The 71,526-nt window shown below is 34.7% G+C and overlaps 6 protein-coding genes and 1 long non-coding RNA gene across 9 annotated transcripts; 4 read left to right on the top strand and 3 right to left on the bottom strand.

Annotated features, from left to right (window-relative positions):
• Positions 1–11: 11 nt before the first annotated feature.
• On the bottom strand, positions 12–3,848 carry LOC121250390 (probable receptor-like protein kinase At2g42960). The gene is made up of 10 exons (XM_041149520.1): positions 3,493–3,848; positions 3,284–3,366; positions 2,839–3,088; positions 1,995–2,612; positions 1,656–1,904; positions 1,383–1,546; positions 1,222–1,298; positions 1,001–1,148; positions 670–819; positions 12–563 (listed from the first exon to the last, which is right to left on the bottom strand). The coding sequence occupies exons 1-10, from the start codon at positions 3,701–3,703 to the stop codon at positions 324–326; spliced, it is 2,190 nt and encodes a 729-aa protein (XP_041005454.1). The 5' UTR covers positions 3,704–3,848; the 3' UTR covers positions 12–323.
• A 19,441-nt stretch (positions 3,849–23,289) lies between these two features.
• On the top strand, positions 23,290–27,303 carry LOC121250131 (F-box protein At5g39450). Of its 3 annotated transcripts, none has more exons than XM_041149073.1 (2): positions 23,290–25,847; positions 26,597–27,114. In XM_041149073.1, the coding sequence occupies exons 1-2, from the start codon at positions 23,986–23,988 to the stop codon at positions 26,619–26,621; spliced, it is 1,887 nt and encodes a 628-aa protein (XP_041005007.1). In that variant the 5' UTR covers positions 23,290–23,985; the 3' UTR covers positions 26,622–27,114. The 3 variants fall into 3 exon arrangements, with proteins under 3 accessions (XP_041005007.1, XP_041005006.1, XP_041005005.1); XM_041149072.1 differs by having other exon boundaries at positions 26,376–27,114; XM_041149071.1 differs by lacking the exon at positions 26,597–27,114 and adding an exon at positions 27,203–27,303 and having other exon boundaries at positions 23,292–25,847.
• Positions 27,304–28,518: 1,215 nt separating this feature from the next.
• Positions 28,519–31,963, top strand: LOC121250132 (farnesylcysteine lyase). The gene is made up of 5 exons (XM_041149074.1): positions 28,519–29,182; positions 29,507–29,680; positions 30,379–30,738; positions 30,843–31,018; positions 31,528–31,963. Exons 1-5 carry the CDS (start codon positions 28,538–28,540, stop codon positions 31,787–31,789), a joined length of 1,617 nt encoding a protein of 538 aa, XP_041005008.1. The 5' UTR covers positions 28,519–28,537; the 3' UTR covers positions 31,790–31,963.
• A 1,251-nt stretch (positions 31,964–33,214) lies between these two features.
• LOC121250133 (vacuolar protein sorting-associated protein 20 homolog 2-like) lies at positions 33,215–37,393 on the bottom strand. Its single transcript, XM_041149076.1, has 6 exons — positions 36,833–37,393; positions 35,253–35,405; positions 34,837–34,989; positions 34,215–34,298; positions 33,391–33,541; positions 33,215–33,249 (listed from the first exon to the last, which is right to left on the bottom strand). The coding sequence occupies exons 1-6, from the start codon at positions 36,932–36,934 to the stop codon at positions 33,224–33,226; spliced, it is 669 nt and encodes a 222-aa protein (XP_041005010.1). The 5' UTR covers positions 36,935–37,393; the 3' UTR covers positions 33,215–33,223.
• Positions 37,394–42,187: 4,794 nt separating this feature from the next.
• Positions 42,188–46,056, top strand: LOC121250134. The gene is made up of 2 exons (XR_005937718.1): positions 42,188–42,285; positions 45,639–46,056. It is a non-coding gene; the product is annotated as an uncharacterized LOC121250134 (long non-coding RNA).
• A 14,747-nt stretch (positions 46,057–60,803) lies between these two features.
• LOC121250516 (amino-acid permease BAT1 homolog) lies at positions 60,804–64,989 on the top strand. Its single transcript, XM_041149646.1, has 7 exons — positions 60,804–61,041; positions 61,234–61,416; positions 61,949–62,068; positions 62,173–62,364; positions 63,560–63,865; positions 64,040–64,222; positions 64,383–64,989. Exons 1-7 carry the CDS (start codon positions 60,961–60,963, stop codon positions 64,872–64,874), a joined length of 1,557 nt encoding a protein of 518 aa, XP_041005580.1. The 5' UTR covers positions 60,804–60,960; the 3' UTR covers positions 64,875–64,989.
• Positions 64,980–70,021, bottom strand: LOC121250515 (lipase-like PAD4). The gene is made up of 4 exons (XM_041149645.1): positions 69,851–70,021; positions 69,419–69,752; positions 66,325–67,029; positions 64,980–65,877 (listed from the first exon to the last, which is right to left on the bottom strand). Exons 1-4 carry the CDS (start codon positions 69,868–69,870, stop codon positions 65,062–65,064), a joined length of 1,875 nt encoding a protein of 624 aa, XP_041005579.1. The 5' UTR covers positions 69,871–70,021; the 3' UTR covers positions 64,980–65,061.
• Between the last annotated feature and the right edge of the window lie 1,505 nt (positions 70,022–71,526).

The raw sequence follows: 71,526 nt of genomic DNA, 5'->3' as shown, positions 1-71,526 counted from the left end.
ACAGAAGATCATGAGAGAAGCTAGCTAGGGAGCTGCACAAAGATCTAATTTTCACCACTTTACATGAACGCAATGACAAGTAATATATGCTCATTTTACGTTTATCGCAGCTCAAAGAGACAAGGATTGTGACATAACTACCAAGTCCAGGAGGGGGCCAAACCTCTTGCAAAGAACCTCCTCTTCCAAGACCCAGTCTTAAGTGAGTGAACTAAAAATTGGAAATACAAAACACTTGAGGCATATACAAAAGGGATAAAAGAAACAGGATGCAGAAAAAGAACAATGTCTGCTTGCATAATTGCAAATCTCTGCAGATAAACTTAGTCAAAGCTAGATGAGCGGCTCCATCTTGCTTTCAGATAGTCTTCTATTGAGATACTTTGCTCACTGCTACTACTAGAATGTGAATCATCCTCAACGTCTAGCAGCGCAACACTAAGATGGGACTGGATGTTAGCAACAAATGATTCTCCATCTAAAACGTCAACTTCTTCTGATGTACAGAGTTGCTGCTTTGCCCACCTTGTTCCTTCCTCATCACCTTGAAGAAGCTTTAAAACCTGTGGCAAAGAAAAAAAATTGATAAATAAACAAGTAGATTCAGGACATTTCAACATGAAGACACCGTCATTAGGAATGGGAAATTGCAGTATTGAGGAAATTTACAAGGCTTATTTGAGGCCGTAATCTAGGTTCACGTCTAATGCAAAGGGTTGCAGCCAAAACCATCCTCTCAATCTGATCATTGTCATAGCCGTTTTCCAAGCTTGGATCAAGCAATTGGGGAAACTTCCCACTGTTCAAAATTGGCCGTGCCTAAATATCACATCAACCACATTATTTGACAAGTCGAGTATTTTCAGAACAGAAACAAACAAAATAAAAGGTGAGCTTGTTTCTAATTCAGAGCTGTTCTTTCTTTTTTGGGTACAAAAATTCAGAAACGCAATTAGCAGTATTCCTGAAAATGCAGTTTTTCACAGAGGAAAGAACTTACCCACATTACTAGGCTCTCTTGACCCTTTGGATGTGTTCTGTTAATTGGCTTTCTACCTGAAAGAAGCTCAAGAAGTACAACGCCAAATGCAAAGACATCAATTTTGTCACTCACTTTGCCATGCATAAAGTATTCCGGGGCCAAGTAACTGCCACAAAAGTGAGTGTTAGACATACACGTAAAATAAGAGAAAAATAGGAACCGGGGAACAGATCACACACCCAAAGGTTCCTGCAACATCAGTACAAGTAATATGGGATGACGCTGAAGCCCAACTAGCAAGTCCAAAATCTGAGAGCTGGAGAAGCACGATGAAGGGACATGAGCACAAAAAGATTCATACAATGTCACGGAAAGATTGGAAGTTACAGAATCAAAGTACCTGTGGCTCAAAATCAACAGAAAGAAGGATATTGGAGGATTTCACGTCCCTATGGATCACAGGTTCCACACAGCCGTTGTGTAAAAAGTCCAACGCCTCAGCGACTCCCATGGCCACGTTAAATCTCTCTTGCCAACCAAATGCTTTTCCACCCTTCTTACTACCTAAATCAGAGAGTACCTACAATTAATCAAAAAGAAAAGAGAAAAAAATAGGGGGAACACAACATAATTCTCTCTTGTTCCAAGCAGATGAACCCAAAAAACAGTTTACCATGAAGGTTCTCTTCTAGGCTTCCTCTTGAAAGAAAATCGTAGACCAATAGCAAGTTGTTGTCCTCAAAACAGAAACCAAAAAGAGATATTATGTTCTTATGATGTAAAGTTGTGATGATTTCAATTTCCTGAACGAACTCTGAGAGAACATCTTCAGATGGCTTCAAAATTTTAACTGCCAACTCCTTGCCATCAGGAAGACACCCTTTGTAAACATAACTACTACCACCCTTACCAACCATATTCTCTGAAAGATACAAATCAGACTTTATTAGAGAAACTCGGAAATTTAAGGGAAACTTGTAACCAGGTCCATAAATAAGGAAAGCATACAAACCAGGCATGAAACTAGAGGTTGCCGACGAGAGTTCCTGGTAGGTAAACAGCCTGCAGATGGATGAGTATTTCTCATGTAAACCCAACAATTCTTTAGGAAGACTACCCATGGCATTGCAAGGGGAAAGAGGAGGACACACAGCAGCAGATCCGAATGGCACAATTGCACCACTCTCTTCGTCAAGCGAAGAATAATTATCATCATCCTGATCATAAGTACTCTTCTTCTGATCAGGATACACCACAGCTGAAGAATGCCAGCTTGGTAATCTCGATACCCACTGAAACACAGAAGTCCTTTTCGCAGATTTCTCCACATATTGCCGCTTGGGTAGAAACATCCGCCGAAGAATTGACCAGCCAGATCCCAAACCCGGTGAGTCCTGGACAACAACAGAACTTGAATTTGCATCGGCCTCAGTTGATTGGTACGGTACCAAAGCCAACGAATGGTCCTGGACACCATCTCCGGGCAACTCTTCCGTAGATTGGATTCCACAATTCTCCAGCAATAGAGAATTCGATGCACAACTCGAGCAATTCTCCTTTGGGGTCTTCTTCTTCAGAGCCGCGCTGGATTTTTCCACACTCCCGGGACCCTCGCTCAAATTTACTCCTCCTGCGCCATCATCGTATTATTTAGTTCTACAATCTTGCCTAGTTACTACTCAAGTACCCACAGTTCATTGCATTTCTTCCACACAAGAAAACTAAACCAAACACAAAAAACAAAAATTACTTTTATATCAATTTAAAATATAAACATATATGAGCATTAATCTTGACACAAAATACATACATACGCACATAGTATATTATTTATATATATAAATGTAAATTACGACCTCGCAATTTATTGGCGTTACTAGAAGTTGCCACTCTCTGGAACACAACTTTGCCATTTTCAACGGCGAAAACGGCAAAATATTTGGACAATTTCCTGGCGCAGTACTTGGCGACCGAGGCCGATGATCTGATTGTTTGATGTGTTTTAGAAGTTCCCACAACCACCGTTGCCGCACCGTACAATTTCGCCTCCCTGACAATATTTTTCTGGACCGTCGAACCTCTACAGACCTTCAGCTTCAGATCAACCTGCACATTCCACCCAATTCAGCATCCTCAACCCCACCAACTAAAAATCCGAAATTCAGATTAAAAAATAATAATCACCAACTCTGTTTGTTTACCGAGAAAACGTATTGACCTTCTGTCCTGCGTTCTCTCAGCAACCAAACACAGAGACACAAAATGAGTGAAAAAATCGACAATGTGAGAGTGGAATCGGACCTGCTTCAAGTTGCAGAAGCCTTCGTACACGGAGAGCACGGAATCAAACGTCTTCACGAGCGAGATAAGCGACGCTGTGCCCTCTACAACCGACACAACCAACATAAGGGGAAAAAACACAAATTTGGCATCAATGTCAATCCAACCCAACTCAGCAAAACCTACAGGGAGGGAGGGAGGGAGGGAGGGAGAGAGAGAGTGGAACTCACCGGTAAGGGTATCTAGGACGTGAAGGGCAATGACATGGTCGCCAGGCTGTGCCACCTTGACCAGAGCCCACGTGAGCAATTCCCGGCTACGCGGGTCCAACTTGACCCCCACCACCACAATACGACCACCACCGGCACATTCGCCGTCGCCGTCTTCCGATTCTCTGGCTGAATGGTCTCCGGTCAACCCCATATCCGTCGTCGTTGCCATAGTCTCTCCCACAGACTCTCTCTCTCTCTCTCTCTCTCTCTCTCTCTCTGTCTCTGCAATTAACAATGCGTCGAGGCGTTGTCTCTGTTGGTTCCCACTAAGAGCATTTCATTGGGAATTGAGAAATGTCAGCCTGTTAGAGCGAGAACCAACCATTATTATGAAGAACTGACTCGTGGGACTTATCTGGTGTTACGCATCTTATATTCTTGTCGTGCGTCCATAGAAAAAGAGTTTTGCAACCCATTTAATACATACCCATTTAACAAAAGCGTAATTTTTAAAAAAATTTAAAAATTAATAGATATTATCTAATCATCATAATAGGATAGATGTTGGATACGATTGTGGTATGTAGATTTTTCCTTATCTAAATTAAACACAATTTTAGGATGGTCGGATGAGAAAGGAAGGCCCTTGATCACATCTTAGATGCAAAGATCTCGCCCAAATTTAATGTTTTATTATGTTTGTATATATTTTTGTATTTATATGATGCTGATCATGTATGAAATATTGTATGTTTGATTAGCTACAACGTGGTGTAAATGTCATGAAAAAAGAAATTGATGTTAAACGAATTTGGGTGGAAGGAAGTGATAAAGATGAAAATAAAATAAAATAAAAAGTATGTGATTTTCTTTCTTTTGTGATATAATGGGTTAGAGATTTTTAAATCTAAGTTTTCCATTTGAAGAATCGGATCATATGTCAATAGACCATCAGACTCTTGACAAGTGCATGATTTTCATAACAAAACAATCCAGCTCATATCTCATATGATTCAACGAAGAACAAGAGAGAAGACATCAACGCTTAGGTGTTTGCATATAACATAATGACATGAGAATATTTTTTATTTAATAAAATAAATTAATAAATATAAATATATTAAAATAAAAAATAAATAAATAAATATAAATATATAATAAAGGGGTGTTGGGGCAAGAAGTTATTAGGTGAGTGGCGTTAATGATTATACCGATGTAAAGGTAAAATATTCCTTCTTCTATGGAATATTATGCCCTCACCTTCTAATCTTAGGCGGGAAAATCAATTCTATCCTTCAATCTCCTTCCCGAAGTTTTTGCTTCCTTAAAAAGTTGTCTTTTTGCATAACTTCTAACTGATAAATTTCGGATCAAGATTGTCTCAAATACGTTTTATGGTTTAAGATGATATATATAGAGAGAGCAATCTGTATCTTAAGTGCCAAATCAGCCTTTAGTGTATTTGCATAACTTCTAACCGATAATTTTTAAATTAAGATTGTCTCGAGTGCTTTTTATGATTCAAGATGATATATATAGAGAACGGTACTGATCTTCATTCTAAATTTTGTTATCACGAGTCACACTTGGTATGATATATTTTAATTATTTTATATATTATATATTAAATAATAGTCACTTAAAATAGAGATAATTCTATTTATAAGTCATAACTTCTAACCGGTAATTTTTGGATCAAGATTGTCTCGAATACGTTTTATGATTCAAGATGATATATATAGAGAACGGTACTAATCTTCATTCTAAATTTTGTTATTACGAGTCACACTTGATATGATGTATTTTAATTATTTTATATATTAAATATCAAATAATAGTCACTTAAAATAGATATAATTCTATCTACAAGTCAACGTGAATAATACATCATCTACACCATTTGATGTTATACAATTTAGTTTGTAAATTTCTAGTTTTTACATTTATCTTATAACTGAAATTATATCATATCATATCATATCATATCAATGGTATGGAAACTGTCTTCCAGACTCGTTTATAAATAGAATTATTTCTTAAATATACTACCTAACAAGTGTGATTAAAGATAAAACTTAGAATGAAAACCTTTATCCTCTAAGCATATTGTTATAGTAACATCCTTTCTAAGACTCTTTCACGGATCAACTACCACACTAGATAAAACCATCATTATAAACCGGAAAAAATAAAAATAAAAATAGAAAAACGTTCTCTCTAGATACTAAAAAGAGGAAGAAACCTCCTATTTTAATAATTTAATGCATTGGACTATGCCATTGAAACTCTGTAATATACCACGATGACAATGAGATCAATAGTACCTCTCTCTCTCTCTCTCTCTCTCTCTCTCTCTCTCAATTTTAATCACGATGATGTATTGGCTAGATTGATGGATTAGCATCAAATAATGGCAATAGATGTTGATAATCCAACAAACATCTTAAATCAAGCAGAGATACTTGGCCGAAAATGAAAACCACAACAAATTCAATAATAATGTCAAATTATAGATCAGGCTGATCAATTCATGTTGTTGGAGCGATTAAATTAGATCCTGATCAATTTAGAATAGATAAACAAAACTCACTTCATATATAACAACATATTCTCGAAAAATAGATTTAAATATTTAAATATATGACATTACTGCTATACATTATTCAGCAAAATACAAAATATAGTTTATAGTTTACATATATTACCTCCTTTTTATGACTCATGTTGTTATGATTCTTGTTGTAAAGAATGAAGAAAAATGGATAGAAGAAATGGAAAACGAATCTAAAATGAAAAATGGAAGAAAGTGCTCTGAATATTACTGATTAAATGTAAAGATAGATGGGTTTTAGATAGATGGTATTCAGCTACCCTACTACTTATATCCCTTCAGCCCACTACTAACAAACTCAGACAATTTCTTCGTAGCACTTACATAACAGAAAGCAACAATAACAAAAAGTAAAATAAGATAATGAAACGGTGCGTAAATGTAACATAAAACGGTGCGTTCCCAAATGCTTGAAACGGTATGCTTTGCCCTCCTTGTTGCTGCGCATTTGATTGTTTATTCCTTGCTTGTAAATGACACCGTCTAAACCCAAAGCCGTTGACTTCACTTCTCCTTCCTTCGACTTCAAGCCCCAGACTTCTCTTCGAATCTCCAACTCCCTTTGATCTCAGCTATCATTCATTTTTTTTTTTAAATAACATCTGTATGTATCCTTTTCATTCAAGAATTTGTGTGATTACAATGTTTGTCAAAAATAACTTTCTGAACACTATCAGGTGGGAAACATTCCATCCACACCATTTTTGTATCAATAAACAATCCTAACTTGGCAAAGTTGTGTGCAACTTCATTACATTCTTTGTGAACAAAACTCAATTTCCACCCTCTGTAGCTTCGGAGCTCCTTCTACAAATCCCCCACCACCTAACCCTCCCATGAGTCATCCTCCTCCTCCTCATTCACCCCATCCACAACCCTTTTTGCATCCCCTTCGAACCATACATTGTAGAAACCCAAATCCTTACATAGTTATAAAGTCTTACCCAGAGCTTTGCATTCTGCCATGAATGGAGAATTCACCCACTGGATTTGTGCACTCAAAGACACTAGCACATCCCCTATAGAATCTCTTATTACCACCCCTGCTCCCATTCTTTTTTCTTTTTGATCCAATGCCACATCAAAGTTGACTTTAACACTCGAATCCTAAGGTTTCTGTCATGATCTTCTTTGCTTTACATGTTCAATCTTCTTTCCTTCAGTTATGTCATCCCTTAGTGCTTCCTGGTAATCACCCAACCTGACAAGGGCTTTTTTCATAACACATTTGGGACTAGAGAAACTACTTTTAAATACCCATGCATTTCTTTTGGACCATATCGAGTACATTATAGCCACCACTCTTTCTAACTTTGATTGAGGCAGTTTACTCACCATTTTCAACCACAACTCCTCAAAATCACCTCCATCTGAGTTCCATTTCTGCATTGGATACCCCTTTCTGCCCACACATCTGCAGAGGCTAGACAGGACCACAAAACATGGACTACTGACTCCTCTCTTTGCAAACATGTCAGGCATCTTGGATCACACAGTACCTTCTTTCTGAACAGACTCAACTTGGTAATTAAAATGTTGTGCATAGCTTTTCATATCATATGCTTCCATCCCCTGGCACTCGCATCTGCCATAAATTCTTCCATATCCCCTTTTCCCTTTTTGAATTCGAGACTTGCCCTTTCATTTCTTTACACCTTTGGTTCTCAGCATGGTAACTTGACAGAGTATTTTCCATCCTTAGTCAAGCCCCAAATTTGTTTATCTACTCCTCCCCTTTGACTAAGAGGGATAGCACAGATTATAGCTGCCTCTTCCTTGCTGAAAATGTCTTTGATCATGTCAGTTTTCCACTCCTTTGTCTTCTCATCAATCAATTCACAGACCCTTGCATCAGGACTTAGAATCTTAATTGGAGATTGAACTGAGAAAGAGGTTTCCACAGGCAACCATTTTTTATCCCAAATCCTAATTTCCTTTCCATCCCCTACTCTTTATCTCTCTCCATTTTTCACTACCTCCTGTACTGACTGCAGGCTTCTCTAGATGTAAGAAGGCATCATGCCCAGTTTTGCTTCAGTAAACTTTTCATTCTTGAAATATTTTTCTTTAAATATTTTTGCAACCAGGGAATCCGCCCTTTTCATAAGTCTCCATCATTGTTTTGCCAACATGGCTTTGTTAAAGTTTTCCATATCTCTAAAGCCAAGACCTCCCACTGCTTTTGACTCCCCAAAAAACTCTCATCTCTTCCGGTGGATACCAGACTCTTTCTTGCCTTGTTTCCACCAAAATCTTGCCACAATAGCCTCAAGATCATTACACAATTTCTTAGGCGATCTAAACACACTCATTGAGTATGTTGGGACAGCTTGTAAAGCTGCTTTGATCATTATCTCCTTCCCAACTTTTGATAGGAAAATTTTCTTCCAGTTAGTTTTTTGCCATATTATTTCCTTAATACCTCGGAATGTTTTATACTTTTCCCTCCCACCATAGCTGGAAGTCCAATGTATCTTTCATAATTGTCACACCTAGTGGCATCTAACTCCTTCACTACCTCTTCTTGCACTGCCTTCTTTGTATTTGAACTAAACGTGATAGTTGTTTCTTGTTTGTTGAGAGTCTGACCTGATGCCAATTCATAGTTGCCCAAGATGCTGACCACTCTTCCCCATTCTTCTGTTAAAACCCTGCAAAACACTACATAGTCATTCGTAAACATGAGATGGTTTACCTTTGTTCCCCCTCTAGTAGCTGAGACCCCTCTGATTTGCCCCTCCTGAGCAGCTTTGTTCAACAAGTGACTTAATCCCCCTGCACAAATAAAAAATAGGTAAGGGGACAAAGGGTCCCCTTGCCTAAGTCCTCGAAGGGCTTTATCAACTGACCGTGTTTACCATTCACTAGGACTGAGTAGGTCACAGAGCTTACACAGTCCATTACCAGTTTTGTCAACTTCTCTCCAAACCCCAACTTCAATAGCATTGCTTTTAGAAAGGCTCACTCAACTTTGTCATAGGCCTTAACCATATCTAATTTCACTATCATACACCCAACTCTCTCTTTCTTCCTTATCTTCATTGAATGCAATAGCTCATAGGCTATCATTATATTATCAGAGATTAACTTTCCAGGGATAAAGGCACTTTGATCAAGGGAAATGCAATCTTACAGCACATCTTTCATTCTATTTGCTATTACCTTTGAAATCAGTTTATAAAATACGTTGCAGAGACTAATTGGTCTAAAATTGAACTTGGTATCTTCACCTTTAGAACTAGAGCTACTAGTGTGTCGTTAATGCCCTCACTCATTTCCCCACCATTTAGGAACTTTAAGACAGCCTCACTAATCTCCTTCCCCACAACCTCTCAATGGTTTTGGGATTTTATATAGTTTTGGGGTTTTTTATAAAATCCCACCCCAAAACCATCGGGCCCTAAGGACTTTAAAATTGACATATGCTTCAAAGCCCTCTCTACTTCATCTGTTGTAAAACTTCTTTCCATCTTCCTCATTTTTTTCACCATCAATTTTCTGCTCTAGTCCTTCCAAACAGTTTTCCACTTGCTCGATTGTAGAGTTTGAGGATGTGTATAAAATACTCACTGAAAACCTACTCAATTTGCTCCCCCCCCCCCCCCCCGGGACATACACTTCTCCCTTCCTCATCTCTAATCTGCACAATTGCATTCTTTCTCCTTCTTTGAGAAGCACAGGTATGAAAATATCTGGTATTCCAATCACCCTGTTGCAACAGTGTTTCTTTGCTCTAACTTTCCATTTCAAGTTTTCATTTTCCAACAACTCCTCCACTTCCTTACTTTTAGCTTTTATAAGAGGCATATGTGCATTACTTTCATCCTCCTAAAGCTTTTTTAGTTCTCCCATTTTTTCTTTTAATAATTGATCCCCTTTTCTAAACCTCCTTCTGCTCTAGTAACTGAGAGCCCCTACACCCTGATAGCTTGTTTTTTATTTTTTCTTGTGGTCTCAACTATCTTCTATCCATCTCCCATACATCTTTAATCACATCTCTGCATCCTTCCCCCAAGTCTCAGCTTATTTCATACTTAAAGGAATGGCCTCTTCAAATCCCACCTCTACTTTCTGCTTTGGTACAGGACACCAACAAAGGGCAATGATCTGAGCATACAACTATCATGATGTCCACTCTAGCCTCACCATATTTATTCCTCCAATTATGGTTAGTTACAACATGGTCTAGTCTTTCTCTGATAACAGACTCATTGTTATGCCCATTACACCATGTGAATTTACTCCCCCTCCATCCCAGGTCAATTAAGCAGCCATCCTCAAAGACCCTTCTGAAAGCATCCATTCGATCCTCTCTCCTGTCCCTCCCTCCTTTTTTTTACTATTACTTACAATTTCATTGAAATCTCCCACCACCAGCCACCCCTTATGCCTTCCCAGATCAAAAGATGATAAGAGGTCCCAAGAACCTTGTCTTCTGTTTGCCTTTGGATGCCCATAGAAGGTTGTTAGTAGCCACTTGTTTCCCCCATCCCCTTCATCAATCCAATTATTTATATGCTTATTGGAAAAATTAATCAATTCCACCATCTCCATTGCCCTCCATAAGAGAAGAAGGCCCCCACTATGACCCCTCGGATCCACCCCCACACACCCTTCAAACTCCAATTTCTTCAATACTGTTGCCCCTTTACTAACTTTCATTCTAGTTTCTATTAAAAAAATAATGTATGACCTAGTCTCCTTTACTGTTACATAAAGGGATTGAACTGTTTGGGGGTTGCCAAGCCCCTGACAGTTCCAGCTTAAGATTTTCATGGTTGTTGGCAGGGTTGCCTCACAACCTCTGCCAGTACATTAGATGCTTCCTCATAAATCCTCCCTTTCTTAGCTTCTATATTTTTCACATTCCCCTTCGAACCTTCAGCTAACAACTTTCTTTTTGTGATCTTTTGCACTCTAGTAATAATAGTGTCACCTTTTTCCCTGGCCCTCATCTTCCATCTCCCCTCATCCCTACTCATTTCATTGAATTTTTCAAGCTCACTAGTTTGAGTAAGGCTCATCCCTTCACTATCCTTCCCTTCCTTCTCACTCTCCCCCTCACCTCCACCACTCTACAATACCATTACCTCCCCTATTCCCTCCATTTCCTTTTCACTCACCCCCTCATCTCCACCACTCTGCAATACCATTACCTCCTTTATTCCCTCCCCTTTTTTAATTGGTTTAGAACTCAAGGCCTCCCTCACCATCACCTCTTCTCTAGATTTTTCAATGCTATTTTCCTCATTTTCCTCCCCTCCCCCTCACTCAGTAGATGTGTTTCCCCCTCCTCCTCCCTTATACCTCCCTCCCCCTTTCCCCATCTGCTTTTTACCCCGACACTTTCATTTTTGTTTTGTTGTGGCCCAAATCTAAACCCTTGGGGAGTTCATTTCTCCAGAAAGTTCCCTTATTAGTTTTCTCAGCATGCAACCAAGCCCCATATTGAGGCCCATTCTCCATTCCCACTTCTTTCTTACAACTCCCAGCATTACCACGAATCATAAAACCACAATCAAAACACAACCGGGGCAGTTTTTCATATTTGAAATTAACCCGAATTTTCTTACCTTCCATCGCAATCATACAGCCTCTTGTAATAGCTTGTTTGATTGGGATCTCAACCTTCACCCTCAACGAACTTCCCCAGCCAATACCATCCTCTGGAACATCAACCTCTAGTACCCTTCCCATCGAACTTCTAATCCTCTTTCCACATTCTTCACTCATACTTCCCAATGGTAGATTCAGCATTTGTATCCAAAAAACCTCCATATCAAACACAAGGGATTGTGCTTGAGCCAATCCATCAAACAACTTAAGTGTGAAGAGATGGTTATTGAATAACCATGGGCGACCCTCCATTACTCTTACCTTATCTACGTGAGTTGAGAAAGAGATGATGAATGTGTTAATCCCAATCTCCTGGAACTTTGCCGGTTTGCTCACCCTCCAAACCTTGGCCATTGTGTTTTGTACAAACTCATTCCCAATCCGCCGATCGAGCCAAATTTTCCCAACCAGGCTTTTACCCCTTTTTTCGCACATCCTTTCCTCCATCCCTCCAAGCTCTATCGGAGAGCTCTCCTCCTCCGTCAGACGAAGGATCTCCCATAGATCCTCAAGCCCTTCCACACCTACACCTGGCGCATCCATCATCCACCAGAAAGTTTCCCTTTCAAGCAGTTCCGTAACTACCTCACACCAAACTTTCCCTCGCAAAAACTTCACCTCAGCTCATGAGCCATAGAGGATACTATATTCAGCTGCCATTCCTTGAGGTCATAACACATATATAGATTGTTTCCACATTTTAATCTCTTCTCTTAATTATAACATATGAAAAATTTAGATGTAAAATTACATGTATTCATGGAAGAATGCAAATTTAAAATTTATTTTTTCATTCTTATTTTTTACTCGATTTTTTTTTTATCTATTTGTTAAAAGCATTCCTAAAAAATTTTAATTTAACTATTTATTCTAGACCTAAAAAGTATCCGACTCGTTTAAACTTATAATCCTCACGTCCCTCATGATTCTTACTAAGATAATGCCGATGTGTGATTATGGCTGCTAATACCATCTATCAACGCCATTGTCAGCATTTTCTAGCTTCGTAAGACTATAACCTATCATCAAATGGGCAGTGTCATCAACCATCACTACTTTCCAACTAATATTAATCCTAGTAACAAGCAAAATAATTTAATAAATAATTAATGGTGATCATCTCTTTCTTTGCCGTCTCTTCGATACCATGTCATCACTCTTGATAAGCCTATTGTCAAATATTAACTTATTAGAACATCTTATTGGTGTACGACCTTCAAAGAAGCCTTCATATCAGTAATAGAATGAAAAAGCAATGGCTCTCATTAATCATTTAATTTTGACAATGTAAAGGCAATATCAATTTATCTCAAATAAAAAATGATTATTATAGTCATGAGTGTAGAAACGTTGTGTAATCACTTTAAAAAAAATGAATAAATATGAGATTTATATGAAAAAAATTAATTTTTTAATAATGAACTTCACTCTTTTTCAAAGCGACTGCATAATATTTACGCATTTCACGACTGTATGTAACATTAATCTTATCAATTTATCTCAAATTACAATTTTGATCCTAAATTGATTTAATTTAGAAAAAGCGTTGGATTTGGAGAATGATGAGCTAACATCTCATATCAAAATCAAATCATCGATTTGATATTCTACGTTCAATATTTACTTTCTCTATAATCTCATTGCGATGAGATGCATAAGAGCCAAAAATAAATTTAGAGTCGGACCATATATATAACCACATTTATAGTGTCCGAATTTTGATTTTATTCATTATAAAATAATAGAATTACGCGTGCCTTAAATGAGTCTCTATATATAAAGTTTCACTTTAATACTCACAGTCTAACTAAAATCATTAACTTCTAGAAATGTACTCGATTATCTTACTTTATTGATTATCCTTAATATGCTCTAAAGATATTACTCAAATCCTGTATGTATATGTGACATATTGTACAATGTAAAACTTATAACAAAATGATTTTAGTATTAATTTTGGGGTCCATATAATAATTATGCATATCCCAAGTGGCATTTGATGCCTCGATCATTGCTCAGTACACTTGATCCATTGCCATCATTATTGATAGCACATAAAGTGTGCCTTTAACCTTTTGTTTTCTTGAGTATAATGTTCTTTCCGAGTATACTAATTAAAGGATTAATGTTTCATTGGCAATGCCCATTAAAAAATAAATAACAAGACTAAAAAGGTAGAATAAAGCATTACACTTTACAGACCAGCTACGTAACGCGTTATCCACGGGTCAATACGCACAGTGCTCGGTAAACACACCATACTTTCTGATATTGAAAAGCACTTTTGAAAGCATTGTCCAGTACAGTACGATGCATAACGCTTTCTGCGAGAGAACATTACTGCCCATAAATATGGTCATACTTTGATACTTTTGGTCAAAAATTATACAAGTGAAGTTAAAGCTAGAAGAAGACTTTTTCACAATTTTTAGTAATTATGTTAATTTATTGGTTTATTTTTATAGGAACTATTTACGGTTAAAATGTATATATATAAGTATATAATAAGAGAAATGATAGTTGTAGTTTTGAGTACGTAAGCGCCGTGTAATTATTTTAAAAAAAGTAAATAAATACGAACCTACATGAAAATAATAATAATTTTTTAATAGTAAATCTCACTTTTTTTTAAAATGACTGTACGACACTTACACAATCCACAGCTGTATATAACATGACTCATATAATAAACATCCTTGCGAAAATTTACACTTTATCTATCAAATTATGAAAACTGACATATTACATATTCAAATTGTAAAAAACTTACACGTAAAACTCTTTATTAAAATTTGGCAATTAAGATTATGTCGCATCATCTATTCTCGTGTGGTTCAAGATGTAAAATACAAAATTTATAATGATTAGAGAGTGCAAAATATGAATAAATATTCTACTCTCAAATTGATGTGTAGAGTACATAATCTATATAATTTAAATAATAAGATTTTATTTATAAAATTTAAATTTTAAAACTTATTTTATAAATTAAATCATGCAAGATAAACACTTATTAAATGTGTTCTATATACTGACTTGATAATAATTTTTTTTTAAAGATAAAAAAAAAAAAAAAAAGGGCCATAACATTCGTGGGAGAAAGAATAGAGAATGTAATAATTCATGGTGAGTCATATCGATTAGGTAATTAAAGAGTGGGACATGGTTTTGAATAAATTGATTGCTACTGAATATAAAGAATATTGACAGGCCATTTGATGATGGAGATGGGACGAATATGTGTGTGTGTATTAAGATGTGCCATACATGTGTTAAAAAGTTGGCTGATTTATTTGGACGGTTGGTTTGTTTGTTTACAACATGCGCATGATCGCCTCATGTGTAAATGCCTCCTAATTTGGGTGCTTGTGGGCCTTTTCCTCTTCCCATCCAATAGCTGTTAAAAGCAAATGGATTAGGCCTTTTTTATTAGGGCTTAGAATTGAAACGCAAATATGTAAAACACAAGAAAAATATTATTTTGTCTATTCAATTTATCTCTCATTTTGACATTTTATATATTTTAATTTTTACTTAATAATTAAGAAAATAATTATTAGTGTATTGATATTTTTTTTATATTTTTTAAAAATATTTTAAAATGATAAAAAAAATATGAATAAGAAAATTCAAAAAAAAATAAAAACATAATTTTAACTAGAAGTCAAAATGGGCGGTGCTACTCAGGCGACAGAATAGCGCCGCTCAAAACACAAATACACATAAATGTCATAAAATAGAAAACTCTATAATCAATATTATATTAAATTATGAGAAATGTTATTTGTCATCTTTACATCACACATCAATATATATATTTTAATTTTATCATTTTATTTAAATACATATTTACACATCAATATATATGTATTTAAATAAAATGATAAATCATGGATTGATGATTTTTTTTCTTAGTGATTAAGTATTTTTAAATGATATTGTAATTTTTTTAAAAAATATTTAAGATGATTAAAAAATACATTAAAAAAATAGCAAAAATTAAAATAAAAATGGAATGGCCTTATCGATGGGTATCATCGGGACTCATTCTTGGTGGCCCTAACACTATCATTTCACAATATATGATATAATTTAATCAATAAAATAAATTTTAAAATTTCAATCTTATAAATAATATTATATAATATCAACGATGGTGGTATAAGACGAAGCACAAGTATTAATTGCAACTAAGGTGGGTGACGGGATGAGCCTACCAACATATCCTCTGCCGGATCTGAGGTTACGCCGGGTCCCTATATATATAGAGATACGGGTGGGTCATGGTCGGCACTTGCATGTGCTTGCTCGCCCTTCTAAGTTCTAAGCCGCAATTGTGGACTGACATCTGCAGCTTAACCGAGTTTCAGTGGAGTCTTGACTTTGCCTTCAATGGAGCTCTACTCTTTATTTTTCCACTTACAAACAGTAAAAACCAACTACACTCATGTCACACATTTTGATTATGGAAAATGCTTTAGCTCCCGATAAAATATTTGGACGATGGATTTCGATAAAATTATTTTATTTTTTATTTTTTTTACTTAATAATTAAGGAATTATTTTTTATTGATGTTGTAATTTTTTTTTAAATGTTAAAGAGGATTAAAAAAAACATATGAAAAAAAAAAAGAAATGCACTAATCGGGAGAATCTTTCGGGAGCCATCATCGGTAGTTGTAGTGTACCCTTTGATTACAGGAAAACTCTATTATGCCGTCCAAATCATACCGCTTGGTTTGACCGCTCGGGTTTTTTTTTTTTTTACCGAATGATGAAGAAAATGATTTTAAATGTATTGATGTATTTTTTTATTTTTTAAAAATATTTAAATATATTAAAAAAATGTGAATAGAAAAAAAAATTAGTTTTACAATTAACGGTAATACCGAGTGATGTTACTCGGGCAACAGAGTAGCACTACTCTTGATTATATGTTTATTTTGTAATATCAATCATTTAAGTGAAAGAAAAATACTTAAAATATATCATGTAAATAAAATATAAGATAAAAATAATAATATTTCTCTAAATTAAAAATAAAGTAAGAGCACTCTCATTGGATTAGCTAAAAGTTAAATCCAATGAGTATTTAACTATTAGGGAGCAAAATATGCTCACATTGGATTAGCCAAATTCTAAATATTTAGAATTTAGCTATGATGACTTTCAAAAGTTTTTCTAAATTTAAATGTTACTGTACATACATCAAATATATTTTATTAATTATTTCTCTCTCCCTTTCTTTCTATCACGTATTTTATCACAATTGATATATTAATTTGAGTTAGTGATATATTAATTAATAAGAATATGATTATTAATTAATATATAATAGGTAGAATAATAAAATATGATAAAATAAAATAAATTAATAATTAAAAAAATTAAATATTTTTGAAATTATTAGTTATTTATTATTATATAATGAATAAATGTATAATCTAATGTGAAGATTTGATGTGAATAACTAAAATCAAATTCATCTTATATTATTTTATTATTATATAATGAAAAAATAGATATTCCAATGTGGAGATTTATGTGAATGAAATAGTTAAAAGTCGAATTTCTCTTATATTCATAAAAAATATCTTTTAACTTTAATTAATCCAATAAGAGTACTCTAATATAAGGATATTACCTCTCTCGTGATTGTTGCATCATTTAGAATTAACGCATAAAAATCTTCCATTTTGAACTTTTCACGATCCTGATTAGGATCAATATTTCACTTGAAAATAAATAGAGCTCCATAATATTAATAAATAAATAAATAAAAAGAATTACATAAGGATATTACATTTTGTGATTCTTGCTTCAATAAGAGATAGTGCATAAAAAAACCCTCCTTTTTTTTTTTTTATATATATGACGGAGAGGATGAAAAATAATTGGAGAGAAATGGTTATAATGGTAGACAAATAGCATAAATTCAAATTTCCTATCCACATTCATTCCCTTCCCACCTTTGTGTAGAGCCTACCATATCAATCTATCTAAGTAAGTAAGATATTTGGTGGGGTTGAGTAAAAAAGATCTTTAGTGGGGCGGCTACTGCACCCACCGTTTGTATACGGCAGAAAAACGTACCTGTCTCCAGCCGTCTATCCAAAGGATCCTAAGCTCAACACCTGCCCACCACGTCCTTGTTCGGTTTTAGCTTTTATTTTTATTTTTAATTTTTTTGCAGCAGACTAAAGGTTAGGGGCGTAATCGGTTCAATCCGATTTGGTCTGGAGAGTTCACAGACCAAAAATTTTGGTCCATAATTTTTTCAGACCGATTGTCTCTAAGGACTAGATCGAACCGAATCGGATTGTTAGCTATCAGTTTGGTCGGTCCAATCAGTCCGATTTGGTCCATATGAGTTAAAAATATTTTTTTCCTCTTTTCTTTTCTTGAAAAATTAATTAATACAAAAAATTAATTAAATTAGTAAAAATAAAATTAAGTAAACTCTTTAATATAGATTATGTAACTAATTCATTTAAAAAATAATTAATTATAATTATATCTATAATGTTAATAGTTACTAACTTAGTACTTTAATATTTACAATGGCCTATATTGAAATTTTAAAATTGAATACACGATTAATGAATATGAAATAATTTAATTGTCCACAGGTTATTTATGTTTACTTGCAACTTATGTATCTTAAAAAATCACCTAATTACTTTAATTCAATGTAAATAGTAAAATATGTATGTACATATGATAACATATATTACCATATGATTTATCATATGATATATTACTTAATCGATAAGCATATATTATTTTAATATTTTATATAGTCAATGATAATAAATTAGATAAAAATTACATAATTAACTTATACCTCTACTATATAAAATAATATTTTATATGTATAATATTTTAAAAATTTATAACAATCTAATTCGGTCGGTTTCAGTCCACAATTATGCACTTTTACTCGACCTTTACGCCAATTATATATATATATATATGAGTAATGTTAGATATAATCACGGAATGCGTAATCGCCTTATTTTTTTTTTAAAAAGTAGGATCTATTATTAAAAAATCAAAAACTCTATATACAGTCACTTTTATGTATTTCTTATGCATTTTACTAATATGATTGATTGCATCACTTTTTTTAATATAAAATAATTGTTTTAACAAATCATATCAACGAAGTGTATAAAAAATACACAGAAATGTCCGTATATAACAAAACACTTAAAAAGTAATACCTTTTGCTCCACTTAAGGTACTATTTCCGCATATTGGGCAGTGAGGTTGAGAAGAGTATAGGTCCATTACGTGCCTTGAGTGGAGCAAAAGAAATACGGAAATAGTACCAATGGCACTACCATGCAATTCTTTTTAAAAAAAAACTGCTTTGTCTTCCAAATTTATGGCTCAAGTTGACAGTTTGATATTTTTTTTTTTTTTACTTAATGATTAAAAAATTGATTTTAAATGTATTGAAGTATTTTTTTTTATTTTTTAAAATATTTAAATATATTAAAAAAATGTGAAAAAGAAAAAAAAAACTAAAAATAACATGCGGTCAACTTAATCGGACTACTCTGAGTGCGACTCTTATTTTGTTCCCTTTTGTCGGTCTCTTCATTTCCCTATTCTTAGATTGATATACGATTATATATATCAAGACCCAATGTGGAGTCCCCCTACGTACTTAATCGTTAAATTTGGCTTGGATTCGTTTCTAACATGATGATATTATAAGAGCTATTCTATTTTCGAGTCGATTCGTAAAGTATATCATTTATATTATCTAAATAATAAGATTTAATTTATAGTTCTCTTCTTTACTATAAATATTGTACATGTTGTTTTAATTTTGACATAAAAACACAAGGTTTTCGGTTGACTAATGACCCCATCGTTTAAGCCACGTGTATTGGTTACCACCATTTTTATAACTCCCTTTAAACAGAGGTGTTAAGTTGGTAAAAAAGAATTTCACAAAAATATAACTATTTTATAAATAAATAAATAAAAACTTTCAGTGAATGTATCACTCCTCTTCTAAAAATATCTTATAAATAAAATATAGTTGTAAAGAAAAGTTAGTAATCTTTTTCCGGTGACCGCTGCATGCAGTAATATCCTAAACTGCCGGACAGCCGTGGCTGTCAGGAAATGTCGTAAACAAACTTGCGAGTTGCGACCAATCTACAACGTGACAAAAGTTAAAAACATTGTTTTCTCCATCGCCATTCCCAATATCCCATGGCAATTTTACAGCGCACACTCAAATAAAAAACTTGAACATGGAAATTTAATAAAACAAGCCATGTTATTCACTAAGCAGAAAGAGAGAGAACCAAGAGGCAATGTTAAAAAACATGTGGGCGGCGTGTACACATGGGCGCGGCCGACCATTCATTTACATATGTTGAGGGAGGGATACCCACGTTCTCTTTGGCATTTGCAATACTTGAGAATCAAGTCACGTGTAATGTGCCTCTCAATTGTCTGGTGTGTGTGGAAGGTTATGGCTATGCTTAGGATTGATCCCCCCCACCCGCCAACTTTGCCATTAAATTCCATCCTTTGTTCTTAATGTAATACGGCTTTAAAACAATGGCCCGAGGTTGTCTTGGGCTTCGATTTGATGCTAAGTACGTACATTAAATGCTGAGTACTTCTACTTATAAGTTGGTGTCAAGGGAAAAACTTAGAATCGGTTGGGTGCCCTTCTCCACTTTATACCAGCCAATAGAATTTCACAATATAGGAGATTTAAGTATTTTATAGTGTATGCTAGTCTATTATATCATATCTCCTCTGTCTCTACCCTCTCAGTGCCCTCTCCTTTCTCCTCTCCCTTGTTCTTTCTAGTCCCCCATTTTTCCCTTTGTCTCTGACCTCATCCGCGCCATCCCCCTTCTCCTTTCTCCTCTATTTGTCCCGTTTTAAACTAAAATATGCACAAAAAAATTTTAAACTTGCTATGGCTATTAATGTGTAATTCTTGTGGTTGTACTCATATGCATGCAAATGCTTTTTGAAGAGTGCTTTTACCTCAAAGAAACGTCAGGGATTAAGATGTAGGTCCATTTTTAAATCATGTCCAAATTTTTGAATATGCTTTTGAATTCAGGTTAAGCATTTTGATATCCATGACTATTATTCTTGACATTCTGCAAGTTTAGTCATGTTTAGATAACCTTGTTCTATATCTCTCTCAGCATTCAAATAATGCGTGGGTGAGATTCACATCCACAGGCTTTCGAAAATCCCACAAAGGCATGCACACAACCTTTTAGGCTATTTCTTTTGCTGCAATGGCAGACTTTTTTGTTAAAAATTTGTGGAGTTCAAATATGAGTAACTCAACAATGGAGGCCACAACATCTCTCTCGACAATCTTGAGGACTCTGACAATCTGATTATGGTTGAGGAGAGCAATAATGAGAAGAGAAGGAGGGAGATAGAGGGGTTTTGAAGGAGATTGTTCTTCATAGGAGAGAGAAAACATATTTTAGTGAGAGAGACGAGAGGGGGGCAAGCCAACAGGGGTGGGGGAGGAACAAAGAGAAGGAGAGGGAAAGTGATTTTACATTTTTCACACAATCAACTGCATCGAATGTATTCTCTATTTTACTACACTCTATACATGGCACATTCTTATTCACTGGTGTAAAAGGAAGAATCACCCCCGACTGACTGGTAGGGTTTCCCTAGTTAACACACTGTTTATAACATGACAATATTTAATTTATAGGAGATTTTGAATTTTAAGTTTTTTTTTTTTTTTTTTTTTTGCAAATCAAAATTTGCAATGTCAATGATAAGGAGGGTTTACTTTATGCACCGACTTATAAATATAATTTTTCTTAAACGTTGTTTAAGATAAACTTTGCATGATCACTCACAGTTGGTGACACAATGTGAAGGATATATCACCACAGTTTGTATTAGATAATTTAAATGACTTTGTTGAGCAGATATCACTGAAGCCCATGGGGCTATAAGGCCCATGAAGCCCACTTAAACCCCAACCTAGTGAGGTCCAGCAAATTAAGAGAATCATGGGCCACTTGGTGGCAGGCAAATTATTAAAGGAGTCAATTAACTTCACTCAAAAGTATAGTAATGAACAGAATATCCTCCCAATATGTCCAAAAATCAGCTGAATAACTAGAGAACGGTTATAAGGGCGAATATCTAAAAGGGGAAGCACTTTTAAGTAAGAGGATTTTTTTTTTCCTTCTAGCCACTACATAATAAAAGAGAAATTATATGATTCATTAAATCTATTTTAGAAGAAAAATAATTTTACAATTTAACGTATCCTATAAAATCATATCAGTTTATAGATTTACTTTTATAGAATGGTGAAAATATTTTTTTAATAAAAATACTTTTTTTTTTTATAATCACTTAAATAAAAAATACTTGTGATTGCATGTATTTACATTAGTGATGTGGTTCGGATCAAAACGATAGTATGAATAGCATTAATGCTGGAAATATGAGCAGTAATTTCACTATTTGTGTACATGGGATTTGTAGAAGGAAGGACAATAGTTTGTCATTTCTATAATTTGTTATCCCTAAAAAGAGAATATGTTCAGGATGCTCGTGGGTGCACGAAACACGAGTGACTAAGAAATTGATTATTGTCACTTCCGATATAAAATTAATTTAATCACATACATTGGGGGAAAACAACGACAGTTTCTATACTGACATAAAAGGAAACATTTATTTTATTATTAAAATAATATGTACACCCACCACGAGACAATGTCTAACTCCAAATTTGAGGTATTAATGTTATACTTTCCCAATTGTTATAAAACAATTCCGACAAATTTAAATGATATAGTCTTAACAATATCAAAAGACTAAAAATAAACATGGATTTAAAAAACTAAAAAATGTGAACTGAAAATTTTATACACTACACTATCATCTTATTTTCATTTTATTAAGTAAGATATGATAGATTTATCACTATTAAATAATAATTTATTTAATATTTTTTATCATTTAATAGTAATGAATGTGCCATATCTTATTTAGTAAGATACGAATATAATATATAATATTACTCTAAAATGATATATGAATCAAATTTGATCGACCTAGTTTGGTGAGGCTCTTGAATTTTGAATATTTAAGCCTAGCTCAAAACGAGTACAACTGTAGAGAACAAGAGGAATTGAGAATTTTTTGCTGATATCATTTTGAGAACTGTTTTCGATTGTGAGCTTGGAATTTATTTTTATAAAATTAATTTATGGTTAAAATATTTATCTCTTTTATATTATGTATTACACCTTCTCTTCTTATATTTGTGATTTATTTTTAATTTTTTTAATTAAAAAAAAAAAGAAAAATTATGTTTAAATTAATAGCATCCAAGCAGTCCAATATTTTATTTAATTTTTTTTTTTTCAAAAAAAATTGTGGCTGTACCAGATGTCCACAGGCCAATCATGCAAGATAGATGGCCCGCTTAAGATAATAAGAAAACAAATGCTAAATTCCACAGAGTCTAAAGAACCCTTGGACTGCAGGATGAGAATAATGTGATGGCTTTTTGGACTTTTCGGCATCTTTCTCCCTCTCCTTTTCTCTCTTTCCATGTTTTTTAGGTAGGCTTGGCGGGGAGTATTTGGACTTTTGGGGCTTGGCTTCTACTTTAAGCTCAATATCTTTCAATATTGGTTGGCTGGCAGAGAGAGACGGACACGAGAGGGAGAGCAGACGACCCCACACTGATAATACCAAAGCTCTCTTCGACTCGTCTTCCTATTTCTTCTCCTCCGCCATTAATTATGCCTTTGAACTTCGATTGAGTGGTGTTGACTTGACCTCATCTCAGTTTCTCATTAGTCTCCACATTTTCACCCCCCGCCGGGTGAACTGTGACCTATCTCTCGAGTGTCGTCCATTGCAGGTCTGATGGATGGAACCGATTTGAGTTTTTTAGATTTTGGAACAAACCCAATTGAGTTTTGGAGAATCTTTGACAAACCTATTTCATATTTGGTCTGTATTACTTTGTTTATGCTTCTTAGAAGCAATGATTGAGGAGTCTGAGGCAAGCCCAGTTCGGTTCCAGGTCTGATTCTGTTCATTTTTTTCTTGCTGAATTAAAAATAAGAGTGGGTATCGAGGAGTTTCAATGCTTATTTCAATTCTGCTGATTGTCTGTTTTCTCTTCACCTAAAGATCTGGGATTGGGTTGTGCCTGTAGTGAATTATGCAATTTAGGCAGTGAAGAACATCGAACTCTGATCAAATATCCACCAATTGTTAGTCAAATTATAATGTTGTCTGAACCCTGTGGCTCGAGCTTTCTCCTTGCTCTGCCGGATGATGTGTTTGCCGTAGTATCCCGGTCCCTCTCGCCGGGGGATCTATGTAATCTCAGTTTATGCTGCCGGAGTCTGTGCGCCCTCGTGGCCTCTGAAAAGGTCTGGCTCACCCAATGTGAAATGATAGGGGTCGTGCCCCATAGAGACCTCATCGAGTGGCGAAAGGGTGTCTCGTCCTACGTGGCACTTTGCCGCTTCCTCATTTGTATTCATCCATTGATTGGAATTTGGGTTCATCAGAACCCCGAGCTTGGCAACGTGGTCTATGTCATGCCTGGTTTTGTTTCAGTTGTTGGATGCCGGATAATCCCACAAGAGCTTGGTCCATTAGGCATTGAGGATGGTCCCATCCTATGGGCGCCTGTGTTTGAAGTTCTTGGTAATTATGATGGTTCCGCCACATTTTTCCTCCATGGAAGGGAGAAGGGAAATGACTATTTTTATCCTGGTTCAGTCAAACCTATTGAGAGGACTTGCAATGTGCTATTGCTTGAGGTGGAGGCATTGCAAGAAGAAAATGAGGGTAAATTGTTGCATAGCAAGAGCTTTGCTCTCCATTCAGATAAGGATCTAAGAAAAGTTTGTAGGTCAAATATTGGAATTTCAAGGTCTCAAAGGGTGCTTGGACCGAATGAGGCGAAGTTGCCATTTGGTCGACTGGCTTTTTGTGATAGAAGAAAATTGCTGAATGTTGCTACCAGCCAAGTTCGTCAAAAGGTTCCGGATTCTGCAAATGGGCCACTATTTCCAGGGTTAAGAGATGATGAAGATAACTTTCAGAAAGATCTGGCATTCTTATTGGAACGGAGATCACTGCTTATCGAAATGTATAAGTTCGGTGGTCGTCAAATTGACTGGAAGGCAATTCCTGAACTGCCATCTGATCCTACCCAGTCGGAATTGAGCCAGATTAGAAAGAGTCTTGATCGTCCAAGTGGTTTTAGCAATTCCCTTAATTGCGATGATGATGGTCACGTACAATGTGCCAAGAGAAAAACTCTTCGTGGCTACTTTAAGAATAGCCTTAAACAGTTCCTGGGGAGGTCCAGCTCAATTAATGTTGGGAATGCAATTTCAAAGAATGGTTCTTCAAGCGGCGGGAATAAGCATGCACAACTTCATGAGTTTTTTACGTCAGGTGATGCAATAAGACTTGCATTACATGCATCCACTATCAAGTTATCTTCTTATCGAGCATGGCCAAACATGCATGAAAGTCGGTTTGCCCTCTACAAGTTGCCCATGCGAGCTCCAACTGCTGACCATGAATATGCTGGTTTATGGGGAGGGACTTTTGGTTGGCCTCCTGGGAGGCCTACAGAAGACAAACCTGGTAAGGCACTCTTCTTTCTACTGCTCTCTTATGAGGAGTCCCAAGGGCAGCGGCATCTTATCGCAACCAAAATATTGGAAGGCACCCACTACGTTCTGCATCCTAATGGCTCAGCAATGTTTATAGTGAATGTAGACGAGCCTTCACCGGATCCATTTCCTTTCGATTCCGATGTAGATTCTATTCCTGTGAATCTAAAGCATGCTTTTATGGGAGAGGGTATTGCAAATGGTTATGGATTCAGGTATCCCGGTGCAAAGCCCGGTTCCCTCTTTGCATTTCAAAATGGTCTTCTTGCCTTCATTTGGAAGGAAACCAGGGCAGTCTTGACCTTGCAGAGACTTGACTTGCAAGAGCTGCTGAAGAAGGGTGAACAAGTGCCTGCACTACCTCCAATCGCCAACTTTTCATATTTGACTCGGTCATACTCAAACGTGTTTGCAGGCTTCCCAAACAACTCAACTTGTTTGTCTTCACCAAGGTTTGGCTTTCCTCTTAGATGAATAATTATGTTGCGGACCTCTCATTTTATTTTATTTCTCTCTCAGTAATTGATATTGTCTTCTTGTCCAAGTATAGTTTTTTTATATAGAGTACTTGATCTCAAGAATCCTATTTTTTTCATGCAAAATTTGCTTCATGGTCCATAAAGCTTTTCATGGTGGTTACTTGTAAAAAAGGGCTTTTTCATGGTGGTTTCTCTTGAATATTCTTTTATATCCTAAAATGACGTGGACATATTCAATCACAAAGACTTGAGAAGGATTTTATGAGTAGCAGAGGTAGTATGGACATATACACAGTTGGCTTATGTAGTTAGACTTTTGACATGATGCAAGATCTTGAATTTGTGAAGGCTATACAAATCAGACTTTTTAGACAAACTTTAAAATTATATGCCGCAAATCACCTCTTTTTCAATGACAACTTCTCTGCTGCATCTTGCTACCTGTTGCCCCTTTCACTCTGATGATTTTCTTACTTACATGAATGGGATCTGCTGATGCAGGACCTCTGAGGACATATCTTCCTAATCTAGAGAGGATGAGTACTATTGTGGTACTAGTTGACCACTCGATATTATAAGTACTTAAAAGCAGTTTGTCTATTTCTAAAGTACACTTGTATGCTATTGTTGGGGTACTGAAAGGACAAAGTGGGTGTGGCTTTGTGTGGATGGGAATAGTTTTTTTTCTGAGCTCAAGCTAGGTTATCTTATCTTGACTGCAGGACGATTAGAGTCGGCTTTCCTTAAAGCTTCATCACTCACAAGCCTTACATTCTATCTTGATCTGTGTAGCCATAGTTGATGCAAGTTCACTTGGTAGGATTGAAATGCGAAGATGCTTGACAATTAATGAGTTAAAGAGTGGTGTGTGAAATTCAGAATTTTATTAGGGAAAATAAAAAGTTGTTACTGCTTATAGTTACACATATAAGATTTCTTAATTCTGGTTTGATGGTAAATTTTATTTTTTATTTTTGATTTTTTTTTTATATATTTCTTTGGAACAAGTTTTGGGAAGCTGGCAACAGTTTTTGTATCCATTTGAGAAACTGTTGACAATTTATTCGCGATATAGGTTAGAGTCTATAATTAAAGTAAATATTTCACTGCCTGGTGTTTTGTAATCACGTTTCCTGAATTTATCAAGAAATGATGTCCAATTATTCTGTTCCCTAGAGGCACTTGTTCAAATTTTTTTGAAAGTGCAGAAGGGTGCAGAAAGGCTCACAAGTTAAGATGATATCCTGCGCATATGCACCAATTCTCTATTTTTCAGTCCTCTACTACATCTCCTACCTCTGATTACTTCCTATCATTTCTAACAGAAGGTGTATGGGAAATAAAAGCAGGTAGATTATGAGAACAGAAGAGATCATAGTTTTGGTTCTGCTCTTGGATGCTAAACCTTGCTCAATCTTTGGGCTTTTGGGATAAAAGCAAATGGACTAGCTGAGTTATAAGTTTGAGTCTTTTGAGTTTGGTTTGAAGTTGTTGAGGCGAAGCTGTTCTGCTCAATTCGATTGATGCTACATTGATAATATCAAAATGTGATGTCATTTCCTGTTTCTCAAGTTACCAAATGAATGAGCACTCTTGAGGTATGGTGCCATATTTCCATTTGACAGGATAAAAATTATACTAGGACATTTGTGGGCATTAATTTACCGGACAAAGGATTTAAACGATGCTGTGCAGCCATGGCTCTGATTCATTGTATAGTCAGGCAAGTTTGAAGGCAAACCCCTACATTGAACTTGTTCATCTGTACTGCCTGTCATTTAGTGCTCCCCAATGTTGCCAAGTTCAGATTACATAAATATGGAGTCAATCTCCTATGTATTTATCTTAATCTTATTCTGATACGAAGTGCTCAGAGAGCTTAGATTGCAGACTGTTATGGATGACAAGAAGCATTTACCAAGCAAGCACCCCGGGTTATATAAAATATATCACCCGCCAGGGATCCCAACAAAGTTCATTCATTGCTTTAGAAAAAAGAAAATTTTATATACCATACTACAATCTCACTATCTAAGATGTGTTATATTTATCACCATTAGATGATTCTAATGATTATAAATATGTTACATATTACATATTAAAATGAAAGTGAGATAAGGGTGTGATATATAACATTACTTAACAGACCAGTTGCCCTCTTGGACCTTCAAAATCGTTTTTTATTCATTAGTTCTTTGAAGCAAATCTTGAAAAATTAGAAAGGGAAGGATTAACCGATATTTCTTTTTTATTTTCTAAATATTATTTTAATTTTAATAAAAATAGCAAAATGTGTATAACATAATTCAAAGACTTAATTTTTGGAATAAATAAATTGAAAATAGAAATTTTCATAAGAAGATGATATACCGATGCTAAAGCTTAAACGATAACAACTGTGAAGAAAGAAATGGAAAAAGGATTGAAAGTTGAAACATTGTTTTCAACAAATATTGTATCATTTTCTGTCAGTGTTTTAGATAATTTTATTTAAATAACTGATTGATAATTAAACTAATATTCTTCTAACTAATCTCGAAATTTATAGGATATGATATTTTCATCCCAAATATTATTTGTATGAATATATATTTATATATATATATATATATATATATATTTTAATAAGATGACGTCTTACTGGAAGGTGACTCCGACACTCCATGATAATTGATCGTATACAAGGTCAAAAAAAAAAAAAAAATAGTCTTTCGGCACCAAACAGCGACGAGGAAGGAGGAGACGACTTCGAGAGTAGAGATCATCGGCTGCAAAGGAACAACATGCTGTCACCGCTCGCCCTCTCCCTTTTCACCTTCCTCCTCCTCTGTCCATCACTTTCCTCCCTACCTCAATCCCTTCTCCCATCCCCTATACCAGCTCCAAATGATCCGCCTACTATCTGCATCGTCGGCAGCGGAATCGGCGGTTCCTCCGTCGCTCACTTCCTCCGTCACTACTCCTCCCACCCCTTCTCTATCCGAATCTTTGAGCGTAACGGCATCGTCGGGGGCCGCATGGCCACTGTCAACGTCTCCGGCCAGACCTTCGAGGCCGGTGCCTCCATTCTCCACCCCAAGAATTTCCACGCCTTGAACTACACTAAGTCCCTCGGGTTGAATATTAAGAAGCCCTCTTCTTCGGATTCTTTCTCTCTCGGAATTTGGGACGGCAAGAATTTCGTGTTCAAAACTTTAAGCTTTAGTTCCAAGCTCCCATTCGTTGACAAGATCGTCTCGCTCGCCAATTCGGTGCTCATGTTCCTGCGCTACGGGTTTTCACTCCTTAGAATGGAGAGCTTCATCGAGGTCTTTTTTTCTTTTCTTTTTTTAACTCACCCGCTTTCTGTTTCTGACTTTTGGTTTGTTTTATGGGAAAAAAAGGGAGGAAAAGATGGAAGTTCCTTTTTGTACAAAGATTGAAAAATTTCAGTGAGTTTTTGTTTGTTCTCTTGCTCCGATTCTTGCTCAGAGGAGAGAAAAACCACTTTTTATTTCCAATTGCTGGACAAGCAAGTATTGAATTGGTGGGCTACTTCGTCGTTTTTGATTAATTAAATGACCAAAAAAAAAAAAAAAAACTTACCGAACGTTCATAAAGCTAGTCTTCTGTTGTGTATGTTCGTGATGTAGGGTACCGTGGACAAGTTCTTGAAGTACTATGAAAGCTCTGAATCCAGACCAGTTTTTGAGACTGTGGATGGGATGCTAAAATGGGCGGGTTTGTACAATCTCACGACCCGGACTCTGCTGGAGGAAATGATTGATTCGGGGTTTTCTCCCCTATTGATAGAAGAGCTTGCCACTGTAAGAACGTTCACTATTTTTCTTCAATGTCTCTCGCATTATTCTTTCTGCGCATTGGTTGACTTTGGTATTTTTGGACTGATTTCGGGAACTTTTACATGCTCACATTCAGAACAATTGTATTGTACGATGAGAACCTTTAGACGTTGATAAAAAAAAAAAGGGAGTTTTTGAACGACTTATGAACATTACTGGACAACCAGTGAACATATTTACAGGTTGAGTATAGGTGAAGTGAAGATTTTGAGATGGATTATTTAAGAAACTAGAAGTTCTTAAAAATAAAAGAGCAATTTCGTAAAAAATTATTCTGCTTACATTTGTTGTGAAATAATAAAATGTTCAGCTCTGATAGCTCAGAAATACGTGAAGAAAACTAGCAGGTATAGTGTCTATCGTGAGAAGGTGCCATAGGAATTTGAGATGATGTGGTAGAGGGACTTGTATGTGCTCTTTGAACTATTTAACAGGCCAGAAGCAATACCATTCTCCAAACACTTAAGATCTTATATTGAAGGAGAGGCATCCTTTTTGTATTCCTTGCACGGAGTATCTTAGCATCTTACTTCTTCTCAAAATAATGAAAGGTGTCGGTTTTGGTTATAATTGTATACTTTAGATTGAAAAGTTGACTTTAAACTGGAGAACTTAGATTTTTCAACATCGATTACAGTTCAGAATTATCTTAATTTACTCAGGTCATCACAAGAATAAATTATGGGCAGAGTGTCTCTATCAGTGGACTTGCTGGTGCAGTTTCATTGGCAGGATCTGGTGGAGGGTTGTGGGCCATCGAAGGAGGAAATTGGCAGATGGCTGCTGGATTAATTAATCGCTCAGATGCTGCATTGCACCTCCATGAAGAAATAGAATCTATCTCTTATCTGGGAAAATATTATGAGCTTAACTCCACAATAGGGAATAGTTACACATGTGAAGTTACGGTGGTTGCTACACCTATGGATGAGCTGAATATTCAATTTGCCCCTCAAATTTCAATTCCTAAGAGAGAATTACAGCACACCCATGCAACTTTTGTGAGGGGCCTTTTAAATCCTGTGAGTATCCTAACAATTGCTAATTTTTTTTATCATCCCTTTTTTTGGTATGATCCGTGATTCAAGTACTTACCCCATTATCTTGGATGTATTTCTGTGGAAAGGCATATTTTGGCCTAAATGCTGTATCAGAAATCCCAGAACTGGTAGGCACGATAGAGGATTCTGACCTTCCATTCTCAAGCATTTCAGTTCTAAGGCAACATGGTGAGAAAGATATGACTTACAAGATATTTTCCCGTCAACCCATGGCAGATATGTTACTGGATAGCATCTTTAGGTAACATCTAACATATGGGTGTTTTATAGCATACTTCGATTTGTGTCAATTTTTGAGTCCATGTGATCCAATACAGAAGTTACCCACTTATGCTTAACAAAGTTGCTAAAATTAGAAATTTTCAGAGGATCTGGGTTTCTTTCTTGACACGTAGGGATGTCAGAAGTTAACTTCTGTCAATTTTCTTGCTTCTAGTTAGCAAAGTACCTAATCGATAATTTAGGAAGGAAATTGCGTCAACTCTTGATACTGACTTAAAGATTTGGATCTTTATAAACCATCTATGGTACCAATGGAAGAGATGCAGTTTTTTTTTTTTTTTTGATAAGCAAGAAAGACACTTTTATTCATTGAATGAAATAGGCGAAACCCGTGTATACAGGAAGTATACAAAAGAAGCACCTAATTACATTCTAGAAAGATGTAGTGGAGAAGTTAAATGATCTTTACATGATGTTTTCGATTTTTTATTTTTGTTTCGATACTAACTGTTTATTGCTGCATGCCAGTGTGAGACAGGAGACAATTCGGATTGATTGGGGTGCTTACCCTCACTACAGTGCTCCTGAAGTATTTGCACCATTTATCTTGGATGGTCGGCATTTGTACTATGTGAATGCTTTTGAGAATGCAGCTAGCACGATGGAGACAAGTGCTGTTGCGGCTGAGAATATAGCACGACTAATCCTATCAAGATTTTTTAGCCAATCACCCTTGATTTCATCCAACCTGAGCTCAAACTCTGGGGAACTTTTACATGTGGACCTGTGAATTGTGTATATAGTCACAAGTTTTACACCGAACAATTTCAGATATTTGATATTAACCATCTATGTCTGGCCAAAGAAAGAAGCTTGTATCAGGTATTTTTGTTATATGATATTTTGAGAAGTTGGTGCGTATGTGCTAAAAGGAGTTCTGGGAACTTAGTCATTTTTTACCTTACCTACATTCAATTGGGACATTCTTTCGGGTTTTATCCTATACAAATCTTTATCATCTTAGACCAAAAAGGCATGAGAAATAACCCAGTTCATCAGATACTGGATTTGGATTTGGATTTAAAGAAAAATAAAAGTAAAAACAAAGAAGTGGTTGCAATGGCTAATCAACTCTCGATGAAAGACTTTTTCCAACTGGATTTGGAGTCATCTTACTTACTTTTCTTGTCATCACTTTTTCGGCAGGAATGGTGAAACCTTTGAACCCTAGACCCTTTGGATTTCTCTTTTTGTTGTTAAGGATTTGTCTCTCCCATTTAAATGTTTTATAGTGGTCGACAGAGCCAGATTGTGGTTACTGGTTAGCGTGGAACTACTTGTTTTCCAAAAAAAATATCAGCATCTTTTCAATCAGAAACCAGTTGGCAATGTAACAAAAGGCAGCGATTATTTCCTCAAGTGTCCCGATAAAGGTTTCCATCATCTATTGTGTACCAAGCCAAGTAACGTGGGCTCAATTCAAACCATGGACTGCATTTATCCTTTTATCCTTTTACTTCTTTTAACCCTTGTGTGTTAGGCCTTAGATTATTTTACTGGACCTTTTGGTTGCAATAGTTAATGGGCTTAGGCCCTTAGTGTAGTTCTCATTTCAATTTTATTATGTTATTAGTATAGGCCCATAGGTGGGTGGAAATCTACAGACTATATGTAAGAAGCAGGAAGCTCTATCGAAATCATCTGAAATCATTAATAAAAAAACCCTATTTTCTCATCTCTCAGTCTGGAGGCGCGTTCCCTAGAAGAAAGCATTACCAATTTTCCTATCTATTTCTACTGTTCCATTCCATCCATTATTAGCAGTGTTACATATTGTAATTTGTGTTCAAACGTAAATGGCAAATAGGCTGATCATGGCAAATTTGAAAAACAAAGAAACATGAATGAGTTTAAATGATCAGGTACTCATTGATCATTTATATATATGAAGAACGTTGTCAAGATATAAATCTGTACAATCCAATGTTTGTGCTGAAGAAATCCAAATTAAAATCTTACGCAATTGCAAGAATCCATACACCCCCCCCCCCCCCCCCCCCCCCCCCCCCCCCCCCCCCCCCCCCCCCCCCCCCCCCCCCCAAGAAAATGAAAAAAAAAAAAGGGGAAAGTACCAGATGCATAGATGCACAGGGAGATGGTTCATTGAAGTAGGCAAACAACTTGACATGATGGCAATATCAACGTCAATTCCATGTTTTCCCAATCAAGCTGGCAATGGTTCCTCCAAGACTGCGTTTCAAAAACATAAAGCATTTGTAGTTAGAAAATGTGTGTATGTCTCTCTCTCTCTCTCTCTCTATATATATATATATAGAGAGAGAGAGAGAGAGCCCCCGGGGGGGGGGGGGAGAGAGAGAGAGAGAGAGAGACCTTTCCTCTTTGTGGATACTTCAGCATCATCTGCAACCACTTCAGGTGCGACTGGCGCTTTGGTTGGTACATCTGGAAGGTTCAGATTCTCGTTGTGTTCTTCGGAAGATTGTGTTGAATTTGGAACATCAGGCAGATCTTGAAGGATGATCTGAACAAGCAAAGATGATTTTTTCTTTCAGATAAGACAATTATGGTTTGAAAGGGCAATGGCAATGCAAACATGAAAAGTAAAAATCACAAAATAAAGACCAAAAGTAAACACAGTCTGGAAATGAAAGTTCAAGCTACAAATAGAAATAAAATCAGTTCAAATAAATTCAACCGGCAGCACAAACCAACTACAGAAACCAAACTCATTGGAAAGAACGCAAATAGATAATTCCACTGTTTAATCTTATAAAGCACTCATTTCAGCATCTACATAAGACACCGCATGAATCATGAAAGCCTCTTTGCCATCAATTGAAAAATCTAATATTTACATCAGTCATTGAATCCAAATATCTGGGACACGCACCAAGTGCCATTTCTAATCTTTTACACAGTAATATCACAGTAAAATGAGTACAATGCCGCAATACAATGCTCGAATGATCTCGAATTCAACAGCAGTCTACCAGATTTAGCATGGCGAAAAAGTGAAGTGTGTAATAGAACCTCTGAACAGCAACAAAGACATGAATTCACACAACTTTATACTGGAAATGGCCAAAATGATGAACACTCAGGAAGAAAAATATATCTAACTGTATAGTTTATATCAATATAAACAAATTCAGGCACATTATGGACCTGTTGTCCGAATAGAAAAATATACATACCTGACTTTCCAAGTTCTCAAATTCTGCCAAAACTTCTTCTTCATCTTCTGCTGATAATTTCTCCCCCAATATAGCATTAATTTCCTTCATAAGAAACACAGCAGTGCATATGAAATGAGTTTAAATTTCCAAACAATAGGAATATGAGGTATTAAGTTGGGAAAATGTAAATGTGTGCAAAGGAAAGAAAAGAAACAAAGAAGGCAAAAAGAAAGGAGACACTGTATCATATGCAATCATGTTGCTGGTTAAATTACTTTTCAAGCTTCTAAAATTAACCTAAGTAATGATAAACAGTATACAGAAGCACCAAAGACTTGCCAAGATGTTGCCGCTACAATTTTATCCCAAAGGAGGGAGAGAGAGAGAGAGAGAGAGAGTCCAAAATAATTAGATTTAAAACCTCACCCATATAAACATTCAGTCCTTAAATCTAACAATGCTGGAGCAGCAAAAGAAACTAAACCAATTACTAATGCTCTATAGAGATGACAGAAAAAGTTTCTCATTTGTCGGTGATATGTACTGTTTAGAGTTACCAGACCCAACATTAAGCAATATGCTGTTCTCAACCATGCGGTATAAAGATACAGAAAAATAAAAGATGCAGTTTAAAGCTTACATCTTGATAAGCTTTAGCTTCATCGGTATCATCCACTAATTTTTGGACATCCTCCAGGTTGATCTCACTTTGTATAGCTTTAATAGCATTATTACCAGCCTTTAAACTATCAAAAACAGCTTTCTGCTTGCTTGTCAGTTCAATATCTGCCAACTGAATCAGAATGTAAGTTTGAGTATCTCTTTTTCTCAAAGTAGTTTACAATCTCATAAAACTTGAAAGCAAGTTTAAGAGCAGCTGCAAAACATAAAGCTAGTCATTTGTTTAAAGTTGGAGAACCAAATCCAAGCCCATTCTATCGCATTGGCAAAGTGACCGAATCAGTGGAGAACTCCTGGGCGAACAATTGCTGAGGAAAGAAGTAAGGAAAAAAAAATCTTGAATAGAAGAAGTAAGATGCAGATTAGTATAGTTACCTGTTGCTCAACATTAATAAGCCAGGCGTCAACTTGCTTCAATAATTCTTCTTGTGCCTTTTTCTTCTTCAATGCTAACAAGGCCCTGTCCTTTTTCTTTTCACGAATCAAGTCTCTTGCTGCTTGCTTTTCTGCTTCAATGACAGCATCAAGCTGAAAGGGGTGGATCACAAAAGGAAGCAGCATAAGCAATTTGTCAGATGAATATGCACACGAGTTTAAACTACACTTTCATTAGTGATCCTTTAGAAGTTTCCAGATTGTTCAAAAATCTTTACAAATAACTAAAAAATAAGAGGAATGTTACTCTTCATACTAAATCCTGTCATCCCAGTCACGCCTGGCAATGTGTCATGTTTCAAGTGGTTTCGTCTATTAAGCACTTAAATGGTAGCCGCTTGAAATTTGCCACATCACCATGTGTAATTGGGGATGGCAAGGATTAGGATGAAAAAGATTATTACTCATAAAATAAAAAAGTCACATCTAACTCCTATATAACTTGCAGCAACAAGTGTAGAATGTTTCACTAGTCTATACTTAATTTCTCACCGATCGATGGTTTACAAAATAATGGAGCATAATTGAAACTAAGCTAGAGATGAATGCAAATTTTTCCAACGTTCAGCATAATTTCATTTGCCACGCCAGTTTGATTGAACAAAACCAATTGGACAAAATAAATAACTGCTAGATAAGTATAAAAAATAGCACACAATGAAAGCACCAAAAACTTAAATAAATAAATACATATATGTAGGAGCTGCAATGGAGGAGCTAAAAGTTCAGACAAATACATTCAAATGCATACGCTAATGCATGCATGTCTGCAAGCCAGTGTTGTTTTTGTTTTTTTTTGTTTTTTTTTTTTTTTTTTTTTTTCCGACTTAAGGAACAAGATTATATTAAGAAAAAAAGGTCAAAAACCTAGGTATGCAAGTCAATGTTGTTAAAAGCACCAGATGCATGTCAGTGCAAAGGCCTCATCGAACCCAAGTGTGAAGTGGAAGCAAAGGCGAGGAATGTGTCTGATCCAAGTAAAGCGCACGTCTTTTAAATACATGTCAAGCCAATCTTCTTTGGTTCCGATTAATCTAGGGAACAAATAAGTACAATACGGATAGTTGTAGTAACAATGCTTCCATCAATGAATCACATAAAGAGCGATGGAACTAAAGCCGATGAAACGAAATGTTTAAACTTTTCTTGGACCTAATCAATGTAAGGCTGATGAATCTATCAGGTCAAGTTCATCTTCCCGAGAATCATAACTTCCATCCTAGTTTTCTCTAAATACAACTGCAACTTGTTCCCCTTATTTCCCAACAAGAAAAGTAGTAAATTAATGCATATTCTACAACTTCTCTTATTCTTACACAAATAACTATGCTTTCATTATATTTTCCAATTTTTTTTATCAATTTTTTACTTAACTCTTATATGTTAGTTCCTCAATTTCACATGCAAAAAACCAATTGAAACCCGTAGAATTCCCCAAAAAATTTACTGTCAGAAACTAGAAAGGGAAAGGAAAAAGAGAAGAAGATGAAGGAATTTTTTTTGGGGGGGGGGGGGGGAACCTGTTGTTGATACTGGCCGAGCTTGCGTCGCTGGGTCTTGAGAGAGAGAATCGCTCGATCCACTTCCGTGATCTTGGGCTTCTTCACAAATAAATTCCCCATCTTTTACTATCCCGATTTTGGTTGAGTTTTCGAAGCTTTTCCGGTTAAGAGAGATGATTCTCTGCCCCGAAATCCTAGCTTCCTTCCTATCTGTCTCCGAAGCTCTGGCGAGCTGAGCGGTTACCCCTGAATATAGTCCATACTCAGCCAGTCCCTTATGTATGTGTATATATGAATGATCTAATATGCTTTCGTCAATCTTTAATTCTAATTGAAATTGTATGATTCTGGAGCCCAAGACGAAGCCCAAACCCAAGTTCCTTCCTGCTCAATAACAATAAAAAGCCCAAAGTGGAAAGTCGTCTTCCTCCTCGAGCCTCTTATTCTCTTTAACTAACAGTCAGAAGCAAAGCCCCCAGTTCTCCTATGTTTAATTTTATTTAATATTTTTGAGTGCGGTTTCTCCAGCCCGTAGTTTCTCTCCTCACATGCAGAGCGACAGAGAAGACGGGGTTTGGGGGAAGAGAGAGAAGTAGTACGCGGCCCCCATGAAGAAGAATACCTCCCTGAAATAATCTTCCGACGACATCCTCAACTGCGAGGTTCCTCCCTCCCTCCCTCTATCTCCTTACATGGTTTAATTGCCGGTCTAGGAGCCAACCCAAGTTCATTTGGGTGAAGGTTTTGTCGAGTACAGTTGATGTAATGTGCATGCTTTTGTTTCGAGATTGTAATGATTGGTGGAAAATAGTTTATTGAATGAAGAATCGCACTGCATTTTCGGACTTAAATCGTGTGTTATCAATAATCGTTGAAAAAGCGATTTGAGTATATTTGCCAACATTGAAATGGGGAAATGAGAACCGATAAAACTGACACGCATGGATCCTCTGTTAAACCTTGGACCCCTGCCAATGAAAACATAATTTGCATAAACGAACTGATTAGAGAAGTTTTCGAATGAGACTGCTTTTCATCATGAGAAAAAGATAGCATTTGGCCAAATTGTTTTCATATGCTGGAGCATGACATGTAGGAACAAGGGAGAAACCGAACATGCTTACTGAAAAAATACAGACCAGCTTTTTTTATGAGAGGATATCGCCCCAATTTTATTGATTAACCTCTCTTTTAGCTGAGGAATACATGCACAAAACAAAAGCTTGGAGGTTACAAAAATCTCAAAACCAAGCTTTAAAATGAAACTAAAAGACATAGACATTAGTTATGTAGGTTTCGTTAAGTGAAGGGATTCTGAAATGCTTGCTACTACTGGCCTTAATATTGCTTGCTACCAAGATAAGAGCTAGGATGTGATACCCCATGTGATAAAGATAAGGGTAAGTGGTGTATGGGATCCCATATGAGCCGTGCCACCTACGATGGATTGACCCGACGAGGATGTCGGAAATCTAATGAGGGTAGATTGTGATTTTCCATATGATAAGGATAAGGGTAGGTGATATATGGGATCTCACATTGCTGGGGAATGAGAAATTATTGCTCTATATAAGATTTCAATAAGGCTTCAATTGTATCATTGACTAGTCCTTTTAGAGTATAGGCCATGTGATTTGGGTCTTCTATTAGGGCGTTACATAAGATGTGTTGGCCTGGACAAGCTTGTTGCTACATGGAGGCAAATAGATAAGGATATATTCTTTGTGATACCTTTGGTCAGACATATGCAGTACTACATCATCCTTTCATATGGTTTTTACCATGAATCAGGAGGCAATTCACTGATATCTTTGCCTTATGCAGTAGACTGTAGGGCTATTCTATAGTAAGTAATGGAGGCTATTCTATAGTAAGTAATGTACTCCATGATGAAATTGAGACGGCAGTTAATGATAACTCTTAGGATGCTTTCTCGATATTACTAGAGAAAATGGTAGACTGTAGGGCTCCTTTATATTTTGGGACGACCAGAAACTTGGATCTAGGGATGATGTTTTATGTTTACGTGGGGATTGATATACTAGATTCAGGTTACTGACTTCATTCTTGGAGACATGGAAGTGAACCCTTGGCTAATGTTTGTATTCACTTAATCAGCCATGTCAGTGAATAACTTGTCAAAAAATAGGTCAGTGAATAGTTTTATATATATTTCTCAATGGTTGAAGAATTATTGTGTTTGAAAGTAGAAGCAGTGTTAAATCATTCTTGGGAGTACTTGAATGAAAGGACGTTGTGGGGGCTTCATGGATGTAGAGGCTACATGGCATCTTAGTTGCTTGACCTAAACTAGGAATTTGTTTCCCAATGCTTGTCTCCTGAAGTTTCTTGGATAAAATTGTTGATGGAGGTTTATTATCATCATGTTTGTAACAAATGCTAAATGTGCCATAAATGTAGACATACATTAGCCCAACCCTTAGATCCATGCGTGAGGTTTATAACCAACACTAATCAAACTTGAAAATAGCAAAGTGTTTCAATTTAAAATGATAAACAAATAAAAAAAATGATAAATTAACAATAGATATACCACCACAGGATCTGAACCTCTTGATTTGGATCCTGGGAATCATGGACAGCCACCAGAAGAGCAAGAAAGTAAGGAGTTGTTCTTGAGTGGGAAGAAAGTCTCAAGTATAGGGCATCTTTTCAACAGGAAGAAAGGTTTGTCTTCAAGTTTTTTCAGTTAAATCATATACAATTTTTTTTTTTTTTTTTTGTTTGACAGATGCCTATCCTCGATGGACATAAAGCAGCAGAGCAAATAAGGAAAATTGAGAAGCATACATGTGTATGTGAAATCTTGCTATTATACAAATCTTTCTGCTTTGTGAGTTAGATGCAGAAGTTAAAGATATCGCTTGACAATATGCAGTCCTGTATAGTTTTATCTGTTCGCCCAAGTGGGTCACCGTCAGCCACTAAAAAGTATGAAAAACAAGAACTTCAGTAATGCTCTATAGTTCAATCAGCAGAACAATTGTTGTTGAACAGGACCTGCTGATCAATGCTTGGGTACTTCAAACTGGGTTGGGTTGCACATAAAGATCCAGGTCACCTCGAAACATGAAAGATAATTAGGATAGTTAAATGCATTGAAGAATTAGCAAAAAAATGTGAGCAGGATTAGTTGCTGCAGAATTTGCAAGATCTTGGGTTGTAAATCAAAACACTCTTGATCTAAGGTCTGTTTGGAAACACAGTTGTTTTATAATATTCTCAAACTACTTCATTACTATTTACAAACAATTCACTGCTATTCATAAACGTTATGATCAGAACTTTTGTAGCATAGATCAAGATGAATTAAAAACAACTGTAGCTGATAATTAAAAACCATCGGATTACATGGTCTTCTCAATGAATAATTTAGACAAAGCTTTTACTTTCACGGCCTGCTGTACAATATTTACAGTGTTTCCAACCTGCTTGGTATTTGGGATGTGATCCAAGTTGCCGAAGAATTTACTCTATCTTTAATTATTTTTATTTTTATTTTAAATTACACGATATGACACATTTTAACTGATTCTTAAAATATATTATATCGGTGATAAAATAAAAAATAAAAACATCATCTCTCATAAACATGATCAATTGATTCAATTTTCCTGCTTAAACACATTTGTTAAATTTCATTGTTTCAATAGAGCTCACAGATTCAACCCAATAGAGCTCCAATTATAAACAAAATTAAAGAAATAAAAGAATGTACTAGGGCCACTAGGTTTTGTTTGGCTATACAAATCATCTCATCTCATCATTATAATTTTTTTAAATTTTCACACAAAATACAATAAATAATTCTATTTTTTCAAATTTCAAAATAAAATTTATATTAACATATTATATTCTAATAATATTTTATTATATTTCTAACTTTCATATAATCTTATCTGTGTAACTAAATAAGACCTAAAAAAGCGGAAAGCACGGCCACTCAATTTAAATATTGGGCGGGATGGCTTGCATTTGATCAACTTAGAACATTGACAATGGTCTAGTCATTGCCAAGTCTAAAATTTGATTAAAAGTTGAGGTTTTGGCTAAAACCAAAACCATTAGTGAGGTTAATCCACGATGAACTATCCATATAAAAATAAAAATAAAAATATAATATTAGATATTTTAATAATAATTTTTTATTTTTTATATTTTACAAATACACTCTATATATTAATTAATAATTTAATTTATACTTAAAATTATTTTTTTTCCTCAACCTAATTATTTAATAGTAGCCATTAAGAATATTTGTAGAGTAAAATATTATTTTGAAGATAACTAGTAGCTGACCAAATTTAAAAAGAGAGATAGATTTACCGTAGCTTAAAAATAGAGTTTTAAAATTTTGATTACTCCAATACAAACCACTTTTAAGCTAATTAACTAAAATTTGACTAGTCACTAGCATTTGGTTAGCTAGTGCCTTATTATAGAATTATCGGGATTATTAAGTAGACAAGGTATGCAATTGAAATTGGTTTTTCACTCAACAGCTACGTTTGGGTAGTGAGAATACCTAAGTGTTAAGAATGTTTGTAAATAGTTATAAGTAGAGATTAAAGTGAGTTTGTGAGTCCCACTGAAAGTATTTTGAGTTGTTTAGATGTGTGAAGTAGGTTGAATTGTTGACTTTTAGATAGGTAGTTGAAAAATGTGTGAGTCCCATAAATATTATAGTGATTTTATTTTTAGTAATAAATATTATAGTGATTTTATTATAGTGATTTTATAATATTAATAAATATTGTAGTGATTTTATTTTATTTTTATATATAATAATGATAAATATTATAATGATTTTATTTTTAATTTATATATAATAGTGATAAATATTATAGTAATTTTATTTTTATATATATAATAGTGATTTTATTTTTTATTTATATATAATAGTGATAAATATTATAGTTATATATTATAGTGATAAATATTATAGTGATTTTATTTTTATTTATATATTATAGTGATTTTATTTTTTATTTATATATAATAGTGATAAATATTATAGTGATTTTTGGAAAGATTTTGGTACGAAGATGATTCATTGCGTTTAGCATGTGGAGTATTTCCAATAGTACGAAAATACTTAAAAAGTGTTGAGATATGTTGACTACCCAAATGTAAACGCTTCACAACCTCTTCACACTCCATATTTTTTTTAATTTTTTTTTATCAAATATTTATTATATGAATAATGAATAGAACATTTGAAATTATTTAAAAAGAATAAATTTAAAAACAATTTTAAAAAAATATTAAAAAATTTAAAAATTTAAAAAAATATGAAATATGGAGTGTGGAATTGGTGTATATTGAAGATTGTGGGGGCAAAACTCTTCACTAAAAAACCTAGCACCAGGAAAAGGACTGTTTCCCTCTAAATCTGCCGACCCGCTTCACCACCAGACTTCTCCAGCTCCAGTCCTACGGTGATACCCGGTGTAAGTCTCCTCCTCCTCCTCCTCCTTCTCCTCCTATTGACTTGGCTTCCGAGAAAATAAGTGAATTCATGATTCATTTTCTTCCGTTACTTTTTTGTTTGATTAGTAACTATTTCTTTTATTTGTTAGTGTAACTAAAATGGTAATGGTCCGTATAAATTGAGTGAGTTTTCATCTGAATGGAAGTTGTAAGGGGCTTGATGACTTGAGTTCAGAATGACACACTGAAATGGGTTTTCACTGGTGACCATGTTCCTATAATGTTCTGTTCCCCAGGCTTGTGCAGAAATGCCAAGGACCCGACTCACCCGACTAAGGTCGGGTTGATCTTAATTATCAGGTTTAAGATGTATATTAATGTCCAATATGTAAACCCTGAGAGGTAGCTCAGCTGGTCCGGCCTTGGTTTGCTCCCAATGGTCACTAGTTCGAGTCTCCTAGGGCCACTGGAGGTTTACTTGGTCGTTAACTTTAGGGCCTCATGGGATTAGTCGAGGTGCGTGCAAGTTGGCCCGGATGCCCACGGTTATAAAAAAAAATTAATGTCCAATATGTAGGTGAAATTAAACATACTCTCTCTCTCTCTCTCTCTCTCTTCATTTTCTTTTCGTTCTTCCGTGTGCATTTTGCTAGATCTCATAGTTTACCTGCTCGATCTTCCATTTGCATGCCGATTTGAAGTTCTACGTCATCTTTGGCTTGGATCCTCAAGCTCCTGGTTTCGACATCCTGTTCAGATTTTCTGTCCCCTTCAATTCGATTTTTATTTAAAATGATTTTGTTGGTTTATACTAGTGTTTCTGGTGGAATAGACCGATACTAGTATTTCTGGGATGGAATGCCATCCTTAATTTCTGGAGGTGGTGGCAAACCTTCCCATAGTACTTGAATTTATGGGGACAATATAGTGCAGTATTCCACTGATTTTTGGTCCTGGCCTGTCAAGTGTTGTACGTGTTGGTCATTTAACAGCAATATTGTCTTATAGTCATAGACAAGTATGCATGCGATTTTTCATGGATCTGAGCACTTAAAGTAATTTTCTTCTTAGTTTTATTGAAGTAATTCCAAACCTTATTGAAATGAGGTTGGTTGCTTTTTTTGCCATGTTCTGCTAGGGTGTGGTTTGGTTTAAATTTCTTGTTCTATGTATGCACATCTTGGTCAAGTAAACATCGTGCCTGGGTTTTGTTAGGTCTGCTCATCACTATTTTGCACATATATGGACTGTTTGTGCGCAGTTTTAAATTTCCCTTTTGCTTCTCTTGTAGTTGGGTGAACCATATACATTAAGTTTGAGCACATTGATGCTAATATCTCCCATTTCCATAAGTTTTTTTTTATCAATGACAGCATCCCAATTAGCTTTCACTACATTCCCTTCACGTTTTTTTTCCATTGAATCCTACTGCTTTGCTGGCTGTATATGCTTATTTTCTTGCGTACATTTGCATATTTGTTAGTCCTAGATGTTTTCGCTTTTTCTTTGGCTCTGCTGACAAAGAAAATACCATTGGTTGTATTTCTCCATATTGGTTTGTCCTCTGCTCTAGCTTTGCTAATTGGTATACTGCTATCTTTTTAGCCTCAAGGTTTATGGTTTGCATGATGGTATGATTTTCATTTTCGATCTTTTGTTAGAGAAACTAACCACTATTGTGTTGACTTGAATCATTTGCTGTGCTATTATTGATTTGAATCATTTGCTGTAGCAGACTCAATCATTTGAATCATTCGTGTTGGGAGAGATGGGTAGTTGCTATTGTTGAGGAAGTCGTGTGTTTGATGTGTTATCTTTCCATCTCTTTCCATTTTTTTTATTGGCATTGGGTATTCGGGAACAGTGTCCCGACTAATCCCGGGGGTGCACAAACCCACAAGCCCTCGGCGAGGAGTTTCCCGCAAGTGCACCTCGTTGAAAATACCCTAGTCCAATGGCTCCTAGAGATTGTTTGCACCTAATGGGATTCGAACCTTGGACCTTGGAAGGAGCATACCACTAAGACCAAGGCCTTTACCACTTGAGCCAACCCCTAGGGGTTCCATCTCTTTTCATTCTTTTTGTGGGAAGTTGTATCTTGTCTGTTTTAGTGGAAGGGCTTTTAATTTGCAGGAGTAAAATGATGATGGAATGGGGTTTTTGGGGTTGTGACATTTTGATGAGGAATGAACTAATGGGAAAGAGGGCTCGGGATATTAGGTTGCATGGAAGTCTGGTGGTTTGCAGGATGGGTTTTGGGAAATCTTTGGTGGTAGAGTTTCATGATTGATGCTATTATTGATTTGAATCATTTACTACATGTGTTTGGTTCTGCTTAAGACCAAAACCCAGCTTTTTTTTACTTGGAAATTATTATTATTATTCTGTTTTTTTTAGTTGGTAAGACTACCAAAAATAGAAGCTGCAATTGGAAATAGCATGAAATATTTGTTTGGTTACTGGTCCACTGGATAAGTTTTTTTAACTGTACTACTTAGACAGGAACTCCATTCTTTGGAATAAGGGGAGACTAATTATCGGTAGGGGAAAAAGTGTATATATTGCATGTGCATATATATATATATATATATATATATAGATGGATATATATTGTACAGGACCACAGGTACATATGTTTCCATGAGGCTGAGTTTCATGTTGCTAAATTTAGACCATGTATGTACATATATAGATGTCACTTCATCTCCAATAGTCTAAATTTAGCACCATGAAACATGGACAAAATCTTATGGAACACTAGGAACGTTTCATTGCCTAACCGAACTTGATGTTTCATTGCCTAACCGGATCTCAATCCAACCTGGAATGGTCGGGCCGGGTTGGTGCGTCCTGGTTGGTGGATTGGGTCGGGCCCAAACCCAGTTTGGCCTGGTGGGGTTGCAGGCCTACCGTTCCCCTGGTGGCTTTAACTTAATTATCTTATTTCGGTTTTATTTTTTAAAAAATTATATTTCTACAGTATACTCTAATGCAGTATTAAGATTGAGGCAGAATATTGGGATGGTTCATTTTTATTTTTTTTATGACTGTATATAAATATAGTTCCCACTGATAGTGCTCATAGCTCTTTTAAAACACCTGAAATTTACGGCTTCTACATGCAAATGTATCAGCTCTCACAAGCACAAAGTTTCTCAGAATTGATGAAGAACTTGTGATCCCTAATTTGAACTCATCAAGTAAAAGAAGGTCCTTTCAAATATCAAATTGGGACACAGAACTGTTTTGGGTCAACGTGTTAATATTGTTGTCAATTCATCTTTAATTGTTTGTGGATTTAAGTCCCTCTGAAAATGCTTGTGTATATATGACCAACTAAAGAAAAAAATTACCCTTGCTGATTAAAATGCAGTATTTGAAGGTTTTCATGGAGGCTGATCCGAGACCTCGGGTTAGAGCCACACTTCGCCTTGGATCAGAAACATATTCTGTCAACGCAAACAAGGGTACCCTTTCTGAGCAATTGATTTCAATGAAAGAGGAAAGTATGAGCATATTGAAGGAATTCATCACCAAACATAATGTTCCTAATGATGTCCCCGATGAACTTGTTGAAAGCTCTTCAGAGGAGGATACCGAAACTCCCGAGAAGACCCATGTGAAGTCAAAGAAGACGAAATTAACATAATTATTCCTTTCTCCTCCTTGGTTTAAAACCCCAAGAGACAAATGGGAAGCTCCTTCGTTGTGTTAGAACTGTCTTGAACAATATCTTGAAATAGTTAGTACATTAGATGTTATGCAAGATGAAGTGCTTATGTCCTTTTCCATTTGACTTCTCTATTCTCAAGACTCTGCTTGTCACAGAATCTTTGTTCAAGTAGTTTAGCCATGTAAATTCTAACCACAGAGGAACCGGAGCTTTGAGGTAAAAGACTCGAGCCAGCAATTGGGTGTTCGCAGCAAGACGACAATAGAGTGTCGCTGGAATTAGCAACTGGTCTCATTGCAAATTCCCTCTGGAACATTATGATCGCACATCTGAATGCTGGTTGGCGATACAATGTAACTTGAATGTGAGAGGAGAGGGGAGGAGATTTGATACCAATATAGGGGGAGATCAGTCTTGAGAACATTTCCTTGTATAATCTGTTGACACCAAAATAACTTCAATTCTCCATATGAACAATATAAATGGGTGTTTGATAAACTAACTTTGAATTCTCTACCGATATCACTGGATTAAACAAGGAGCTTCGGATTCTGAAATCAGTAAATTAGAGAGTGACTTCTTAACTAAAAAATGAAAAAAAAAATGGGAGAATGTTCTGATAAATTGTAATTAATTTTTGTTAATCATTTAATAAATGAACCTTTTTTTTTTTTCAAAATCAATTGGTTCAATCAATTCTTTTTCTAACCCCACACAGGCCACGACACTGCAGCCTGAAAAGCTAAAATCAGTGGACTAGAGAATTTAGAGGTCTTCAACCTTACTCCATTTTCCTCTTCATAAAGTAATGACATCAATCAACTTGACACAACATATATGCAAGAAGAATAACCGAGGACAGCAAACTCGCTAATTTCACCACCTTCAGGCATCTCCTTTCCCAAGTCCCAGATACAATGTTGTAACCCATCAATCCAATTTTGGAAAACAAAATTCTGATGTCAGAAATAAGACTTACTACAACCTCGACAATTTTCTTGTAAAACAATCTGATAGGCGCCTCATCTTACCCAGCTCAGGGTGTGAGAAATAAGACCCTGCATTTTGACAACATAACCATTATGTCATGCTTCACAGCCTCCAAGCTCCGGTAGTACTCATTCTTTAACCTCGAATAAATCAGTTCCGGGTATAATGGAACTGGAAACCTGAATCCACAAAACCAAGGATCACAAATTGTTTAAATCCCAGCTTTTCTTAAAACAAGGAATTATATAAAAGATTACTATATTGGATCTTGTATAAAATCCAAACACACCAAGATCTCTAGTCAAATCTGTGTAGAAATCTAACAAAAAGATTGTACCTATAGCCATTGGAGAGAATAGCGCAGCGGTATGGTCTTCAACGTCCAACATTCACTCTTTGAGAAAAACTCACAGTAATAGGATGTATAGAGTAGAGAAGAAGATAAATCTAAACTGGGGACCATGACCTATATATAATACCCTCCATTCCAATTTTACCTATCATAAAATTATGGAATTACATGGGTCATTAATTAGTCTCTACATATGAATTGGGCCCGTACCACTTTATTCTCATGACCTGACTAAATCGTGGGCTTCTAGAGATGTGTCAATAGACAAATTATGTCATTTTATTAATCACATTTATTGGGCCTTACAAACATTATCTAAATCTTATATCTGGCAATTAAACAATGTAAGATTCTTAATCTATGTAGGTTCATTAATTGCTAAAACCTTCCACCTGGACAACATAGATTTTTGAAAAATCAAACATTATAAACTTTATGAGCTCAAACTGTAATTGCCTGACTTTATGCATATCATCTAAAAACAATCTTGTTCATTGAATAATATCAATATAGGATCATGGCAGTCATTGTCACATTTATCGTGACAGGACCATCCATGGTCACAAACACAAATATCATCAACAACATAGATCAAGTACTGATATGTAGCATGGAAATCTCTTGTAATGTGATCATTTATCATTCCTATTTCTAATTGGTCCCTGCATCATTCTTTCAAGCCTTATGTATTATTAAAATTTGAAAGAAATGCAGCCTTAGAATCATCAATAAACCAAAAGCACGATCATAGTAAGTGTCAAATAAATCAAATACGTAATAGACAAACTCTCACTAACAAAATATGTCATTAGGACTAACCACTCCCATATGATCTACATGCACCTTAAAAACTTTAGGTGGTAAGCCTTTAGTGAGCGAATCCACAACTATGAGATTTGTACTAATGTACTCAATTAATACATGATAATTCTGAACTCTTTCTTTCATAACAATAAACTTTATGTCAATGTGTTTAGACTTTGACTAACTCCTGTCGTTTTTAGAATATAACTAAGCAGCCTTATTATTACAATAAACTTTTAGTGGATTCTCAATATTATCCACGACTCAAAAATGGATGATAAAATTTCGCAACCATATTACTTGATTGGATACCTCATAATAAGTAATAAAATCTGCTTCCATGGTAGAAGAAGTAGTAAGCGTCTGTTTGACGTTTTTCCATGACACAACTCCTCCAGCCAAAATGAAAACATAACCTGAAATGGATCTCCTACTGTCGAGACAACCTACAAAATCAGAGTCTGAGAACCCAATGATCTCTAGATGTTCTGACCTTCGATACGTGAGCATATAGTCTTTTGTTCTTTGCAAGTACCACCTTTTAGTAACCTTGCAGTGGTTCATGCCTGGATTACTCAAATATCTGCCAAGAATTCCAACTGCATACGCAATATCTGGACGTGTGCAAACTTGAGCATACATGAGGTTCCCTACAGCTGATGCATAAGGATGTCCTCCATTTGTTTCTTTTCAATATTTTTCTTCAAGCAATTTTGCAAGTCATACCTACTAAATATGTTCTCGATATATGCCATCTTTGATAAGCCAATTGTACCATGTGATCTATCACGATGAATTTGTACGCCTATAACAAAATATACATCTCCAAGATCTTTCATTTCAAAGTGTTTTGGAATAAATTTCCTTGTTTCATTTAACATGGCTATGTCACTACTTGCTAGTAGAATGTCATCGATATATAGCACCAAAATTATAAATTTGCTCTCATTAATCTTATGATAAATACATTGATTCACAATATTTTTCTTAAAACCAAAAAAGAAAACTACTCGATCAAACTTTCGATACTATTGACGAGATGCTTGCTTTAAACCATAAATGAATTTCTTTAATTGCAAACTAATGATTCAGCTCTCCCAAAGCCTTTTGGTTTCATCATATATATTGTTTCCTCAATGTCTCCATTGAGAAAAGTAATATTTACATCTATTTGATGACACTCTAAATCATAATGAGTTACAAGTGTCATGATGATCCTAAAAGAGTCTTTCGATAAAACTAGAGAGAAAATCTCTTTATAGTCAATGTTTTCTTTTTGAGTAAAGTCTTTTGCAACCAGATGTGTTTATACTTCTCGACATTGCCTTTAGAGTCTCGCTTGGTTTTAAAGATCCATTTACAACCAACTGGTTTAATATCGTTAGGCAATTCGACAAGGTCTCGAACGTCACTGTCATTCATTGACTTTAACTCATCTAGCATTGCATCCATTCACTTTTTGGAGTTAACACTTTGTTTGGCTTGATTGTAAGAGATTTGATCATCTTCCAACCATATATCAAACTCATGCTCTTAGAGATAAATGATGTGATCATCTGGAATTGTTGATCTTCTCTCCCTATTTGATCTCCTTAATGGCACTTCCTATTCAGGTTGTTCAGGTTATTCCGTATTAATTAGAGGTAACTCAGAAATTGTTTGATAATCTGTATCTGCATCATATACTATGATAGGTGTGACCATCTCACCACCCTCAGTATTTGTCAAAGGTATTTCAATTTGTTCATCTTCAAATACAATATCAATGGGTTGTGTACTCCCACTATCTTGAATATCCTTAATGAATTTGGCATTACCCATCTCAATAATAGTATTACCTGAAGGGCAATAAAACTTGAAACTCCTTGATCTCTCCGAATATCTTATAAAGTAGTAGCTTACTGTTCTTGAGTCCAGTTTTCTTTCATTTGGCTTATAGGGCCTAGCCTCAGCTGAACAACCCTAGACATGTAAATGCCTAATATTAGGTCTTTTTTCAGTCCATAACTCATATGAGATTTTAGCTACTGCTTTATTAAGTACTCGATTAAGAATGTAAATTGTGGTCTTTATTGCCTCTCTCCGTAGTGTCTTTGGCAAAGAAGAATGAGATATCATACTTCTAACCATATCTTATAGGGTTTGATTTCATCTCTCAACTACACCATTTTGACGTGGAGTCCTTGGCATGGTGTGTTGATGAACGATGCCACATTCTTCTAAGTACCTCGCAAAAGGCCCAGGACGTTGTTCACCTGATCCATCATATCTACCACGGTACTCACCACTACGTTAGATCTAACGGCCTTAATTTTCTTATCAAGATGATTTTCAACTTTAGCTTTATAAGCCTTAAAAATGTCAAGTGATTGTGATTTTTCATGTATCAAATATAGATACCCTTAACGAGAATAATCATCTATAAAAGTGATAAAATATTGTTGATTATTCCAAGATGTTATAGGGAATGTACTACAAATGCCAATATGTATCACTTCTAAGACGCCTGAACTCATGTTGACACCTATTTTCTTTATATTTGCTTGCTTGCCTATTATACATTTAACACAGATTTTAAAATCTAAGAAATCAAGATGATCAAGAATTCTATTTGACACAAGCCTTTCAATTATCTCTTTCAAGATATGTCTCAACCACTTGTGCCACAATACAGAGGAATTATCAGTTATTAATCTCTTATTTGTACCACAAATATTTACATATAAAGTTTTGTTTGTCCTTATGTGAGAGGCATCCAAGTCCAACAAATAAACATTATCAATCAAAGAGTCACTACCGATAGCATTTGAATCTCGGAAAAATCTGAATTTCTCATTTCTAAATGAACAAGAATAACTGGCGTTTTCAAACAAGAAATAGAAATTAAATTCCGTCTAAATGACGGCACATAAAAGTCTCATCTAAGTCCAAATAAAAGCCAGACTCTAATTTTAATCTGTAGACTCCAATTGCCTCAATACTAAATTTATTACCATCTCCCAAGCAAATAAATTTTTCAGCATCACTTGGTTTTTGGCACTTTAAGTAACCCTGTATAATAACACTTATGTGAATAGTAGCTCTCGAATCTATCCACCAAGTGTTAGGTGACACAATTGCCAAATTAATTTCAGTACAAACAAAGATAGAAAAATCATCTTTCTTTGCAAGCCACATCTTATTCTGGAAATAATTCTTCTTCACATGATCATCCCTTTGCAAAAGAAACATACAGAAATTTTATGATATTCTTGTTGCACAATTATTTGTGACATTTCAGCATTCGTAGTTGCTTTAGGTTTATCATTCCACTTTCTTTTCTTCGTGCCCGGATTTTCGTGAGAAAAAATTATCATGTGAGCACTTTTTGTCATTTCTTGTTTCAATTTATCTTTCTCTTGCACACAATGAACAATAAGCTCATTAAGAGTTCATTTCTCCTTTTGAGTGTTATAATTAATTTTGGAATGACTAATTGTGCAGGAAGAGAAATCAGAATTAGATGTACAAGAATTTCATCAGAAAATTTTAATTTTAATGCTCTCAATCTAATAACAAAATTGGATATTTTTATAATATACTCCCTTATGTTTCATTTGCTATTATATCTCATTGAAACAAGTTTATTAAGTAGTCTAGTTGTCTCTACCTTTTATAGCAGAGTGCTTTCGCCGTTGGTGTTCTTTCCGATCTCTACGCATTTCACCGCTCCACCGGAAATTCCCTCTGCCCCTACCGTACTCCAGCTTGGTCTGCTATTTGGCTTAGGTACTTCTTGGTATTTTCCTTTTCAAGTATTGCACCACGAATAGAATCAAGAATAAAATGTTTCATTATCATAAGACTCATGCGATTAGAGCGATCTTATTTTTCATAAGTTGTCCTCTGATAAGTACGCTTGAGAGGCTCATCAACCTGAAGCACATAGTCTAAATCCATAAACCCTAGAACATTAGTAACATGCTCTTTCCATTTTGTAAAATTTGATCCATTAAGGACTGAAATGTTATTCAAATTGGCAGATATCAAGATGCATTTACTATAAAGAAACAAAAGAAAGTCACAATAAATAAATATTCTATCAATCTTGAAGTATTAATAAACAAACCATAACTTTCGTTATGCAAACTTTAGTCCAATTGAAAAGCAAAATCGATCAGACAATATGATAAAATTAAATCCAAAAATTTTGTGGTTTTATAAAAGTGGGCCCCTATGAGATACATACTGCATCATTGTAATCAATTCTTTAGATAGCAACTACAACATGCAAGTGGTCATCTCCCAATAAGGCTAGTTATTGTGAATAATGCAAAAAGAAAACTAGGTCTGGTCAAACAATAACACTCATTTGGGCCGACTATTGAATGCATAGGCTAATCCCAAAAATTATACAACCTGGCTGAACAATAGCCTTCATTTGGGCCAACTATTGAATGTATAGGTTAATCCAAAAAAATTATACAACCTGGCCGAACAATAGCCTTCCTTTGGGCCGACTATTGAATGCATAGGTTAATTTAAAAACAAATTATGTAATTTATATATAACCACCTTATACCATTAATGACCCGGCCAAATAACAACATTCCTTTAGGCCGATTGTCATTCGCATGAATATAAATGTAACTTGATACAATTCATTAAATTTTTTATTTTAGGCCAAGGAGAAAATCTTCATGATAGAGATCACTTAGGCGATATATTACTTTAATTTATTTATGCCACATGTATGAATTGTCACTGAATATCTCAAGAAAAAAAAATCATACATAAAAATAAGACAATATTAAGCAATACGTCTACAATAGAGATATTCAATTTTTTTTAAGAATATTATTATAATAATAAATAATAATATTTTATTATGAAAAATTCAAGTCAAGATCTAGATTCGAATTCGAGTCAAACTAGGTGGTCAACTTGGTCAAAGTCAACAGTCAAATGGGTAAGGATGAATCTCATGGGTATGGGCTTGTCAAACTATTCAGCCCACATGGTTTAAATACAATGGCCTTATAACTTGGACCCATTACATGGACAAAACCAACACACACAAACTCAATCCTTAACTAAATTTACTGTATATTTGTTAAGGATTGAAAGGACCAACTAAACCAAGCTCAAGGCTTGTGTTAAAGACCTAAGTCCAATACACACTAAACCCTACCCGAATTTTATAACCTTATGACCCGAGTAACTGAAGTAGAAAGAGATTATTGGTATTGTCACTATTATGGCCACTATTTCAGCCACCGGTCTGGTTAAACAGACCACTTTTTCGACAAATTTGGACTAGGGGACACCTGTGAGGACATTTCTGGAGTTCTCATATGTCTCCAACAACCCATTTTTAGTCAAAAATTGAAAAAATAAAATAAAATAAAAACTTTTGGCCACCATATGGGGCGATTTTTTATAGATCTAGTAGGCTACACATTGGCGATCACCACAGAAACTAAAGAGAAACTTTACAGTCACCCAAAAAACTCTAAAAACTGAATAATAAGGAACTTGAGCAGTGATAAACTTCATAAAATACAAAATTGTATTTCCAAGTACAAAGTTTTATTTATGCACAGATCTTACAAAGAGACTCTGATACCACTTGCTGGATCTTGTATAAAATCCAAAAACACCAAGATCTCTTGTCAAATATGTATATAAATCTAACAAAAAGAGCGTAAATGTAGCCATTGGAAAGGAGGACAACGGTATGGTTTTCCACGTTCAAGATTCATTCTCTAAGAAAACCTCACAGCAATGGGATGTGTAAAGTAGAGGGGAAAATGAATCCGGAGTGAGGGACCATGACCTATATGTAATACCCTCAATTCTAATTTTTTCATCATAAAATAATGAAATTACATGGGTCCTTAATGGGCCTTTACGCATAAATTAGGCTCGTACCACTTTATGCTCATGACCTAACCAAATCATGGTCTTTTAAAGATGTGTCAATGACTTGATTATGTCACTTTATTAATCACATTTATTTGGCGTTACAAACCTTATCCAAACCTTTTATTTAAAAATTATATAATGTAAGATTCATAATCTATGCAGGTCCATTAATTTAAATAATGCCAACATACTAACCCTACAATCTCTGCCTCTTACACAACCAAGATGAGAAAAAATGATGATATGTTATTCATATAATGCTAATTTATCCATAGATTCTAGGGGTGCAAATGGTCCGGTCCAATCCGGTCTGGCAATGGACTGAATATTTTCGGTCTATCATTTTTCCTAACCGGACCGGACCGAATACCCCAAGGGACCGGACCGGACCGAACCGAAATTCGGTTCGGTCCAGTCAGTCCGGCCTAATTTTTTTTTTTTAAATAATTAATGAAAAATTTTTATTTAAAATACTAAATTAAATTAAGTGACTTATTAATGTGGATTATGTAACAAACTCAATAAAAAATATTTTATATGGTCAATGATAATAAATTAGATAAAAATTATATTATTAATTTATATAATTACTATATAATTAACTAATTGATATTATATATTAGTTAATTCATAGAATATTAACAAGTGTTAATAACATATTTAAAATTTTATATTGTTAATAGTGATAGGTTAGATGAAGATATATATAAAATATTGTTAATTTATAGAATATTAACAAGTATTAATAATATATTTAAAATTTTATATTGTTAATTGTACAATTATTATATATACAATATATATAAAATATATATATATTTTTTTTTACTTTTCATTCGGTCCAGAAAAACCCTGGATCGTGGACTGGACCAAAACTTTTCGATCATCTAAAATGTAGACTGGACCGGACCGGTCTAAGTCTCGGTCCGACCAGACCATTTATCACCCTTAATAGGTTCTATGATAGTCTATAAGTTGTCGAATGATGGGTTATGTCATATCATTTGTATGGTCTTCTAAGTGATGTTCAAGTATAAGCAGTCATATGGTTTAGTCCATCCTCATGCAAATATGGTTTAGTTTATATCCAATATTTTTCTAACTATTAGAGAAGTCTGATTTTTGGACAATTTGATTCAATTTTGTAAGTCCATAATAATCCTACAGGATTCATAAGCAAGCTCTGAGTAATTAGTGTTTCTAAGTGTCTCCCATAATCATAATTTAAGCTCCAACATGCCAAATTTCTACCAAATCAAACACAAATAGGAACGAGAAGTTTGTGACAAAATCACATTGTTTCCATTCACTAGTATAAGTCATTCGCTGGTTTAGTGGTATTGATGCCCTGGGTTTACCAAAGGGCTTGGGTTCGAATCACCTCAATGACAATGGAGTTTTGATTGATTTATGAAGAGAATGGCTCCACAGGACTAAGGCCAAGCATCCCAAAGCACGATGAATGCGGGACCAGGAGCAAGAATCGTGCACGAGGCATTACAACACGTCAGGGGCACAAGTAGTGAGATGCTACAATGCATGAGAAAAATAATTCCATCCATTGGCCGCTCCAATTTAGCAAAAAGAGACATGAGCTTATCTTGCTCTCATCGTCAATATGGGGGTGCTCCCATAAAAAGTTAGGATCACGCAATTCCCAAGCACAGTGTAGATGGTTATCTCTAGGATTACTTTTGTAACAAACAACATATTTTTGCCAATGATTGTTAGGAAATGCTTGACATTTTGGCTTTGAAGAAAGAATTCAACCTTCCCGTCATTTAAACCCCTCCTAAAATTAGATTTCTCCATCAAACTAGGCATTTATCCTTCCAATTTCTCTTAATGGCAACATCATATTGTGTTTTCTCAACAACAAAATTAGAGAAATCAATTAGTTCAGACAAAGTCAATTTACTTTACCAAACCAATGGAGGGATTTACAAATCTAAATTTGATTTTATAACAACTATCCCCTGAGCCCAGTAATGTGGCATAATAAAAACCTTCTACTTTGTAAATTTTTACATCACTTGAGTTTTTATTGATTGATCTCTAAGGGCATATTTCTGACAAGAGACTTGATTCTATAAACTCTTCATGGCCTTGACAATAAAAGAAAAAAAATATTACTATGAACATAATTAAAGAAAGCTGAACTTAATACTAAGTTACAAAAGAACCAAGATTCATTGATTGAAAACAATAGGGCAGTACTTCTCTCACATGTACAATTTCATCATCTAGCTGAGGGATATTACGGTAGTCTTCCTCATGCTCTAACAACATAAGCCATGACAGTTTTATTCTAAAATGACTTAATTTCCTCCTAGAAAAATTTGGTTCATAATTATTATACACACCACGTTGATTTCTTGTAGGCCTTGATTCATGAAGAAACTGATCAAACAATTTCATGGAGGATCAAACAGACATTGCTTTTATTTTAAAGGATCTTGTTCTATGAGTTGCATCATTAGTAGTTTCAAGGACATCAGCTTCCACATCATTATGGTCATTAAAAGTTGTAGTATTTTCTTCCAAATCATTATCAGAACCTTCTAAATCAGTTTTTGCCTTATAGAATTTCTCACTTCCATAAGTAGCATCAAACATTCTCATGTCTAAATACAAATGTTGTAACAGGAAAAAACTTGATTTGTCAGTAGTATCTTCACCTCTAGCACTCGACCCTCCACAGTGGTAGGTGGTAATGAATTTCAGCTTGGAAGGACTTTTAGGGTTTGTTGCCATCCTTTTCTTTGTCCTAATTTTTATAACAATGATACTCTAAGCCTAGTTTTTACACTCATAAGAATCGTCATTTGTTTTTAACTATTTCTCATGGAAGAGATTAATGCACCAATTAAATCGCATATCCAATCTCTAGGCTTTTTCTTGGTGTCCTCAAAGTTAGTATCCTACGTGCATTTAATTGCACACACATCTACGAAATTTGCTGCATCAACCTAAATTAAAACAAAATTAATTAACACACATCGCAAGATTTAAAATTTGCTTCCCAATCATCTTTTGCGCCACAATGCCTAACTATTAACTTGTAACTTAATTTTTGCACAAATTTATATCATATAGGAGATTAATTCCAAATCAATCTCGGTCATACTTTCACTATGATAGAAGTAGTCTATTGAGTTAGTCACATGAAAACAAAAACAATTTCTTCCTACATTAAAGAATTCTGTTTAGGCCAGTCATAATCATGAACTATACGAATTCAGACTATTTAATCTTCTATTTTATCACATCCTACAGATTTTGAAGACTAATTCTTAAAATTAGTCTAACAAATATTAGTGATAAGATAAGCTCATACGATTACATGTAATCGCAATACATATATAAAAATCATCTCACTTGGCCTAAACATTTATCATTCATAAAAATGTAATAATCTAGGCAATTTATAACACAAAATAAAATTCTTAATGTGACAAAAATGATCTCTTAATGCCGTCATGTCATGCATGTATTAAGTAATTATAATTATGCAAAAAATATTTTAGTGAAAAATATTCATGTCTAATTGCAAGCTATGTAAATAATAATATAAATTTACAGCATATATAACAAGTTTGAGATGTAGCCTAATGGTCAAACTCATTGCTATGTGATGGAAGTTCCTAGGTTCCATAATTTCTCTTCCCCCCCCCCCCCCCTCCCCCAATTGAAGTTCTATAATCAGATTTAGGGGTGTAATCGATCTAATTCGGTTCAATTTTAAACAAAATTTAGAACTGAACTGGCATACACAAATTTTAAAAATCAACACGGATTGATTTATCACCGAAACCAAAACTTTCAGTTTTTTCAGTTTTGGTCTAGTCTGATTTTTTCAGTTTACTGTTTACACGTGTGACACTGCATAAATTTAGTATTACAATTTTTTCAACACTAAACTTATTTGTTATAATTTAATATTTGCTATTAACAATTACTAATTCATTAGTGTTTTATTATACTAATATAGTATAAGTAACGTCTAACTTATTTAGAGTTAAATAATAAAATTAAAATAGTGTAATTAGTGCCTAATTATACTAGTATAATATAAGCAGTGTTTAACTTATATCAAATGTTATATTAAATTTATATTATAAGATTAATATACTTAAATAATAAGATTATAATCTCATATTATAATAGAAAATCATAATAATAGAAAAAATTAAAAATATATATCCATCCAGTTTAGTTCAAACTGATTTTCGATACCACATTAGACCGATTACGAACCGGACCAAATCCACCTCGGTCCAGTCCAATTCAACTAATTTTTCTATTTTTTTTACACCTCTAACCATATTGCATTTTTTGAATACACTTTAGGTTTTGATATAATCTTAGGACGCTTCAATTTGATTAGAGAAATATTTTACACAAAAATATTTACGTAGTGACGTGGTTTAATAAAATCTATCATATTGTAACATTTATTGTTATTATTATTATTATAAAGTATATCTAGTATATTATATTAAATAAATTGCATCAGTTGTATAAATTTTCTTGGATGATGCTAGAGCCTCCGCTGGGGGATCCTACTAGGCTCTAGGTGTATGTTTTCATGTGTTTTTTTTTTAGATTATTTTTTATATAGATTTTTTAACATTTTAAAAAAATAAAATAAATTTAGAACATGACACTTTCTTAATTAGAAAGTAAAAATTATAATATTATTAAAAAATACTTCTTTAATCACAAAGTAGAATACAAATTATTTTTTATTCTACTTCGTGATTAAAAAAATATTTTTTAATAATATTATAATTTTTATTTTATTTTTTTAAAATATTTCAAATTATTAAAAATATCCATATAAAAAAAATTAAAAAAAACACTAGAACTCAACGGAAACCCCAGCGGGGCATCTAATATTTTCCAATTTTCTTGTATAAAACTTGTATATAGATCTAACAGTTTTGATTTGATTGAGAATAATAATATTATTATTATGGCTTATCGATTGTGCGTAGTTATTATCCAGTGCTATAGTTGCATTTCATGAATTGACTTTTCCTGAAAGGAGATTTTTTAATAAAATAAATAAAATATCTACTTAAGATCCGGATCAATCTGGACATCATATGTTTGACCAATTGAACAAGGAAAGTGGATTCACACGAGGAAAGCATAGATGTCAACGGATTCCAGCAATTTAATGCAATCGTGTTTATTTTATTTAAATAAAATAAAAATAAATGAGACCAGTTCTTCTCTCATAAAGTAAATTTATATGATTTATTTTGTTAGTTTTTTATTTTTAAATTTTTAATTTATCAATATTTTTTTTTTATTAAAAATTTAAACTTCATTTCATAGAGGTATAAAAGATCTCAACTCAAGATAATTGATCAACAAATATGTTCAACAAAAAGTAATTGGTATGCAGAAAAGTAAGTATTTTGTAAATTTTTCTTAAGCATATTTAGTATTTTTCAAATAATATATGTAGTTTTTATTTTATGAGAGAAGAATTGGTCTTATTTATTTTTAACTTCTCCACAGATTTTCTAAATTATGAAGACTAGCAAAAGATGAATTTGAAATATTATCACTGAAAACAAAAAAGGTATTTTAAAATATGACGATTTGTGATAGATTAACTTTTGGAAATTGAGCAGTTAAAAAAATAAATTTCTAAAAATATAATTATTAAAAAAAGATAAATAAATAAAGACTACTTTAATAGAGTAAAAGAATAGAAAAAATATTTTAGAAGAGTAATGTATACATAATTTCAGGATGTATAAATTCTGTGCAATTCTTTTAAAAAAAGTAAAAAAAAAAAATTATTTTTTTAAATAATTCTTAAATTTATCCATAATTTTTAAAAGAAGTATACGAGATTTGTATATCTTAATATTGTAAATATTATTTCTCTTTTAAAATAGAGAAATGATACTTTTAATCTTAAGATGCGCAAGTCTTTATACTAATTTTGTAAAAAATAAGTAAATTTAAAAATTATATAAAAATAATTTTTTTTAATAATATACCTTATTTCTTAAAATGAAATGCACGGATATGCAGAATTTGGCGAAATTTAAAATAAAATGCGGTGCTTTTGGCTAAATTTTAACGGAAAACAGTATCGCGTAGGTCCTCGTTTTGTGGAGGAGCAGAAAATGAATAATCGAGTTTCAATCGTCCGTGGGAGAAAAGTGAAAACGCACTTGGCCTGGAATATAGAGTCATAGACACCTGCAAAACCAAGTCTGAAAGCGCTGAAAAGCATATCGTGGAAACTATCGTGGGAAGACTATGTTGATAGTGGGAAGATTATGCTGAAAAGCATTCAGTTTCTGCTGTCGACACAGAGGAGAAATGAGATAAAACCAAGTCCCATGTTACATATATTTACTTTTTGTTTTAATTTTTTTGTTTTTTTATTAAATTAATTGAATTTTTTTTTCTTATCGTCTATATATTATATATTTATTAAAAAAATAAAAAATCATATGTATGATGTATGATATAAAAAAAAAAAAAAAAAAATTTATATACTATACTATTATCTTATTTTTATTTTATTAAGTATGATATGATACATTTATTATTATTAAATAATTATTTATTATATATTTTTTTATTATTTAATAATAATAAATATATTATATAGTATTTAATATGATGAAAATAGAATAAAAATATAATTCCTCGTATAAAAATAACGAGCAGAATTTAATTCATAGGAAATCGGAACCTATTTAATGGAGTTTCTTGAACGGAACAAATAATGACATTTCAAAGATTGCAACAGGTTTTGACTGGCACGCATCCTAACCACAATCAGAATATACAAAGGTTTTATAGTTGGAGAGTCAACAATCTCTCCTCCTTTTCTGACTTATTCTCTAATGATCCAATTCTATAACACGTTTCCAGCTTCATGTTCGAACTCATTTACCAAGTGATATCGTTCATTTCTTGAGGTACGACCAGCTGGAAATGTCGCAAATCCCAGACATGGATTCCGGGGAGAAGCGGCTCAACGAGCTGGGTTACAAGCAAGAACTCAGAAGAGAAATGGTGATTCTTTGTTGGATATTTCTTGCTACTCTGTTTTTGGTTTCTCTCGAGTCTCCACAATGTTCTTGTATCATCGTATATATTTTCTTCTTTCTCGTTGTTTGATTATATAAAATTATCTACTTTTTCTTGCTGATGGCGCTTGTTTTTTATTTTTTTTTCAATTTTCCTTTCTCGTTTAATTTGATGCAGACTTTGTTCAAAACACTTGCAATATCGTTTTCGACGATGACCCTTTTTACAGGGATTACTCCACTGTTTGGTTCAAGCCTTCAATATGCAGGTCCAGCAAGTCTTGTGTGGGGTTGGGTGGTAGTATCGTTCTTCACCTGGTTTGTGGGATTTGCGATGGCTGAGATCTGTTCCTCTTTCCCGGTTTGTACCTTTCCATCTTCCCATATTTTTTCTTATCATTAATAATAATACTATCGATCCTCTTTGTGATCCAGTTTTCCCAATATTGAGCATTTTACACTGGAGTTCTGAAAAACATGCAAGTCCTAATGAACATGAATTGGTTTCGACTAAAACCTGCAGAGAAGTTAAATAGCGAGAATAGCTGTCCAAGATATGATCTTTACTGAGCGAAAAATAACCATTTTCCTTTTATTACACTGGCTGCTGGCTAGCATTTTACAAGAAACATGCTTATGTAATAGAACTGAAGAGTGGTGATCCATTTTCAGAGCCCCAAAAAACTTATGAAAGTTTTACCTTGTCTCTGAAAATAATGATAGCAATTAAACCAGTACTTCTTTTCTGGCTCGTTAATATCTCAACCTAATATCTATCCTGGTCCCAATCACCATCACACATAGAGGCAACTATTTCCTTGCTAAGGGCTTTGAAATTTGAATGCTTCTTGCTGAGATTTTGTAAGTGACTCTCTTGCTTGTATATTAAACAGACTACTGGTTCTCTATACTTCTGGGCTGCTCATTTAGCTGGCCCAAAATGGGGTCCATTTGCATCGTGGTGTTGTGCTTGGCTCGAGACAATAGGGCTCATTGCAGGCATAGGCACACAGGTACTTTCTTATCATTATTTTATGGAATTCATTTTTTATTATTCTTATTATTGTTATGATAAACTGCAATCAGATTTTAACTTTATTTTTTAACTTCCTGGAAGGCTTATGCAGGATCACAAACACTGCAGAGTATCATTTTATTATGCACTGGAACAAATAAGGATGGGGGATATCTTGCTCCAAAATGGTTGTTCTTATGCATGTACATAGGCCTGACTCTCATTTGGGCATTTCTCAACACTTTCGCATTAGAAGTGATTGCCTTCATCGACATAATCTCAATATGGTGGCAGGTATACAATCTAGATAGGCTTGCTTGTATGCCTGTTACTGTCTTTTTCATGGGTGCAATGTTATAAAATCCCTTTCGCATCAACAGCTTCCAAATGTTTGTTCCTTTCCTCCCTTTTTCCTAACAACTCAAATGGACCGTTACATATACTCCTTTGCCTACTTTTTGATGCTGTAATATTGTAGTAGTAATTTTTAAGTTTTGCAGGAGATGAATCAAATTGAGAAGCAATTATGTTATTGTCTTTTTCATGGGTGCAATGTTATAAAATCCCGTTCACATCAACAGCTTCCAAATACTTGTTCCTTTCCTCCCTTTTTCCTAACAACCCAAATGGACCATTACATATACTCCTTTGCCTTCTTTTTGATGGTGTAATATTGTAGTAGTAACTTTTAAGTTTTGCTGGAGACGAATCAAATTGAGAAGCAATTATGTGAAATTCTGTCTGCAATGCATGAAAACAATACAGGAATTGGAATTTTAATAAAAATCATTCCATTTTATCACACTGCAGTATACTGAATACATTCTCTAAAATAGTGCCATTACCGGAATGAGAAAAAGAAAAAGGAAAGAAATATGAAATAATCAAAGTGGAAAAATGGCCATAAGCCAAAGTGATAAGGCACTTAAAAGTTTGTGTAGGGAGAATCCTATAATTTTCTTATCTTCTTTTTCATATTAAAAAGTTTCAGCAATTAGTGATGATTCTTAGTTGTAACGTATACCAGTCATCAACTGATCAATCAGGGCCTGTTGCAGTGGTCTATATATGTAGAACACATCCTCAGTCCTTTGGTTGGCAGTTTAAGACTCTCTCTGTTTGGTTTTTGAAGATGGGAGGGAAAGGAATCTTTGAGTTATCTGGAAGGGGAATAGTTTCAAGTTTCTAATTTTTTTTCTAGGATTTTATTTTCCAACTGTCTTCAATGTGGCAAAGTTAAGCATTACTAATGTATGGAGTTATAAATGAGAAACTCTAGTCTTATAGATGTCTCTTCTTCTCGTTCCTTTCAGTACTCCTACAAAGGAATCATATGAAATTTAAAATGAGATCATAAGAATTCTTAAACAAAGAGATGCAAACAAGCCTTACCTCCTGAACCTAGTCTTTCGAGCTCTATATCAGCTCTTGGATTAAAGTAATCTGTCAAAAATATATTCCTAGTTTTAATTAGAATCCTCTTTTTCAGGTTATTGGAGGATCAATTATTGTCATAATGCTTCCCTTGGTAGCACTGACTACACAATCTGCCTCATATGTGTTCACACATTTTGAAACAGCACCTGAATTGACTGGAATATCAAGCAAACCTTATGCAGTTGTTCTATCTTTTCTCGTCAGTCAGTACTCACTCTATGGATATGATGCTGCAGCTCATCTAACTGAAGAAACCAAAGGTGCAGACAAGAATGGTCCTATTGCAATTCTGACTAGCATTGGGATCATTTCTGTATTTGGATGGGCATACATTTTGGCACTTATGTTCAGCATTCAGGTATATGTTATGATGAGAAATTTTCTTCTTCGATTTCAGTAGCAAAATATTCTACTTGTGATACGACTAACAGTGACCCCTCACACACACTGTATTTTTAAGTGATATTTCATTTTTCCGTAATAAATATAAGGGTATTGTCTAACATGATATGCTTTGCAAATTTTCACTCAGGATTTTAGCTACTTGTATGATCCAAGCAACGAGACTGCTGGAACATTCGTGCCGGCTCAAATACTCTATGATGCATTCTATGGGAGATATCATAGTGGTACTGGAGCCATCATTTTACTATTTATCATATGGGGTTCATTCTTCTTCGGTGGGCTTTCCATCACTACCAGTGCTGCCAGAGTTGTAAGTGGCTAACATTTTCTTGCTTAACTATTATGTGCATCAGGAAGGGTGGGGTCTTAGGGGAATGAGGGTTCATTGTCTTGGTTAAACTGTGTGTGTGTGTGTGTGTGTGTGTGTGTGTGTTTCTGCACACCATTTCACTAAACCGTGACATTTTCAGGTATATGCTCTATCAAGAGATAAAGGAATTCCCTTCTCATCCGTATGGAGAAAAGTGCACCCTAAGCATAAAGTTCCTTCAAATGCTGTGTGGCTCTGTGCAGCCATCTGCATTCTTCTTGGACTCCCAATCTTAAAAGTCAATGTCGTCTTCACTGCCATTACATCTATATGTACGATTGGCTGGGTTGGGGGTTATGCAGTTCCAATCTTCGCAAGAATGGTGATGGCAGAAAAGAATTTCAAACCCGGGCCATTTTACCTGGGCAAAGCTAGTAGGCCAATTTGCTTGGTTGCCTTTTTGTGGATCTGTTATACCTGTTCAGTCTTTCTCTTGCCAACTTACTACCCAATTACTTGGAATACTTTCAACTATGCACCAGTGGCATTGGGTGTAGGTTTGGGTCTAATAATGATTTGGTGGATGTTGGATGCAAGAAACTGGTTTAAGGGACCTGTTAGGAATATTGATGGCCAGAATGGGAAGGTTTGACTTCTGTCAAATGTTGGACTTCTTTCGGTCCCGGGAACTTATTGTTATCTTTTTTACATGTTTCTAATCACATTTTGTTTATTTGTCCAAAAATAGAATTACAACTTTTCTGGAATACCAATGTATAAGATTTTGCAACCAAATAAACACAAGTCGTTTACAGAAGAAACAATAATAAGCCATTGTTTCAAAATGCACTAGAAGGGCCATGGAGTATAGACTGGGGAGATAGCACCTTTGATTTCAGTGCTCTGTATTCCACCATCCACAAACTATAGCTTGAATTCTCTGCCAGAACGTCTACAGAGACCTGCTTACTCTCCACCAACTCTCTTGCATACGTTTCAAATGCCTCAATATTCTCCCACAAGAAAGAAGCTTTTCTCATATCGCTTTCACTTTTAACATTCTCAAGCCACTCCCTTGCTTCCTCCACCCTCGCCCAAAAGCATGAATCTTGAGTCAAGCCCGCGAATTTGCTCCTCTTAGTGTTTACACCCTCACCAGAATTTCTCTCTTTCTCGCTCCACCACCTATCAAAAATCTCGTACCTCCTCTCCCTTCCATGCTTCAAGTAATGGCCCTGTTCAAGATGCCTACGTTTCCCATAGTATTCTGCAATATCCAAAGGCTCGACCAGGAGTTTGTAAGACTGGGAAGAATTGACCCATTTGGCTCGCCGATTAAAATCATGAGGAAGTTGGTTGGTATCCAGCATAGAGATAACATCGTCCCAGAACTTGGAAAGCTTGATCCGGTTCAAGTTTACCCTGGGCTCCCTTTTTGAGTTTGATATTGATCCCCACAGCTTGAAGCAATCGTAGTACCCCATTTTATTTTCAGACTTGTCGCAAAATACTTTATACCATTCTATCTCAGCCCTGTAAGGTGCATATTTTGATAAGCGAATAGCCAGCTCCGCACTCTTCAGGTACGGTGTGCGATCCATCCGCCTCGGCCTAGCTATCTTTAGGCAGTCCTTAGCAGGTCCGGCAACTGATTGCTATAGGTAAAATAAGGCAGAAAATGGTTAAGTACACTCACCTCGTTGCAGACATGATCCTGTTGAGCTCTATAAAAAGAATAATGATATGTACAAACTCGAAATGTACAATGTGCATTTGGGGCTTGTCCCTATCATTGCTCCTATGAAAATGCTGGAGATTCTTGTGGTATTGAGAAAGTGATTAGGCCTTTTGAGCTAAAGTGAAAATTAAAGCTACAGGCCCATGTCATAGTTTGTGATGTTTTCCCTTTGATTGTATGTTTAGTGAATGAAAAACTTTTGTATATTTTCAAAAAATTTGAGATATACTTTGTATCGAATTTTGTGGTAATGGATAGGCAAAACCAACTCTGGCTATCTATCCCGAATTGGGATTGATAAAGCTATATATTTTGCTGTTTCTCAAAACAAAGCTACTAAATTGGGATTGATAGAATGCAATACCTCTATCCCTAAGGAGTGCAACGCCAAAGCAACCCCTGCTTCATAGCTTGACTCAGGAAGATCCGCTTGCATGAAGCCTCTCTGGTTCATGAACTGCACAGAAGCTTTTCCAACATAATCTCCGTAGTTGAGATGATCCTCAATACTACTACTCGGAGTACTGTTCATAAGCATCAAATGCATCATCTTGGTAACAGAAACAGCCTTATCCACACAAATTGCTCCCTCCTCGGAACAAAACAAGTAGCTTCCCAAGGGCCAGAACAAACTCGTCTCTTCTCCTGCCTGGGCTAACACTCCCAGATGAAACAAGACAAAGCGAAAGAGCTCAGCTTTATCTTCGTTGCGCAATTGGGAAGGCTCGCCAAAGGGAGGAGGAGTCATCATGGACAAGTGCCAATATTGCAGAAGGAAATGCAGGAGAGGAGTGAGCGGTGCTAGAGGAGCAAACAGCAGTCTCGGCATGATGTCGTGCTTTGAGACTACGTGACAGAAGTTGCCACCCCATCTTTCTCGCAGGATGGCTCGGGAAAGGGAACCATTGCCAAGCAATGGAGAGCCAAATGTAATGCATAGAACTGTTAAAGGAGAGGACACAGATTGGAGGTGGGAGAGGAGCCAGAGAGTGCAGAGAGATGCAGTTGTTCCTCCCATGGAATGGCCTGTCACGATAATTGACTTGCTTTTCTCGCTTACTGCCGAAATCTGGTTACATATAATTATTTTGTTAGGTTTAAGCATCAATAATCATGCAGAAACTATATATGAAAGAATGGAACTACTTTTTATTTTCTGTAAAATTAACTACTGAGTTTTTCTAATAGGTTGGCATGATGTGTTACTAATAACTAAATTTACATAGTAATTTGTAAATAAAAATAGAATAACATCACTTTACATAAATATCCTTATTTAAAAACACGGTCATATAAAGAGTCGTAAAAATAATTGTTCGTCTTCACTCATGTTACTGGTTTCACTAATTTAATGGGAAGGAACCAAAAGAAGAATTTAAACCTTATCATTGTGGAATATAGTAATTCTCATGTTACAGAAATTGATGATAATATATATAATATATATATATATATATATATAAATTGAATTAAGCAATAATAGGTATTCAAATTGCATGATGACTTGATTTGGTCCAAAGATGTGTGCAGGTGGTTGTCAAAACTGATCAAGTGGGTATTTAATATTTTTCTTATTCCCATAATTTCCTAGTCCGGTGTTGAAAATCAAAAAAACAACACAATTAAAATTAATTACTTTCTATGTGCGGACCAGACAATTAGGGTAATCCACAAAGTACTGATCACGACAACCAAACACTGCTTTCTATTATAACCATATTATAAGCTGTGGGACCAATTAATTTATATATATATATATATATATATATATATATATATCATAATTCCTTCCTTTGTTGTTAGTGCTGAAGTCTATGTTGTCTTCATTGGAGCCTGACTAAAAATTAAAATTGGACTTCTCATCCGGCCCAGAACTCTGAACATATATACGTACATAGACATTAATGATTAGTAGACTCTAAATTCAACTTGAGATTTCAGAGAGCGACCCGGGGGACCCTTAATTAAAAGTTTGTGTCTTTTAATTTTGTCCGAATTTAATATTTATTTTTATAAAGAGATCCATATATTTGTATTTCTTTTATTTGAGGCTTGAATTTGACCCACTAATTATATTAAGGTTCCGTTTAGACGTAGAAATATTCTTAATTCATCTCATCTTATCTTATTATTATAATATTTTTATATTCTCACATAAATATAATAAATAATTTAATTTTTTTAAATTTTAAAATAATAATAATATTAAAAATAATATTCTAATAATATTTTATTTAACTCATCTCATCTCACTATCCAAACCAGCTATAATTCTTATATATTAGACAACATATTTGGTTCCAATTGAGCTTTACTTCCCAACTACAATTCAAATCATGAGCCGAATTAATGATCAGTCCTATTGAATGGTAGTTTTGAGTCAGGGTCTTTTTAATTTTTTTAATTTTATTTTTTATTTTATATCTATTTATAAAGAGATTTGTGGGGGAGGTGAACTTAGGGATCGAGCCTTCATTAACTAACTTTTTAATATAATTACCACTAACTACTTAATTCCCTTTTCACGCACCTTACAGAATTTGGAACCGACGTGGTGCTAGCATGCATTTCGAAGATTTTCTAGAAAATCAAGTGATGATCATAAATCAACCATGTAGATGATGTGTCCTGATTATCGAAACTAACTTGCAAATAGAATTTTTCGGATTGTTTAACTTTGCTTAAATTAAAATTCCGGTTGGAGTTACCTAAGTAATTCTTATATAATAGCTGATCAAATGATCAGCACATTAATTATATATATTAACCTTTCTAATCCTTGATGACTACAAATTAACAAGTCGTTCCTCTAATTAATTAATTGATCATTGAATATTGTGATGGCATCACTCAATAACTTAATTTTCTTCCATCAACCACCCAATCTGGTTAAATTAAACTTCTCTGCAAGTTCCTAAAAAAATTAGCAAGACTGATCATCGAACAACATCGTGGGACAAAAAGTATATATTATACAAATCTTAATTAACTATTATTTTCATTAATTAATTTATGTTATCACATCATCATTATAATTTATTATATGCTAAAGTAAATATTACCAAGATATATGATAGGTGCGGTGATGATCTCAATGTATAATAAATACCAGTACTTCAAATCTCAAATATTCAATTAGAAAAAAGTATGAATTATTTAGGATTTCATGAGCAGTGCCACTAGGGAATTAATCTGATTTTTAAAACATGAAATGTCGTCTTATAGCCATTGGCATCATGTTTTAATGCTCGGAAAAAGGTGAAAATTAACAAAGAAAGTTAGCTAGCTAGCACTCAATCTATTAGTTTTTAATTAATTAAGGCCAACGCACATTAATTAACGAACTGATCATCAATTTAGAGTACTCGAATCATGATCAAACCATGCAAAGAACTGATCAGAATTAATTAGGCAATAACCGATGCTAATTTCCCTTTTTAAGTCTGAAAGAAACTAACCTGGTCTTTGAAACTTGGAGAATTATGCATAGAAAGAAAGATTTGCAGCATCCCTGCGTGCACCATGACTGGCTCCTGGCCTCCATTGTGGCGGTGCAGTTGAGAGAACATGGTCCCGTTGCCAGCGCTCTCCAATGGCACCAAGTTTCTCCAGCTGGGTTCCGAGCTTGCAGGCAACTGGATGCCGGAAAAGGCAATAAACCCTACATGTCCCACTTGCTCCGTTACAAAACTGCCTGGCGCAGTGGTGTTGGCGATGCTGCATAGCCTCCATGACTCCGGTAGCAATGGCGTGGAGGCCAAGAAATTAGCCAGCACCTCGCTGGTCTCGAACCTGCAGAATGGTTAATTTCAGCCAGGGAGTAATATTATAACAAATTAGTTTTCAAGAGCAAGTTTCATGTTCAAATTAATGCCGATCGAGTAACTTACGATGAAGCTTCGGCATCCATGGTTGGGACGACTAGTTCTTCTTCTTGATCTTTCTTATGTTTCAAAGGTTTGGAGTCGAACTATGACTAATGAGAAAGAAAACCGAGTCCGGAGTGTGAATTTGAAATGGTGGGGTCTTAAGATAGGAAGCAGGCTTTTGGAATTGATTTTCTTTCATGTTCTTGTTGGGTGGCACTCTACCTACCGATAATTCTCTCGACAACTTTATTTTTTATATATTTTTTTAATTATTTTAAATATTTTTAAAAAAATTTATAATATCATTAAAAAATACTTTATTAAAAAAAAATGTTGGAATCGTTATAGGAACCATACTAGCATTTTCCATTCTTAATGTATGAATTCAATATTGATTTATGATGGCCCATTGCTAGCTACTACTCCCGCTTGGACTTTGAAATGCCGCGTGGTCAGACAGAGAGAGAGAGATCGTATTCGTCGGTCAATACTAAACACAAGGATTGTTTGGTCCTTTCCCACTATATATCAATATCAGTTGTACTATATATATGGACCCGCGCATGGGATGACACGGTTACGTTTTACATGGGAGTTGAATATATAATGTGAACATGTAAATCAATGATTTTATATAAAATAATAATCAATTGCAATAAACCCTATTCTGACACCCAAAAAAAAAAGTCACGACGCGTACAATGACATAAAAGGTGTGAAATCCACACTTTTTTTTTTTTTTTTTTTTTAGTTAGGCCTAATTTATTTTTAAAGAAGAGATGAGATGAGATGAGTTGAGATTAAAATTAAAAAATTAAATAAAATATTATTAAAATATAATTGTTAATATTATTTTTATTTTAGAATTTGAAAAGTTGAATTGTTTATTTTATTTTATACAAAAATATAAAAAAAATTGTAATAATAAGATAAAAAATTTTCAAAATTTTTAAAATTTAAAATTTTAATCTTCAAAACAAACTAAACCTTAAATCTACTTTTTATTTAATTGGCCGGTATCTAATATAGTCAAAATGAAAATTCGTTTTTTCACACATCAGACATATTGCTGACGTGGTGGAAGCGGAGTACACTCCGGGGCTAACCTGATGAAAATGACCTGCATTAATTAATATTGCAGTAAATCTTAAAATTAATGGTTTTTTTTTTTTTTTTGGCTATGAACGTGTTTCGCACTCTGCACACAGAAAATTTATACCATAAGAATTAAGAATGGTTATGAATTATTTAAATACCTCCGATGCCTAAATAGTTAAATTATATTATTTTTTTGTGAATCAAAGGGCTAGTTTTTCTTATCTTGACTGCGAGGTCCCTTCAATATATATAGGGCATGGGAAAGAAATATAGGATTTTTGAATAGGAAAAATTTAATTACAAACGATTATTCGTGCTAATATGTGCACTCATTCAATATAATTGGTCAGAAAGTAAATTTTATTAAAAATAATATTAATTTAAATTTAAAATATAAAAATAATAATATTAATATAGAGATTGATACGCAAAATTAATTATACGTAACAAAACTCGATTGAATAACAACTCAATCCTATGGTTTAAGTTAGGCGCTAGGCGAGAGGAAAATCCAGGCCTTTATGCGGAGAGATTCGGAATACGACCATATCCATGAGTTTGTCCCTCGGTCAGATTCGTTATTAATGTGCATATTTGGG

Source organism: Juglans microcarpa x Juglans regia, chromosome 2D, assembly GCF_004785595.1.
Source record: "Juglans microcarpa x Juglans regia isolate MS1-56 chromosome 2D, Jm3101_v1.0, whole genome shotgun sequence".
Classification (NCBI taxonomy): Eukaryota; Viridiplantae; Streptophyta; class Magnoliopsida; order Fagales; family Juglandaceae; genus Juglans; species Juglans microcarpa x Juglans regia.
The sequence above is the reverse complement of the archived record's forward strand: the minus strand, read 5'-3'. Positions and strand labels throughout refer to the sequence as shown.

What these genes read in the sequence shown, in the direction of transcription:
- LOC121250133 (XM_041149076.1), bottom strand. Translation starts at nt 36,934, where the DNA reads ATGGGGAATTTATTTGTGAAGAAGCCCAAGATCACGGAAGTGGATCGA. An exon ending in TTATTAATGTTGAGCAACAG is followed by an intron (nt 34,990 to 35,252) that starts GTAACTATACTA and finishes ATTCTGATTCAG; the next exon opens with TTGGCAGATATTGAACTGAC. An exon ending in TTGAGAACTTGGAAAGTCAG is followed by an intron (nt 33,542 to 34,214) that starts GTATGTATATTT and finishes TTGCTTGTTCAG; the next exon opens with ATCATCCTTCAAGATCTGCC.
- LOC121250516 (XM_041149646.1), top strand. Translation starts at nt 60,961, where the DNA reads ATGTCGCAAATCCCAGACATGGATTCCGGGGAGAAGCGGCTCAACGAG. An exon ending in AAGAACTCAGAAGAGAAATG is followed by an intron (nt 61,042 to 61,233) that starts GTGATTCTTTGT and finishes AATTTGATGCAG; the next exon opens with ACTTTGTTCAAAACACTTGC. An exon ending in CTACCAGTGCTGCCAGAGTT is followed by an intron (nt 64,223 to 64,382) that starts GTAAGTGGCTAA and finishes TGACATTTTCAG; the next exon opens with GTATATGCTCTATCAAGAGA.
- LOC121250390 (XM_041149520.1), bottom strand. Translation starts at nt 3,703, where the DNA reads ATGGCAACGACGACGGATATGGGGTTGACCGGAGACCATTCAGCCAGA. An exon ending in CCTAGAAGAGAACCTTCATG is followed by an intron (nt 1,547 to 1,655) that starts GTAAACTGTTTT and finishes TCTCTGATTTAG; the next exon opens with GTAGTAAGAAGGGTGGAAAA. An exon ending in CTGTTGATTTTGAGCCACAG is followed by an intron (nt 1,299 to 1,382) that starts GTACTTTGATTC and finishes GTGCTTCTCCAG; the next exon opens with CTCTCAGATTTTGGACTTGC.
- LOC121250131 (XM_041149071.1), top strand. Translation starts at nt 23,986, where the DNA reads ATGTTGTCTGAACCCTGTGGCTCGAGCTTTCTCCTTGCTCTGCCGGAT. An exon ending in ACTTGTTTGTCTTCACCAAG is followed by an intron (nt 25,848 to 27,202) that starts GTTTGGCTTTCC and finishes TTCTAACAGAAG; the next exon opens with GTGTATGGGAAATAAAAGCA.
- LOC121250515 (XM_041149645.1), bottom strand. Translation starts at nt 69,870, where the DNA reads ATGGATGCCGAAGCTTCATC. An exon ending in ATGGATGCCGAAGCTTCATC is followed by an intron (nt 69,753 to 69,850) that starts GTAAGTTACTCG and finishes ACCATTCTGCAG; the next exon opens with GTTCGAGACCAGCGAGGTGC. An exon ending in CTCCAAGTTTCAAAGACCAG is followed by an intron (nt 67,030 to 69,418) that starts GTTAGTTTCTTT and finishes ATATGTAACCAG; the next exon opens with ATTTCGGCAGTAAGCGAGAA.
- LOC121250132 (XM_041149074.1), top strand. Translation starts at nt 28,538, where the DNA reads ATGATAATTGATCGTATACAAGGTCAAAAAAAAAAAAAAAATAGTCTT. An exon ending in GAATGGAGAGCTTCATCGAG is followed by an intron (nt 29,183 to 29,506) that starts GTCTTTTTTTCT and finishes TTCGTGATGTAG; the next exon opens with GGTACCGTGGACAAGTTCTT. An exon ending in TGATAGAAGAGCTTGCCACT is followed by an intron (nt 29,681 to 30,378) that starts GTAAGAACGTTC and finishes TAATTTACTCAG; the next exon opens with GTCATCACAAGAATAAATTA.